The sequence below is a fragment of the Prunus dulcis genome, chromosome 6, assembly GCF_902201215.1.
Source record: "Prunus dulcis chromosome 6, ALMONDv2, whole genome shotgun sequence".
In the NCBI taxonomy this organism is placed as follows: Eukaryota; Viridiplantae; Streptophyta; class Magnoliopsida; order Rosales; family Rosaceae; genus Prunus; species Prunus dulcis.
This window is the reverse complement of record NC_047655.1, coordinates 20,273,476-20,334,423: the sequence shown is the minus strand read 5'-3', so window position 1 is coordinate 20,334,423 and position 60,948 is coordinate 20,273,476. Positions and strand designations below refer to the sequence as shown.

Sequence of the window (60,948 nt, the reverse complement as noted above, 5' to 3'; positions counted from 1 at the left end):
TTTATCCAAAATAATTGTTTAAGTATAATAATAATAATAATAAATACAAGTGAATAGTATTTGTCCTTTGCCATGACAATGAATGGAAACACAACAAGCCTTTTGCAATGGCTGTCACTATTCATATGAATAGTAACAATCCTTACCTTAGAGCACTTCCAGCAATGGAGGCTGGGCTCGAGGTGGGGAGGGGACGGTGGGGTTGGGGATTAGGGCCAAAAAAGTGTTTCCAGCAATAAAGGCTAGGCCAGGCAGAAGGTGGACCCCAGCAGACTAGACTGGCTTGAGGGGGAGGCGAGCCTGACTTGGAGCCTGAGTTTTGGGGATGACGTCAACGTGCTACAGTTCCGCCAGCAGCTAGCAGCCACGTGGCGTTGTCTTCCTCCAATCTAAAGGCAGCGAATTTTTGTGCAATAAAATAATGAAAAGAATTCGAAATTTTTTAAAAAAATACCCAAAAATTAATATATATATATATATATATATATATATATTTCTATAAATACCAACCAATACTCTTCACTTTTAACACCAAATCCCCATACATTATCTTCTCCTTTAACTATTATTCACTTTCTACTCAATTTTTTTTCACTTTCAAGTTTTATTTTTCCGAAATCTTATTCGAATTTTTTTTCCGATTATGAGATATGAATTTTATAATAAATATTGACACGTACGAACCCAAAAATCTAACCCGAAAATATTATCCAAATTAATTGTTTAGGTAAAAAAATATGTGAAAAAAAAAAGAATAGTATTTGCCATTTGCCATGACAACTGGTGGAAACACACATTGCTTTTTGTAAGGGCAGCCACTATTCACGTGAATAGTGGCTGCCCTAGCCCCCCCTTGCCATGGCAAAGGGCAAACTGCTAGAAGTGCTTTTAGAGCACCTCCACCCTAAAAGGCAAGGGCAAGGCAAAGGCAAGACAATGTTTGATACTATTCACGTGAATAATGGCAGCCTTGCCTTTTTTTGTTCCTACCCAAAGGATAAGGGCAAGGGCAAACACTATTCACCTTACTTTATTTATTTATTTTTTTTTTTACTCAAACTATTAATTTTGATAAGCTTTTTGGATAAGATTTTCGGTTGCCACGTGTCAATATTTATTATAAAATTCTCACCTAAAAATTCAGATTACATTTTCGAATAAAATTTTCAAATTAAATTTTAGGATAAGATTTTTGGTTGCCATGTGTCCATGTTTATTATAAAATTCACATCTCACTCACCATACAATTGAAATATCTACTCACTCATCATACAATTGAAATACTCCTGGTCCTCATAGTCCGACACAATAGAGTATAAGGACGACTCAATCATTGGCGGAGGCGGTTTCACCGGATCACGACATGGGGGAGTATTATCCTCCGGATGACATAATAGTGCCATTATTTCCAACACGGAACGCACCACTGAAACCGACTGCGGGCATTGTTCACTTGAGGAGCCATATGTAAGGGTTTTCCGTCTTTTTGTTTTCCCGTGAATAATCTATTAAAAAAATAAAATTGAAAATGCAAGAAATATATATATATATATAAATGACATTGAATTGAATAAAAAAGCAATTAATATTTTTTTTTACCTCGTCGCCAAGATTTTGACCTCTTCGTACGTTTGTCCACGACCCTCTGGCTTTGATGGAAGGTATTTTTACACAAATGGAATTTTGTAGTAGAAAATTTGGTGTGTAAAATGGAAAAATATTAGAAGGAGATGAATTTGTATGAAGATTTGGTGTGGAAAGTGAATAATATTGGTAGGTATTTATAGAAAAATGTTCCATAATTTTTTTATGTAGTTTTCAATTTTTTTTAACAAAAAATTAGATAGTTGTTGGATTGGGCAAGATTTTTTTATCAGATGCTCCAGGAGAAGCCATGTAACTTGTAACCATGGGGCTATGTGGGCTGGTGGGTCAGCGTTGACGTCACATTGATATCGGCAACCTTCGGGCAACAGCCCAGTCCACTTTTGCCCATGGGCTTGCCGAGCTGGTGGGTGCCATGCCTTGCTCGGGCTAGCCTTTCTGCACTGGAGGTGGAAATTGGGCCTGGGGGGTCTGTTGCTAGGGCGAGGGGCTTGCGTTGCACTTGCTCTAACCCTTTCCTTTTGCCATGACAAATCGGTGAAACTGCTATTAAAGAAGTGATGGTGTTGATGGTGTAGTATGATTAAGATCTAAAATATCGTGATCAAGATCTAAAATATTGATGATATCAGAAATATCGGTAGTCCAAAAACACGAAAATTTAGATAGAAATATCGGGATATTATCGATATCGATAAAAATTGAATAAAAACCACAGGAATCGTAAGAAAAACTTGGAAATTTTTATTGGAACTTTGGAGGATGTTTATTTAGTCAATTATCTATTAGTTTATCACAACAATTTGGAAGGAAATGCATTGCATGATGGGTTTAATTGATTTAAGTTTATTACTAACGAGCTGATAAACACTGTGAGTGTAGAAAATATGTAGTAATTAATGAAAGAAAATTAAACACACCATAATCATTTATATATAATGATTTACTACATTTTTTTTACACTTTATACATTGCATGGTAAGATACATGAGTGACTTAGTACCACATAGAGTTCTCCTTTGCGTATTATCAGGGGTGAAGCTAGACTTGTAAAGTTGGGAGAGCCGAAGTAGAAAATACAAATATATAAAACACCTAAGTATTCAATAATTACATGTTTATATCTAAATATTTCTAATTGAGTCATGTCTAATTTGTTTTAGAGGAAATTTTAACTTAAATTATAAGTTGTTTATTACAAATTAAATATGTTATATATAATATAATAGATGAGAGATAAAAATCTTGGGGTGCCAGGGCCACTCTAGGCGTAGGAGTGGCTCTGCCACTACGTATTATTACAAAAACATAAGCAACATGGTAGTTAAGGCGTTGGGGGAGTGAAATGGTAGGGGTTCAAATCCCATTTGCGTGTGTGCTTTGTGTTTTTTTTTTCTTTCCTTTTTTTCATTACATTGATATTTTCGATATTATAGCGATATTTTGACAAAATATTGCTGAAGTGTGAGCGAAATTATTGACATCGATATTTTCCGATATTATCGATATTTATACGATTTGTGTATGGATACATTCTAAAATATCTGTGACCTGAAAACATGATAATATCCTCGATATTTCGTCGATATTTTAGACTATAAATATGATTAAAGGTTGAGGGAGTCACGGGAGGTGCTGGTGTTGTTAGTGTGAGTGAGGTGTGGCTGTCCAAACAAATTCGTAAATTTTTTTAGAGATCATGTAGTTAACAAAAATAAAAAAATAAAAAAAATAATCATTTTACAAAAGGGATATACTTTGTAATTAAAAGAATAAAATATGAGCCTTCAAAGACAATATTTGGGTATCCACAAAATCACACTTCAATTCTCCAATAAATATTTCGACCAAAAAAGAGTCTCCAATAAATAAATAAAATTTTAAGTAATTCAGACCCAAAAGGAGAAAGCCTACAGAATGGGGTGGGCTTGGGCTTGACCCAAGACCAAAATAATGACGGAAAAGAAAAAATGAAAATCGCTAGAAGGAGGGCTCGAACCTCCGACCTTGTGGTTAACAGCCACACGCTCTAGCCAACTGAGCTATTCCAGCTTGTTGCTAGATGACGCCATTTATATATATATATATATATAAATAGCCAAAAATAGCCAAAATTGCTGCTGATATGTGTTTTGGAGTGGGACAATTGCTGCTTCTTATCAAAAATAGCCAAAATTTGATCCTTAATTTCAAAAATGTCAGTTTTTATAAAATATTTGAAATATAACAAAAAACTCACTTAAATAGACACAAATGCCCTCAATTTTAAAACCCGTATAAACCTAAAAAATAAATCTTATTAAATAAAACTTTGGAATATTTTTAACCCACGTTTGTACAGAAGAACAGAAGTTGAAATATATCATCCTATTTATTGATATTTTAACCAATTTAAATTTAGTCTCAATCCAAGCATCACCAAACATTGATTAAGTGTTATTCAAGTTAAGCCAATTCAAGCCAAGACAATTTCTGAGAATAGTTCATGCCAAGACAATCTGCCGTAACAAACGAGGCTGAAGGGACCAACTTGGCAAATGACTGAAAGACTTGTTGCCGGATCAATTGCCCAAGTTTGTTCGAATGACACCATTATTTTGTCTTATCTGATGGATCAATCTGCTGAGTAATCTGCTGAGTGTTCCCCGCACGCATAATTGCTGCACCGGCTTCTCAAAGAAGCTAATAAGTTTCAAAATTGGCAGCCCATCCCACACGTCGCGTTGCCTTTTAAAAGTCACACAACCATATTTTTACAATTTGAGTGACAAAGTGAAAAGAATTTTCCACGGAAAAGAATTGATTTTTAGGCCAAAGAAGAATCAAATCATGATATAAGTCAGTGTTCCCAACATTTTCCACTTAAAAATTATATCCTCGTTGCTAAGCTTGGTTGGATTTTACTTTTTGTTGTATTGTTGTGCCTTTTTGTGGTTTCTAAATAAAATATAGGGTTTGTCCAATATAGGTAAATTAGGGTTTGTCCAATACAGGTAAATATAGGGTTTGTCCAATATAGGTCCCTACCATTTTTATTTCTTAGACATATACCCATCAATTTTACTAGTCATTTAAGTTTAAAATTGGGTTTTACACAAAGATTTATTGAATGATGGGTATATGTCTAGGAAATAAAAATTGTAAGACCTATATAGGGTTTGTCCAATATAGGTCCCTACCATTTTTATTTCTTAGACATATACCCATCAATTTTACTAGTCATTTAAGTTTAAAATTGGGTTTTACACAAAGATTTATTGAATGATGGGTATATGTCTAGGAAATAAAAATTGTAAGACCTATTTACCAGTATTGGACAAACCCTAATTTACCTATATTGGACAAACCCTATATTTTATTTAGAAACAACAAAAAGGCACAACAATACAACAAAGAGTAAAATCCAACCAAGCTTAGCAACGAGGATATAATTTTGGGAGATTCACTATAATACCCAATATTGGAGCCTAAATTATAAAAAAACCCTATATGAAATGGACTTTAGAAACACACCCAAAACCCATTTACAACATAACAATAAGGCTTTTAACTTCTTTTAAATTACAAAACTGCCATTGATTTCTTAAAACAAACCCAACCCAAAACCTCATAAAACAGCCCAAAACACTCAATGGGGTATCAAAGTAATTTAATAATTAAAATTAAATTCAATAGGGCCAGCTATTATTTTTTGGGTTTTTTTGGGGTATGTTTATAGAAATTAAATAGTGTAGGGTTTATTTATAGTTTTAGTGCTAAGAATGGGTATTTGACTAAATATCTCTATAATTTTTAAGTGGAAAATGTTGGGAACACTGACTTATATCATGATTTGATTCTTCTTTGGCCTAAAAATCAATTCTTTTCCGTGGAAAATTCTTTTCACTTTGTCACTCAAATTGTAAAAATATGGTTGTGTGACTTTTAAAAGGCAATGCGACGTGTGGGATGGGCTGCCAATTTTGAAACTTATTAGCTTCTTTGAGAAGCCAGTGCAACATTTATGCTTGCGGGGAACACTCGGTGGATTGATCCATCAGAGAAGACAAAATAATGGTGTCATTCAAACAGACTTGGGCAATTAATCCGGCAACAAGTCTTTCAGTCATTTGCCAAGTTGGTCCCTTCAGCCTCGTTTGTTACGGCAGATTGTCTTGGCATGAACTATTCTCAGAAATTATCTTGGCTTGAATTGGTTTAAGTTGAATAACACTTAACCGATGTTTGCTGATGCTTGGATTCGGACTAAATTTAAATTGATTAAAATATCAATAAATAGGATGATATATTTCAACTTCTGTTCTTCTGTACAAACGTGGGTTAAAAATATTCCAAAGTTTTATTTAATAAGGTTTATTTTTTAAGTTTGTACGGGTTTAAAATTTGAGGGCATTTGTGTATATTTAAGTGAGTTTTTTGCTATATTTGAAATATTTTACAAAAACTAGCATTTTTGAAATTAAGGATCAAATTTTAGCTATTTTTGATAAATTCTCTAATTCAATCCTGTCCATCTGCAATAACAGTACAAGCATAAAATATAAATAGCTACCTGATAAATACGTGGAAGTAAATAACAATCACATTGTTCAAGTTTGAGCGATAAAATATAAAGGAATCCAAGGAGGGGAAAAGAACAAGAGAGATAAAATAAAAAACAGGGACACTAGATCCGAGAGACTGTAGTATTTGCCTACATGACACTACTGCCCTCTGCTTATCTCTTCATCCTGAGTTTATCTCTTCCCTTACAAATTACAGAAACACGACAATTACCAAGTCCCCACATGTTTTGGTGGGGCTGGTTGATGTGTTGTTGTCTTGTTGTCTTGTCCCGCAATCACATGCTTAAATCGAGTGGATAATTATTTCTCTTACAACATTTTCATGGCTGTCAGGAATTCCCATTTTATAATTTTTTTGTCATCATTTTAGTTCATGGCATTTCCTTCAATATGTCTACGAATTAATCATTGGAGAAAATCATTTATGTGCTTTCTTGGCTCTTTCTGTTGTTTATTTTTCTTCCACTCACATTTGATCTCATTACATCCCTTGATACCCTTGATTTATAGAAACTTACTAAATGAGTTTATTTATTTTTATAAATAATAGAGGATTATGCGAGATTAGTTTCTCCGTGAAGAGATGCGAGAATCCACCCTCCATTCTGAAGGAGAAGGGAACTATACTTGTGGGAGAACCCACCCATCCCCTGATCAAATGTACATAAGTTTATTAGCTTGTGTGCCTTGTTCTTTACAGTTTACAGTTAAGCATCTTTCAAATACATAAAATATGTGTCAAGCATTTTGTTATAAGGGCTTTAAAATATTATAACAAGATCAAGTTAACAACCAAGCTGTTTCAGTCAATCAAAATCAGTGGTGGAGATTCTCTCCATCTTTAATGTTATATAATAAACAATCATAGAAGTTCCTATAGACTAATAACAATTATCACACAAATAGGATGCGTGTAAGACTAATCACTACTAGAAAACTTCACTATATGTCACAGATACACTGGTGACATGTATTTATGTTAGCCGCAAACTATCCGTGGCCAACGAGTGTTAGTTATGAATTGAACACAGATCATGTGACTGTGGTCGAAGCAGGTGTTGCCATTAATTTTCTGCCACGATAAAGAGTGTTCGTGGCCTATAAATAATGGATCTCACCATCTCTTCTCGCCTTTGCAAAAGTCTGCCCCCTCCCCTCCCCTCCCCTCCCCAATTAATTAAAAAATATTAGGACTTGTAAAAGCTGAATATTGGTTTAGATACCTGACTTATGAGTTTGGTCTTTTTTAGTTTTATTATCTAATGATTTGGAGCTGTCTTGTAGTTTTCATACGCACTGTTTGCATATCTTTTAATTTGGTTCCATCCAAATTACATTTAGGAGCAAATGATGCATAAAATGGGAGAGAGTTTCAATTTGTTTCCATTAAAATTAAAATTAGGAACAATTGATGCATAAAATGAGCCTAAGCATGTCAACAGATCTAACTGAACAACTCAAAAGGAAAGATATCCGGACTTATCTAATAGCGCCTCGAAGTTTTTGGAAGGTTCTTTAAGATGATCAAACTCCAATTTCGAATGGGCTGAAAATTTTGGTTGATAGTAACAAACAAAACAACCCCACTCTTTACAAACACATATAATATGCTTAAAATAACCAATCAACAAACGATATATTCTGTAGCCAGGAAGGAGAGAGTTGGTGTGTAAATATGCTTTGCGTGCATGTGATTTTTGTCTGTGCCATCATTTTCAATCTGAAACCATGCTTGAGGCCCACAAGACTGGTGCAATTACAATAAGAATACAGTTCTGCATCCACCATGCTTATCATTATTAGTACCTATAAAGAGAGAGAGAGAGAGAGAGAGAGAGAGAGAGAGAGAGAGAGAGAGAGAGAGAGAGAGAGAACATATCCTTGCCTTAATGTTTATAATGGAGAGAGATGAAGTTATTGAACATCACAGGAGATCCCCTAACCTTTCCAGGTGCATGATGTCCCCTTCATGCTTTCCAGTGCAGGGGGAAATGGAGTACACTCGCCTCCACGGCTGCGGCCGCAGCAAGAGAAGCCCGCGATGGCGAAACTTGCTGCGGAGGTTGCTGAGTGATAGGGGCAGAAGCAGAAACATGTATGGCTCTAAAACTACGTCGTTTCAGTATGATGCAGTCAGCTATTCCCAGAATTTTGATGACGGGTGTCACTTGCAGGAACAAGTAAATAGACGACATATTCAAGCCATGTTTCATGATGTGAGATGGGATCGCTTACATGAGTGATGTTGTTGTGTGCAGCTGCACTAGCTAGATGTGTAAGTACAGATTTTTTATTAATCATTGTATTGTAAATATTTCAGATCTATATGTGTAAGCATATATATATATATGCAAATTTGAATCTTCTCTGTTTTCCTTTTTCAATTTCTGATGCTCAATCGTGAGGAGGTTTTCTGTAATGCGGAATGGATGTATGTTGTGAGATTAATTCGGGATGTGAGTGGCGTCCGTACACTGTTCTAACGGTACTCGTATTCCGTATTAATCTCGTAACAAAATTTCAATAAGAAGATAAATTAATGCATAGCTTTAACATGGATCTACTAAAAATTAGTTATGTATAATATGTGTAAATGTAGATTCTAGCTTTTTTTTTTTTTTTTTTTTTCATAACAGGCTTTTAACTTATAAAAAGGGACTTTTCTTTCATTTTTCAAGAAGGGTGGGTTTTGGCCTGTTTTGTTTATCTATAAAACAAATATAATGTTTTTATACATATTTAGCTAATTGTACATCTACTCTTGAAATACCGTTCGGCTCCTGCCGGAGCCTCACTTCCCTTATGTTTTCTATTCATATGAGGATTTGAACACATGGTAGGTAGCTCTATTGAGATACATTACAAATTTCTAAGATCAGAAAGAAGTCTTATTATTTGTGTTAAACTGGATCTACCTTAGTATATATGTTACTTCAACAATGCACGGTTTTTACACAATAAGTAACAATGTTCCACACAATGATCATAAATTGAAGCAAGAGAAACCCCACAAAGAACAAAAAGAAGGATGGTTTGATAAATTCCCAAGTTTTTGAAGTAAAATATTTGCTTATTACAACATTAATTTTGTATGTTCGTTTTGCGGTTAGCCTAAGGGATGAGGGTGAGCAGAGAAATGTGTTAGAATTAACTTAAAGGGTCTAATTCACTTCCATGGATAAACCCTATTTTGGTTAATTAATCACATTTCTAAGTAAGTTTTATATATGAATGTAAAAAAATTAAGATTTCTAAATAGAGGAATTTCATCGAAAAAAAGGTTAATTATATACAACCCCTCAAACTTTGAGGTCAATTTAAATTGGTAAATTGATGAAAATCTACACATAAGCACATAGATAAAAGAATATGTTAATATTTTTGTTAAATGATAATGTGGCAAATATAGGTGTCATCTATATATATAAAGCAAAAGGTAGAGAATGGCAAAACATTCAAAATACCATATAATGTCATTGGTTAATGCAAACATTAAGAATTGAAATTATTAATTAAATGAGAATAATATAGTAAATTCACACTTTTTCATATTAAAAAAAATTAAAATTAAAAGAAAAATAAGTTAATGAATCCTATTTTTATGGAACACAACTACTTATTATTTTTATAATTCTAAAATAAATTAATAAATGAAAAATGAAAAACCTCTCGCACTAACCTCAATTTCTGATAACTTCTTTTTCGGTAAACAATTTTTATTTTTATTTCTTTGTATTTTGTATTGCAAATAAATAGAAATTTTATTAGACAAAGGAAAGCTTTTACCGGGCCATCAAAGCCCATGAAGAGCACAAAAAAGCCCCAGGGAGGAGAAACCCAACAATTACAACTGCCATAACAGCAAGCCCAACAGGCGGAAAAAAAAAGAAGAAAAAAAACAAGACAATCCCACCAGGGCACAAAAGGAACTTAGCTAGACTTTTAACAATCTATGCTCTCCAGCGAAAAGAAAAAAAAAAGTTTTACATTATATACTTGGGTTGTAAGTTATTTTGTTTAGGGCAAGTCTGCTAACATTTGTCCACGATCCTGAGATACTTTGATATATAGACTGCTGCTGCATTTTGATCAGCACATTTTAGATGAAAATGTTACATAGTGGAGGTTTATTTTTCTCAATTAAAGAATGTGAATGAGAATTTTACCCGTTTTGATTGCTCTTTGTGGTGTATGTTAAGTTTGTTGGTTTGGCCGGCGCAGCTGAAACTGGTTCGGGACATGCGAATCATCACTTATGCTCATGCCATAGGGAATGCAGGCATTTCTGCTCTCTGAATTTACAGCAGTTGTGCCATAAACCTGATACATGTGAAGTCAATTAGTGATGTTTTTATGATGTTTTATTACATGTTGTAGTTATAGAATACCTGCTTGAGTAATTCCATTTTTTCTTGACGAATGAGATTTACCTTGTTAAAGAGTTCCATGTTTTGTTGATGAATAAGATTGCTCTGCATGGATCAGAGAAATAAGAAAATGCTATGATGGTTGAAATTGAATTAACTCTTAGGTGGAATGTGTAACAAGGAATGAGCAATTATGTGTTTCTGGAAAGACCTTTTCATTGAGCTCTTCTATTTCATCAGTTAATATTTGTTCCTGCAAGAGTTTCAATGCTTGTTATTTGTCAAACTTCTACCAAAATCAATAGATATCAGCAGGAAATGAGATTATACACAAATTAAAGCATTTGATCTGACCTTTTGCATACGAATACCCTGCAGACTCATTTCTAATTGAATTTCTAGACCCTTCAGTTCTTTGACACTCAAGCCATAAAGCTGTTCTCCCATACACTGCCTGTCATACCAGAATGCAGATTATCATCGGGTGTTTGTTATATTTTCACAATCTAATGTCTATTACTTTTAGTGTCGCGTTCGGTGGGATGTGCGAAGCCATTTCTGATTTGCTACCTTTGCTATATATAGAGTTTGGATTATATATGGTAGATACATATAATTAGATATCATACCTGTTTGGACATTGTAAAGGATTCTATGAAGCATATTATGAGCACTATTATCCATTAAATGGTACCTTACTTGCAGCCATCATTATTTGAGTGTTTGTGTGCTCAAACAAAATTGTTCAATTTAAAACTGCAGGAGAAAGATTGTACCGATGATGTTCTTTCAAGCTCTGCAGTTGTTGCCTTAAGTTGGCTACCTCCCTTTGCCAAAACTAGCAAGTAAAATAACACAAAAATAAAATGCATGCAAATTCAGAGAATTGCATCAGTCCATATGATCAAACAGAGACAAAGATCTTTCAATCAGATGTCAGAAACATGTCATTATAGAAATACATGAGGCGGTTGAATTTTCGATATCTACTAATCTGATTGTATTTGGGGTAGGTAGTAATGTAGTGTACTTCATATCCAACTCCCTCTGGTTGCATAGCATCATAAATTTGTCTAGCCATGTTCATCGAAATCTTTCAATTTGTCAGAGTTTTTAAACCTTTTTCCCTTGAGTGATTTATCACAAGCTGCACGTTTGTCAAGAAAATTAGTTTCTTGCAGCATGTGTACAATTTTGTTTAGTTCAACATATTCTAGTAGCACTTCTTAGTCAAGACAAACGAACCATCTTATAATGGAGTTATTACGTCAACGATTCATACCACCATCAGGACTTTGTTTAGAAGATTACATGTTGTTCACATCCTTGGCAGCTGAAAATATAGTAACTAAATTTATTTGGAATACCAGTACTGGTAAAACTAAGGCTCAATCTCATCCCTCTGAGGTTGGTGTGAACGCCTTTGTGACGTTTTATCTGGTAAAATCTTATGCATCATCATCATCATCATTATATTTCCCAATTCAGGCGACAATGAAGATAGCCACCAGGAGAATTTACTTGATCACAACCTGGTTTAACTAACAACTATACTTGATCAGTGCCAAGGAAGTTGATCAGTAATGTTTAATTAGCTTCGCCTGATGGTGGTGTGAAAGTAAGCTTTTCTTATGTAGAATTGGTAGCCTAAAGGAATTGAATATATATCAAGACAAAACTATAGCCTCTCAATATCCACATATTGGCATAATTCCATTAAAAAATAGTTCGTTTGACTTCAAAAAGCAGGACCACAGAATATTGTAATACTTTTTCTTTGTTAGTTACGTTCTTATTGGTAGCAATACAAGCAACTGTGCATTAAAACAAAGATGTATTAGTTTTTTTTCTTCTTCTTGGAAACATAAGAGGTTTATTGTTTATATTGCAGAGTGATACTTTCTACATGTTGAAACAGATACTATACGTACACGCGTTTCATTTGTATGCAGATACTATAGCCGTAAACCCTGAATTCGAAGCAGAACTGCAATCTTTGCATAATGGTGTGTTATAAACTAGGACTATGTGTGTTCTCTGCTCAAAACTGTCAGGTCTTTTCATCCCTTTCACTAAGAAGAAAGTTCACCATGCCTTTCATCCTTTTTAATCTCCTATCTTGAGGTTGATGTAAAGCCAATGCTTACCCTTATATCTATTTTATACTCAAATAAAGCTGGGAAGAAATAAAAAGAAATCTGACTCTTGCAATGTGGAATTATTAGCATTACTATTGTTTTATTTCAAGGTCAAACATGATGAAACAATAAAATTCAATGTAAACAACAACATGCTTGAGTAAAGCAGAAGAATTAAATTAGAGAGAGGTAGATGGAAAGACCTTCATTTCTGATGCTTGGTTAAGCAGTTGTTGCTGCCCCTCCTTTGATTTGTTGTATTTCTCTATCACTGATTTCATGCTGGGGGAAGGACATGAAGTGGTCAGATTGTCCTGATGAGGACTTTTTGGAAAAGAGGATATAATGGTCGTCAAAGCCATAAAGAATAACACTCTATGAGAAAGACAAATTAATGCCCTTGAAGTTCTGTATAGGCAGCACGATAAAAATGAACTTAAAAGATGCCTCAATTCCCAAATTCTATTTTGCAACATTGAGTCATGATGACAGAAAACAAATGGCTTGGAATTCAGATGTAACTCACTAATACAATATATATGTTTTATACAGGTGAGTTTTACTTGCATGACACCTATCTATACAAATTGGTCACATCTACTTCAGTCTATACTACTGTGATCAATAAATGTGATACAAAACGTTTAAAGCTGCTTATGAGGAGGGGGATTCGAACTTGAGTGCAAGTGGGCGAACTCACTATCTTGACCAATTGGCCCAATCCACGTTTGCTTGAGAATGCTTCTATAATTAGTAATATGAAAATGCATTAATTCAAATGACCAAAAGTACACTTTTCATTGTATTCGGCAGAATTAGCTAGCTAGCTAAAAGTGTTTCTTCAGTTATAGAACCACTTTTTAGTGCTTTATAAAGAAACACTATAGAAGTGTTCTTAGGAAGCACTTCCAAGTGCATTTATAGGATGTATATAGATTTATATAAACATCTTATGTGCTTTCAACAAAAAGCACCAACAGAAAGGGTGCTTTCTATACATGGTTGGCAATTCATGTTTGTATATTGTGTTTATGTCGTGCAGATGGTATACACAATATAATTAGGGTCAACATAAACACGGCAGGATTTATTACGCTCAGGGGCGGAGCTAGGACTTTATATTTGAGGGGGCCAAAATTGTTAAACACGAAAAGTTTAGTTGTATATATTTTTTGGCCTATTGAGTAAACTATTGCGTACAAAAGCACTAAATTGAAATGAGTGGTTTTCTTTCATAAATGTAGTATGATTTTGCTATTATATTCATATTAAAATACAATTTTGACAGTATTGATTTGTGGTGAGGGGGCCATAGGCTTAAGTATAGCAATTTTTCTTTGCATTTGTTACCACATCCAATATATACATTGAAAAGGATTAAATAAATTGGAGGGGCCAGGGCCATCCCAGGCCTTGGTACAGCTAGCATGAGGTGACATTGACACACCTAGCTACGTACCCATTTATGACTAGGTAAAATTAAATCACATTTTGGTTGTCATGGTTAACCTGTTTAAAACCTAACATGATGTTACCTAATTAACCTTTATAGTAAATCGAAAGGTCATAAATAGTAATATTTTTTATAAAGAGAAGAAAAGATCAATTGGGTCTAGCTCAGTGGAAATGGCCTTGATTTTCATATCAATGGCCTTAGATTCAAATCTCTATGGCACTTTGACAGTGTGTGTGGAAATCCCCCTCCTCCCATTATCGCTTGTATAAAAAAAAAAAAAAAAAAAAAAAAAAGGAGAAAGATCATAAGTAATATTAAAATAATTTAATTTTTAAGAGCATCCGCAATGGACTCCTTAAACCACATTTTAAGATAAAATTTAGGGAAGAAGTGAGAATACTCACCTCCAAGCTCCAACCATACTCCCTATCCATTTACTAAAATAGGAAGACCTTTAGGAGCTTCTAAATTTGAGGAGACAGAATGAACTGCTAGTGACCCCCTTTAATTTAATGCTATCTTATTTAATGAAGATTTTAAACTTTGAATTAAAAAAAAAAATTATAACATTTATGACTCAATAAACTAGACATATAATGCTGTAGATATATAAGTTTAGGAGCCGTAGATAAAATTTCAACTTCATTTATGATCCCTAAAGAATTATAGCTTCTTTTATTTGTTGTATAATTTCGTAGATATATAAGTTTTTATTGTATTATAATTTTATTTATTTATTTATGTTATACTTCATCTTATTTGCAATTTTTTTATATTTTATAAACAAGAGAAAGATGAACAAGCAGACATGACACGATAAATTTGTGAATGAAATTGAATATATGTATTTTGATACGATAAGTTAACGGGATCGGTTTGAGTTTATGATAATTTCACATAACACGACACAAACACGATTAAACAAAGCAAGTTGCCAAGCCTAATATAACGATCTATTACCAAATGTCTTCGTGTCATTGTCGGGTTAGGCACGTCAACATGGTTATGACAAGAACATGATACACACTAAATGGATTGACAACACGATTATCATCAACTTGAACATGAATGTTTCATATAATTTTCGAGTAGTAGTGTTATCATGTTGTTACCAACTATAAAGTGAAGAATGAAGGGCGCCAGAACCAAATGGTCAGGTCTGCAGTGGATGGGCTGGGGGAAGAGATAACAAAGTTATATAAATGCTCTCAAAGTTGGTAAGCAATCCATTTTTATATCTAACTTATTATAATTAAGGAACTTCAACAACATTTAACTATATTCTAGTCAATATTGTTCTTTCGATTATCTTTGAGTTACTTTTTGGCCTACTCTTATTATGTTTTTGTTATGCCTTTGACTTAGTTCAAGCACTTCTTCCCTTTTTACATATCTTAACTCTAAGCAGTTTACGATGATATTCAAAGTTCACCTTGTTGGTGTAGGTGGCTCGATACAAGCCATGACAGCCCATGATAAAATTCTGAGCTATATAAATATGTTTGACTGTGGCACAATGGTGGTACTATATAACTGCTTGCATTGTAGTCTAATCTCTAGTTGAGCTCCAATTTTTGTGAATCTCTTCATAACTTCAAAATGGCAAACTAGACATCCTAAGAGATCAGCTACATATATTTTTAAAATAAAAATTAATAACATATATATTTATTCATAATCCCTAATCATCAAGAAGTTATTTAGATGCAGAAACATGCGGCTCTATCACTAGGCCATGCAAACTATGTTGCAGTAACTACATATATAAAACCGTGTATAACATTGAATTAATTAACCTAAATTTTTCCACAAACAGTAAGATATATAAAGAATCTGCAAATATGTATTCAAGTGTGAGTGGTCTTTTTCTGTTGGTTCAAAGGATCCAGAGACGCACACAGAGTAAGCTAGAACCACGGGATCAACATATATATGGAGAAAGAAAGAATACTGGTCAAACCTGTTACTTGAAAATTCAAATAGCTTTCCGGTGCTTGAGAAGATCATAAGTCCTACTTCTGCATCACACAAAATTGCCAACTCCTTTGCCTTCTTAATCAAACCCTTTCTACGCTTTGAGAAAGTCACTTGCCTACTTGTCGAATTATCGATCCGCCGGATCACAATCTTACCCCTCCCCATAACCCTTAAGCTCCTTTTTGTCTTAAGGTTTTCTGCAATAAAAAGTGATGATGAATAATCTCAATATTGTTGGCGTAATGATTAAGAGGATTAAGAAGAAAAGCACGGTATAGGTGGAGCTAGCCCATAAGAACACTTACGGTATTGATCAAATCTGTGGGTTGTAAGAAGCTTGTGTTACATTTTCATCCATGCTAAGAGCTTTATAGCCAAAAAGTGGCTTAGGGATGAAAGTAAGACCCATTTTTCAATGGGAAATGGGTTTTGAGTAGATTAAACTTGTATTAGTGGTCTGTACTTTGTATATTGAAGTACTCAAGAATGAATTATATAATATTATTTGTAAATATGCTATATATAGAAACTATACATTTCCTTTATATTGAGAATTTTGATGGTGTGATCCGTCATATAAGTCAGCGACACATGCATGTGAATTATTACACTCACACATATATATGTTTGTTAGTGCGCGTTTGGAAATTTAATTTTTGCCATACTCTTCTGGTTTTCTTGTTTGTTTATTTACATTAATCTTATCATGTTTGTTTAAGGGGTAATTGCTAAAAGGAATCACAACACATCTCATTACATCACTTGACCATATGATTTGATAATTAATTTGTTAATCAATAGTCGGCTTTTAATATTGTTGTAATAACCACATATATTTACTTCATATAAACAACTAATTATATGGTCAGAATGTGATGCCTTTAGCATTTTCCTCCACTAAATGATGAAATGATCCGTTTATATATTCATCCTCATCTTGAAACATAGTAATACGCTATATATGGATAATTGAGCGCCTCATTACCTTTGCCAAAATACGCCTCATTACCTTGTAGCATATTTTCTTTCCCTCTTCCTCATGGTCTCTCGACACATATGATATGAGTGTGTGATTTTGGTTGTATCTAGAGCTGGTAAATTTGGAGAGAGAGAGAGAGAGAGAGGCATTGGTTTGATTGTTTTTGAATCGCTATCAGCATATATAACGCGTCGCAATTTATGCCCATATAATGTCGCTTAAGCTTTTGGGAATAGAAATATAATTATGAAAGAAATGATCAAGCATTTAAGAAAAGGATTGTTCAACAAGATTATCAAACCCAAAGAAACATATGATCTTACAAAGATAATTCACAATTCACCAAAAACAGTCACATAAAAAATCATCTTCTTCCCTTATCATCCTCCTCAACGTTAAGAAAATAATCATCCAAATATAATGTTGATCTTTACAAAGATCATTCACCAATTTCTACTCAACTAGTGCTACAACACAGCCCAATTTCATTGGTTGCTAGATTATGTGGAGAATTTTGGGGTTAGGGCTAGAGGAATTTTTCAGAGGTGATATGCTCATGATTTAACGCGTGTTTCAGAGTGAGTTATGTGACTTTGGTAGGTTTTTTATTGTATGGGACTGAAACGAAAACTTAAGAAAAAAAATAAATTACAAACTGAGGAGCACGTTTTGTGAATGATCAATGTGACATCGCTAAAAAACTAATATAGCGTTTTACAAATTTGAGCATTTCACTAATATAGCGTAAGCTATTTGTGCACTTCACGAATGGCTCGATAGCGTAGCGCGAACTATACCAACGCTATTCAAAACACTGGTCAAAATATATCCATGCCAATCCAGAAAAGCAACAAAATGCAATCTATTAATACATTGCATCTAAACACTTGTAATATTTGGTAGTTGGGACTGCCAAACACAAAGGCATCTGTATACACCTTTTTGGTAGGCTGTGAACTGAAAAATAATTGAGGTTCATTTTCCTCTCATTGAACTGAAAAAGCTAGGAAAAGTAGTTTGAGTTTTCTTATTTAGTTTTTGTAGACATGTTGCGGACTTCGAGAGTACGAGAAATTCTCTGAAGCGTTGAAATCCTGCAGCAAGTTTCAGATACCAACTCACATGCGAAAGGCTAAAATTAGCATCCGTCAACCTTAGAGTGGTCTTCTTCGCACGCCTTTGTCTCGAGATTAGCCAATTGCAAATTGTAATTACACAACTCTTAAACTCTATCAATTCGCAATTCGCTTAGCCAATTGACACGCCTGAGCAACCAAGCTGCAGCAGTGTCAGTGAGATTTTCTCTCTCACACAACACTCAACTGATCATGATCATCACTGCTTATTATTACGTACACATATGTAATCTATCAGATGACATGTTTGAGTGGTGCATCGAATTTACATAAATTCTGGCACACGTACAATCATTAATATCTTATAACCCTATTTACAATTTTTTTAAAAAATTATACCCTACTATAAACGGATTCGATACAATACGTCGGCATGCCACTATGACATATTTATTGACAACAAATACACTATATATGTATGGCATACATGTCAACTAGAAATACTCCATAGTATGGTATATATAGTCCCGTCCTATTGATGGATTTTTCAAATAATTTTATTTGAGGGACACCCTTTAGGGTCTCTTACAAATTTTTTTTCAACGAGTCAAACCATTTATTTTTTTAAATCTACATTCATAGATCATCCTTGCAAAAAATTAGACAAATCAAAAACCATTTCAACATCCAATTGTGTCCTACAAAATCAATCAACAAGAGACTTTAATAAAGTACTAAAATTTTAATAATTTAATTAAGTGGTCAAATGATATCGAATTCTAGTGATTTTTTCTATAGATGATTTTTGAATGAATATTTACAAAATAAATGGTTTGGATTAGTAACATATAATACAAAGTGGGCTCTATGAGAGTATCCCTCAATGAAAGCTTTCTGATAGTATATATTAATTTTAAACTTTTTCTTTTAGGTGGGTAATTATATATATATATTATAATTAGGATGTGGCTAAGGCCTAGTTAATCATTATGGTTTGGTGACTGTTTCTCTAAACACAAGTTCCCATTGGCTGAACCCCACGTGAATTTGATTTGTTAGACCAATAAGATTCGATCTTGCTGTAAATCCTATTGGGGCCCTGGGATTAAGGAACGCCAAATCGAAGATTGGGTTAATTTAAGCACAGCTTTATAACATCAACTAGCAGGTTAGCCAGGTGTCAATCATCAACAAATGATATAGGTTCAAAGACCAAGAGAAAAAGGCAATTTTGTGGACATTTGCCACTAGTCTATCATCCCAACAAAGGAAAATGTTGCTTTACCGAGTCATCTTCACACCATTCAATAATCAATATATGACTACTTTTCAGTCTGGCGATGTTTACAGCTAAACATAAACTAATAAGAGAAGCACATGAACTTTATCATAACTTTCAATTTTCTCCACCCAATGAAAGTCAGATGTGGCTCCTTTTTTTTTTTTTTTTTTTTTTGAGAAGAGGTATGTCCCTTTTGATTCTCTAAGCCCACTTGCTCGGTGGACTGAAAACACCAATTCTTTTGCACTTCAGGTAATTTCTGACAGGAGACTTTCAAGACTCGAGAAGGGTGGAAGTTTTACACTGGAACTGGAACCGGAAATATATTAGGGTGGAAACTCGAAGGGGGGTGAATTATTTTGTGCTTTTGTTCTTTCCCTGTTGGTCCTTGACACTTTAACCTAGCTCTTTATTAGATCATGTCTTTCTTCGTTTTCTTAGTGGTCATATTTGGTGATGGAAATTTAGATTGGATTGGATTATGGGGTAGAATTGGATCGCACTGGATTATATTGGATTGGAGACAATAACATTAATCCGATGATGTGTTTCGTACTACATATGATCAAAATGGGTGAATTAACAAAAATATGCTATTACATAAGGTAGTAGAATCCAATTCAAGTTGTTTTTAAGCCACTAAACATTTGACTATGATTATGAATCCTGTCCAACTAACCAAACATGCAATATTATCAGTAAGCATCTTATCAAAATGCGTGATGCTAAAATACCAACTACCTTGCCAATGAGTCCATAGCTCATTGGTAAAAACATTTGACTGTAAATCTAACTTTCACAAAATGACACATTTCTCCCCTTGCTTCTAACTTTCACAAAATACCAACTACCTCGTTTTTCTTTTTCAGAGCCCTGTTTAATTTGCAATGAATCTTGGGCCTATTGTAACGAACCAAGTTGGGCTTAAGCCTTAAGGTAAATTTCTCCCCACACTTGCATTGATTTCGTCTTGTTCTTCAGCTGGGCATTGATTTCGTCTTGTTCTTCAGCTGGGTTTGCTTTACTTTCGACGGTTGGAGACATGGTAGATTTTAACTTCCAAATAAGATGGTTGTCTAGTGGTCCTTTTGTTACCAGAGGTTTCAATTTCTTTTGAATTTCTTTTCTGGTCGCCTTTTGTCCTAGTAGGAAAGAAGCCTGGTCCAAAACAGTGGGTAGCATTTGAGAATCGTGGTTGGAGCTTGCAAATACTTCGAAAGCCCATACTACGGATATGGAACTGGTCAAAGTCTCAAGGTCTAGGATGTCTACGTTCTTCTTGTTAATTTGGTTGAATAAAATGACGGGGAATCAATGTGCCAACATCATTTAAAATTTTTAGCTTGTCTCTGTTTGATCATGAAATTATAATTTGCTTAGGTGAACATCTGATTTCATGGTTCCGGAAAAAACAAAAAAAACAAAAAACAAAAAAATCTGATTTCATGGTGGCTAAATCTAGATGAGAAATAGAGGCATGAATATTTTGGGCACTTACTTGCAGTGACGAATTCAGGAATTTTACTTTGTGGAAGCAGAAAAGTATAACTAATTGCCTACCTTAACCTCTTTGAGACATTTCGTCGAGCATTTACTTACACCTTAAGAAACATATCAATGGATAAACCGATTTGTTAGGACAAATTAATAGAGACTATTTTGTTGAGTGGGGTTGATAAACCCCAATTGCCCCTCCCTCCGTCGGCCAATGATTGCCTGGCCTTGAAATCAGAATGAAAATTTTCATACAGCGTGCAATTAGGCTGAGTCAAAAGAAGTGGAATGTTGAGAATTTTCAGGTACCGAAGCAACTTTGAATAGGCCAATTTAATATTATAATCAAATAAATAAAAATAAACTTCGGTAGCAGGATTGATATGGCTTATCAATCCTGAAACGTGCTAGGCATAAAATACAAGAAATACGCAGAGAATTATTTTACGTGGTAAAACCCCACATTTGGGAAAAATCCACGGGACTCCTCAGTCCAATTCAAAAACCACTATAGAACGATGATTACAAGAAGTACTCACACACTTATCCTAGACACATTCTAGATAATATTTACCGATTTCTTCGTAACTCAACTTCTGTCACGGGATGATCTTCGACACTCCTTATGTTGAAAGCAATACTAGTCACGATTGCTTCAAACTCCCAGAGGAAAACCGCCACCACGGTCTTGGTGCCCTCAACCGTATGAAGATGAAAGGATTTGATAAATCACAAAGTAAACATGAAACACTTGATGACTTATCATAAAAATAAGCACATCAGCTTTTCTCGAAAACAAATTCGATATGTTCAAAAATTCATGCGTTGAAAAGCCCCAAATGAAAAGGAACAACAATCCTTTTTATTCAAAGCCAGTTTCTCTACATGGAGAGAAACCCCACGTCACTACACCTCCAATGCAACTATAAGACCCATTCAACTAAGACTTCTAACCTGATGCAATATGAACTCACATTAAACCAATTCAATAAGATTATTAGTTGTGATTTAATATGGGCACAAGATGAAAAACGTCAAAAAACAAGGAGACCACTAATACTATTCAATTCGTCAGCTTATGCAAGGATTGCTATTCAAGATAACAATCTTTATGAAAGAGACCAATTAGATATTAATAAAATGTGCTTTTCAAGTCAAGGAAGAAAAATAATATTTTAACTTAAATCAGAATAAAGTCCAACTAGGAAAGTAATCTCAAAAGATAAAATTTAATCCTATTAAAAATAAGATTAACATAAAAATACCTGAGTGAAAAAACTTAGACTAGGAATCCTATAATGAATACATGATTATGTCATAATTTACCTGAAGTCAAGTTTCTCATATCGATCAAGTCATGCCTCAGATGTATGGGGTTGAATGAGTTAAGCCAAAACGTCCAGTAACAATTCTTCACAAACTAATTTTCAACCTATGCTAGAGTTTAGGAAATGACAACACTATTTTCATACTAACAAACTTTCTAGCAGTCGAGTTCTTTGCTAATCACAATTAAGTCTCTAGGGATTAATTCAAAACAAGTACAGTACGTAGAAGAGAAGAGATTGTGCATTTTCTAATTTATATTGGTTCCACAGGATTTGTCTATAAGCTCTAGCAGATTGACAGAAAAAAAGGCGGCCTCGCCACTATTACGATAGAATTAATGCAAAACATATATCTCTGAAACTACTCAAGGATGTAAAACTATTCAAGGTCAACTTTAAGCAGATTCTAAGGTAATCTTTGAAAACATCTTTTTTCTTATTGGCTGGTTGTTGTCAATCCTTCTCATTTAGACACTTTCCAAGAACCCTGTTGGTGGAAATGGCTATCATTGGCAATCTTGTGATGATTATAGTAATGAACCATGAGCCAAGTTGATATAGAAATATATGTCACATAAATCGAGTTACAAAACGCAGAAATCGATCCTATTCAACCTAATCATCATCTAGAACACATTGAGAGGATGAAAAAGAATACTTAGATCGAAGAAATTGGTGGCCGGAATCGCCGAAACGAGCTTCGGGAAGTTTTGAGAAAAACCGGCTGTTTTTGGCCTTTTTATGGCTAAATACGGTGGCGGTTGTGGCGGCAGAAGGGTGGGGTAGGAAGAGGAAGTCGAGCTTGACGTTTTGGTACCGGTCATGCCTAATTTTGTGGCCAGACATGGCGGCGGTGAAGTAAATCCGATCGCGAGAAAGGGGGGGGGGGGGGGGGGTTGTCGCACGCACGGGAGAGGGAGAGAGAGGAATTTTAGATTTAAAAACCCAACTTTGAAATATTTACGATTATGCCATTATGCTTCCTTTGATTGTAACTTTTTCGTTACAACTTCGATTTGAGCCCACTATGTGTCTACGGACTCATCTCGACGCGATGTATGTCATGATGCCATTCAATTCTCTAAAATCCTTACAGATTAAAAAGTGACCAAAATAACCCTACCTCTGAGGGCAAAATTGTAATTTCATAATTTATTAAATTAACTAGATTAAACGAATATTTAAATTTGGGTCGGGATGTTACAGTTGTTGTACATTTCATTTGAATGCCAGGTGATGAATATGCTTATATGGCTGTGTGATAATATTCTTTTCACATAATAACTCAATTCTATGGCAATGGCTTATAGCTCAAGTGGTTAAGAGCATTTATCTATGCACCCTTCTATTCCCCCCTCCCCCAATATCGCTTGGGCTAAATAATTTGATGGGGCCCCTCTGATGTCACCTAGCCATTAGGTGCTGTCATATAGTTTATATATATATATATATATATTTAAAAATCCGAAAAAATGAATTTTTTTTTAATAACAAATTCTAAAAAAATCCTAATTTTTTTTTGTATAAATACCTCCCTCTTCTTACATAATTTCTCACAACATCTTCATAATTTTACATATTATCCTTCCTCAATTTCATCCTTTTACATAATTTCTCACAATCTCTTCATTCTTTTACAAACTATCCTACATCTTTTTCCATTGAAATTAAATAGAACGAGAAAAAATATAATCATAAATCTATAAGGCTAATCACGTGCCAACACGTGGATGTCAAAAATCCTATCCCGATATATTTTTCTCTTCTAAAATGTATTTTAAATTGGATATAAATAGTAGTTTAATTAAATGAACTAATAAATTTACATAATATACTAAAAACTATTAAAATATTAAATTTAGCCCTTTGTTGTGTAAAACAGTTAAAATATAGCCTAACACTATTTATTATAAAATTATTTATTAAAGGGCTAAATATAGCCCTCGAGATGGCCTTAGGGTTGTTAGTCCTATTAATAGTCAATAAACTATGAGGTTTCTCTCATATTTCCTGTACAGGGGCTGTGCAATGGCAGAGACAATGTGAACACAACCATGTTTCAAGTGAAGTACGTATATTGATGTTCCATTTCTTTGCTTAGTAGCCCACAGTTGCCTCTCTTTTTTAGGTGCCTTCCTGTTCCTGTCGAAGGTCAACTTGAGGCTGATTATTATTAAGAGAGAATATGTTTTAAACATACTTTCTTGCAGAGACCCCATTATTTAACCTTCACTCACATCACGACTAACAACCCATCTTCACTAACACACCGTTGAATTTCACTAACCCATCTTCAACAAGGACATATATATATATATAGCGCACAGAATGATGGTTGTCGTAATGCAGTTGTAATATACGTATGAACCTAGTACGAAAAAGATGAGATATTAAATATTAATCAATCATTCAAGAGATGGGTACCATAATTATGAATTGTATATGCATTTTAAGAGTTGACAATTTACACTAAAGCTGCAGCATATTTTTCTCTAGAAATTGTTGCCCCACAACATGTAAGCTTCCAAGCAATTGGTCTCCCACTTCTATTCCTCTGTCTCTTTTACTCTGTTTCCTTCTTTGTCTGAGTCTATTGTCCAGGCCATGGCCATGGCCATCTCTTTCAACAACCTATCATCTCTACCTATCAATAGATTCATTTTCCTTTTGCTTCTTCCTTATGCTTGTTCGATTAATTTCCAAATAAACCGCTTCGAATCGAGTGCAGACAACATAGTCTATCAGGGAGATGCAGTGGCTTCAGTTGGCGCAGTTGAACTGATCAACAGGCGTACTTACGTATGCCGTGTTGGCTGGGCCACTTATGCTAAGAGAGTGCCTATCTGGGACCCTGATACTGGGAAGCTCACAGACTTCAGCACACACTTCTCATTCATCATTGACACAACAGGTGAAAACCCTTATGGCCATGGTATTGCTTTCTTTCTAGCTCCCGTTGGATTTCAAATCCCACCTAACTCAGCTGGTGGCTTTCTAGGCCTATTCAACACCACAACCAGTGATTTCTCTGGAAATCAAATTTTTCTTGTTGAGTTTGATTCGTTCGTGAACCCTGAATGGGATCCCGACTATGAGCATGTCGGGATTAACAACAACTCAATTTATTCTGCTGTCACCACCCCTTGGAATGCTAGCATGCACAGCGGAGATATTACCGATGTATGGATTGCCTACAATGCAACAACTAAAAATTTAAGCGTCCATTGGAGCTACCAAGCTACCTCGAATCCTAACGAAAGCACCAGTCTCTTTCACCAGATTGATCTAAAGGAAATTCTGCCTGAGTGGGTCACAATTGGATTTTCCGCTGGCACTGGTAAATATGGAGAGCGGGATACAATTCTTTCGTGGGAATTCAATTCAACTTTGGAAAGAAAAGAAAGTAGTGGAAACAATGCAAAGAAGAAAACATTAGTAGTGGGTTTAACAGTTTCTGGGGGTGTTCTTCTGATAGCTGGGGTATTTATAGCATTAACTGTGAGGAGGTGGAAGTGGAAGCAAAAGCAGAGGGAAACACTAGAGACAGTCAACTTAACATCAATCAACGAAGACCTTGAAAGAGGAGCAGGACCAAGAAGGTTCTCTTATAGCGATCTCGTTACAGCCACCAACAATTTCTCTAATGAGAGGAAGTTGGGCGAAGGAGGATTCGGTGCTGTTTACAAAGGCTACCTAACCGATTTAGACATAGCAGTCGCGGTGAAGAAAATTTCAAGCGGGTCTAGGCAGGGAAGAAAGGAGTACATAACAGAGGTGAAGGTTATTAGCAGCTTGAGACACCGAAATCTAGTGCAACTCATAGGATGGTGCCACGACGGAGGTCAGTTCCTTCTTGTCTATGAGTTCATGCCAAATGGCAGCCTTGATATTCACCTCTTTGGGAAGAGGTCTGCTGTACTATCTTGGGCTGCGAGATACAAAATATCTCTGGGGTTGGCCTCTGCATTGCTTTATCTTCATGAAGGGTGGGAGCAATGTGTGGTGCACAGGGATGTAAAATCAAGCAATGTCATGCTAGATTCTAGCTTCAACGTCAAGCTTGGTGACTTCGGGTTAGCGCGGCTAATGGACCATGAGCTTGGCCCTCAAACAACTCGATTGGTTGGAACAATTGGTTACTTGGCTCCAGAGTATATAAGCACAGGTAGAGCTAGTAAAGAGTCTGATGTTTATAGCTTTGGCGTGGTCGCCTTGGAAATAGCTACCGGAAAAAGGTCAATGGATCGTATGGGAAAGGATTTCGAAATGGGGCTGATAGAATGGGTTTGGGACCTTTATGGAAAAGGAAAGCTTTTCTTAACAGTGGATGAGAGGCTGCATTTGGAGTATGAAGAGAAACAAGTAGAGTGTTTAATGATTGTGGGACTGTGGTGTGCTCACCCCGATAAAAGTTCAAGGCCGTCGATAAGGCAAGCAAATCAAGTTCTGAACTTTGAGGCAGCATTGCCAAATCTTCCCTTAAAGATGCCTGTTCCAGTGTATGATGTACCTACACCATCATTCGGCTCCGGTGATCCATTAATAACTACAAGCACTCAAGAAGGTCGTTGAGCTCTGCGCACAATCTCAGTTTGTAACTTCGTATATAAAGTCATTCTTAGTGTTTTCCATGAGACATGATTGGTTGCATCTATAAATAGCTTGGAAATTACTCAAAAAGTAGTTCATTTTTCTTTCATTGTATGATGATCTATTCTATTGTAAAGAAATAAGGGAAACTACGTGGCATGAAAGTTTATCTGCATATAATGCAAACAAACTCATATTATGCAGCAATAAAATTTCATTTCACCCCCACTATTCTACCAGAAAATGCAGACATCCCTGTTTTCTGTATGTCTTTTTCACTATTAATTTTCATTGAAAATCAACTGTTGCCTTCTAAGTCTGTTACCATTGATGTCCAATAGCTTTGATAATAATGGCTGGATCTACTACTACCTAATCTAAAACGTAAACTTAACTTAAGACGAAGAAACCTAGTGCCGATGCCTTATCATCCCACGCCCCACCACCTTCCGTCCCTGTGACTCTCTCCTCCATGAAAACCCATCACCCCTAGACACATTTTCTAACAAGAACACATCGATCTCGCTCTCAACACTGATAACAAAGTTGCTTTGTAGAGCCCCTCATGGGAAACGTGTTCGAGAAGACTATCTTGTGGTTCTTTTGTATTTCCAAAAGCTATGTATCAATTAGTAGTATCGACAGATTTTTTCTTTCCTTAGTGGATTTGGGCATTATTATACCGCTCTTGTACCTCTCTTTTCTGTGATTTGATTATACCGCTCTTGTACCTCTCTTGATTAAAAACGGCAGGTGCTGAATCTGCTGATATGGCTGTGTGATAATATTTTTCACATAACAACTCAACCATCTTGGTTAAGAGCAGTTACATCTGCACCCGAGGTCCTAGGTTCGATTCCTCCCTCAACCAATATCCCTTATATAAAATAATAATAATAATAATAAACAGCTCAACTATATGAAACCATAACATAAACAGCAAGTTGACCGCATCCCGTTTTCTCATTGCTAAATGAATAAAATATCAACACCAGCAAAATAGCAGAAAAACAACCCTCAATAATGGTATCATCTGTTAGCCAAGAATGGCACGGCTTCACCTTAGTTGAAGCTAAAGGTCAGCTTCATAAAAAGAGATAATTTATCTGTTTATACACTTTGAAGCAGGCCAATGATATGAAGTCTTCATATATATTGCTTTGGCACGTCTCCCTCCACTGACAATATATGTATCTTACCTAAACCATTGAATTAAGTTTCGACCTGGCGGACATGCTCATTGTAATGCAGCACGTTGGACCATAAATGTATATGAAGGGTCATTTGGAACTTGAAACAAGCAAATATTTAATCATATTCAGGCATTGACAAGCTCTATCAAGTCTCTGTCTATATTTTCAGGCATAAAACTCCTTTTCAGTGGAACTATTACTCAATGTATAAATTAATGCCGGTGGTTGAAAACCTGGATCATCACCAAATTATAAGCAATTGTTGGCCTGACAAATTCATAACGTAACTTACCAAGAATTTGGCCTCCAATTAACTGCTCTGCTCTCTGTCTCTATCTCCTTCAGATGGCCATACCATCTCTACCTATCAGCATCCTCTTTCTCCCTCTTTGTTCTTCCTTTATCTCATTCAATTTATTTCCAAATTCCCCGTTTCCATCCAAATGACACCACCATCCATACTCTACCAGGGAGATGCAGTACCTTCTGCTGGAAAAATTGAATTGATCAACAAAACCGATGATTCATGCAGAGTTGGGTGGGCCACCTATGCTGAGAGAGTGCCACTCTGGGACTATAATACTAGGAAGCTCACTGACTTCACAACCCATTTCAAGTTCATTGTTGACACACACGGAGTTCCCTATGCCTCTTATGACACCGAAATTTAGTGCAACTCATAGGATGGTGCCATGATGAAGGTCAGTTCCTACTTGTCTATGAGTTCATGCCAAATGGTAGCCTTGATTCTCATCTTTTTGGGAAAAGGCCTGCTGTACTATCCTGGGCCGTGAGATACAAGATATCTCTAGGGATGGCTTATGCTTTGCTTTATCTTCATGAAGAGTGGGAGCAATGTGTGGTGCACAGGGATGTTAAATCAAGCAATGTCATGCTAGATTCTAGCTTCAATGTCAAGCTTGGTGACTTCGGGTTAGCGCGACTAATGAACCATGTGCTACGTCCTCAAACAATTGGATTGGTTGGAACACTTGGTTACTTGGCTCCAAAGTATTGAATCACAGGCAGAGCCCGAAAAGCGTCAGATGTTTATAGCTTTAGGTAGGGGTGGGCATTCAAACTAGCGAACCGGAAATCCGAGCCGAACCACACTAAACCAAAATCGAAAAAAAACTGAGTTGATCAAAAAGTCAGAAACCGAACCGGACCGGTTTTGGATCCGGTTCCATGTCTTCAAAAACCGGACCAGACCGAACCAAACCTGTCAAATTAAAAATATATATAATTTTAATAATATTTATATTTAATGCTATATTTTTAATTTCACAAACAAAAAAACACTAATATTTATCCAAGTTCAATTTCAAAATATCTCTCTTTTTTAACTTTAATATTTATTTTTATATGAAATTGAATAATTTGTTAATTTTCAAGTAAAATAATAATATTTCAGTTGAGAATTGTATTAAAAAATAAATTTTAAAAAAATAAATTTTATAATTCGGTTCAAACCGAACCAGAACTAAAATCGGTTCAACCTGAACAGGATAGTTTTTGAAAATTTTTTATTAAAACCGAACCGAATTAAACCAGATAAATAATACCGAATCGATTTTAATTTGAGGCAAAAACCGGTTAAATCCGAACCGTACCCACCCCTAGCTTTGGGGTTGTTGCCTTGGAAATTGCTACTGGAAAAAAGGCAACGGACTTTATTGGAAAAGACTCTGAATTGGGATTAGTAGAGTGGGTTTGGGATCTTTATGGACAAGGAATGCTTGTATTGGCTATGGATGAGAAGCTGGATTTGGAGCATGATGAGAAACAAGTAGAGTGTTTGATGATTGTTGGACTGTGGTGTGCTCACCCGGATCAAAATCTAAGGCCTTCCATAAGGCAAGCAATTCAAATTCTTAACTTTGAGGCATTATTCCCAAGTCTTTCACCAAAGATGCCTGTTCCAGATTATCATGTTCCTACACCACTTATCAGTCAGCTCCGGCGAAGAGACAAGTACTACAAGCCTTCAAAAGGGTCGTTGATTCGTTGAACTCTGTATCAAAGATCATGTTCAATCAGTAAAATTTGTATACAGTTATCTTTGTGTTTTTTTTTAGGCTTAATTGCTATAGTGCACCTTGAAATAATGGGCAATTCTCATTTTACCACCTGGAAGTTAAAGTGACACACTTTGCCCTCTTGACCAAAGTTTGATGTTCCATAGTGCCCTCTACTGTCAATTCAATCCAAAAATCTGTTAAGTTTGATGACGTGGCAGGGGTGTTTTAGTAATTTTGTGCACCTAAATTTTTTATTCACAAATTTGAGTGGGTAATGTGGCAAAGTGAAGCCCACCTCCATCATGGATAAAAAAAATTAATAAAAAAGTAATTACTTTAAAAAATTAAAATACAAATATAAAATTTAAAAGAATAATGCTACTCTTACCACATCCATATACCATCTTATATGACAGTCAAGATGGACAACAGCATAAATTAAAATTATTGAATATTTTATTTTTTTAATGATTTATTCCAGTGTTTATTTTTCTAATTATCTTAATTAAAATATACTTCATTGATTTAATTGATATGACATATAAAAATGTGGTAATTGTAGCATTACTCAATTTAAAACTTTAAAAAATTGATCTCTCTCTCCCTCATGAGGATAGGATACACGGTGATCTGACCGATATCAAATATCCAAGGGTCAGGCAAAGGGAGGATTGTAGAATAAAATAGAGAATCCTTTAAGAAATAAACATTCAGAATGAAACTAGCCAACGGAGGACTAGGTACGCTCGATGGCATCCATCCCAAAAATCGAAACAACAACCCTTCCTCTGTTTTTGCTACCCCACTCCCACAGAACCCCAACCCCCATACCCCTTAATCAGCTTTCAAGTTTCTTGCCTCCCATCCCAAAACAACGAAGAGAGAGAGAGAGAGAGAGAGAGAGAGAGAGAGAGAGTTGGGCTGCCAATTATCTCCATCTAGAAGAATAGAGTTATTTTGGAAACAAAATTTTTGTTATTCCCTGAAAAATAGCAAGGAGCCCCTCTTTGGTACATTCATGTATATATTGAAATGCGTTTGCTACAGTTGTTCTTAGTACATGCATTTGTATTTCTTAATGCTGTGACTTTTGACAGGATAATCTCTCCGCTGTTGATACTCAACTTGCAATCTTGTAAACTATTTTGGGAAGGGGTGGGTTGCAGGTTGGGGGGGGGGGGGTGGGTGTGGTGGTGGAAGAGATGTGGAGGAATAGTTCTGTTCTGCGCAGGAGTGGTGATGGCTTTCCAAGTTCTCTGCACAGGAGAAGGTTGGGTTGGGGGAAGCCTTAGGTTTCTGGTGCGTGGGGGGTTACAAGGACAGAGAAGGAAGGGGAGGATTTGGTGCGATTGGGGGAGAAGGGATGGGTTGGGTTATTTTTCCTTTCTAAAATCTATTTTATTTTCAATTTTATATTTTAATTTTTTTAAGTAATTAAAAAACCTAAGTGTACAAAATTACTAAAATACCCCTGTCACGTCATCAAACTTAACAGTAGGGGTAATGTGGAACATCAAATCTTGGTCAAGAGGACAAAGTGGGTCACTTGAACTTTTAGAGGATAAAGTGAGAATTGAACAATGTTTCAAAGGGTACTCTAGCAATTATGTTTTTTTTTTATTTTTTATATATGAGATACATGATTGTTTATATGTATCAAAACATACTGTATAAGATTTACTGTGAAACTAGTTATGTCAAAATCTAAGGCCTTCCATAAGGCAAGCAATTCAAACTCTTAACTTTGAGGCAGCATTTCCAAGTCTTTCACCAAAGATGCCTGTTCCAGATTAGCATGTTCCTACACCACTTATCAGTCAGCTCCGGCGAAGAGACAAGTACTACAAGCCTTCAAGAGGGCCGTTGATTCGTTGAACTCTGTATCAAAGATCATGTTCAATCAGTAAAAGTTGTATACAGTTATCTTTGTGTTTTTTTTAAAGGTTTAATTGTTATAGTGCACCTTGAAACAATGGGCAATTCTCACTTTATCACCTCGAAGTTAAAGTGACACACTTTGCCCTCTTGACCAAGGTTTGATGTTCCATAGTGCCCTCTACTGTCAATTCCATCCAAAAATCTGTTAAGTTTGATGACGTGACAGGAGTGTTTTAGTAATTTTGTGCACCTAAATTTTTTATTCACAAATTTGAGAGGGGTAATGTGGCAAAGTGAAGCCCACCTCCATCATGGATAAAAAAAATAATAAAAAAATAATTACTTTAAAAAATTAAAATACAAATATAAAAATTAAAAGAATAATGCTACTCTTATCACATTTATATACCACATCCATATACCATCTTATGTGACAGCCGAGGTGGACAACTGCATAAATTAAAATTATTTAATATATATATATTAATGATTTATTCCAGTATTTATTTTTTTAATTATCTTAATTAAAATACACTTCATTAATTTAATTGATGTGACATATAAAAATTCGGTAAGTGTAGCATCACTCAATTTAAAACTTTAAAAAATTGATCTCTCTCTCCCTCATGAGGATAGGATACACGGTGATCTGACCGACACCAGAACCCCCAAGAACCATTTGCCCAAAATAGTTTACAAGATTGCAAGTTGAGTATCAACAGCGGAGAGATTATCCTGTCAAAAGTCACAGCATTAAGAAATACAAATGCATGTACTAAGAACAACTGTAGCAAACGCATTTCAATATATACATGAATGTACCAAAGAGGGGCTCCTTGCTATTTTTCTGGGAATAACAAAAATTTTGTTTCCAAAATAACTCTATTCTTCTAGATGGAGATAATTGGCAGCCCAACTCTCTCTCTCTCTCTTCGTTGTTTTGGGATGGGAGGCATGAAACTTGAAAGCTGATTAATGGGTATGGGGGTTGGGGTTCTGTGGGAGTGGGGTAGCAAAAACAGAGGAAGGGTTGTTGTTTCGATTTTTGGGATGGATGGGTTGTTTTGATTTTTGCCGAGGGGTGGGTTTTTGGGTTCTGCGCAGGGAAGGGGTGGGTTGCAGGTTGGGGGGGTGGTGGGTGGGGAAGGAGATGTGGAGGAATAGGTTCTGGGTTCTGCGCAGGGAGTGGTGGTGGTGGTGATGGCTTTCCAAGTTCTGCACAGGGAGGAGGTTGGGTTGGGGGAAGCCTTAGGTTTCTGGTGCGTGGGGGGTTACAAGGACAGAGAAGGAAGGGGAGGATTTGGTGCGATAGGGGGAGAAGTGATGGGTTGGGTTATTTTTCCTTTCTAAAATATATTTTATTTTCAATTTTATATTTTAATTTTTTTAAGTAATTAAAAAACCTAAGTGTACAAAATTACTAAAATATCCCTATCACGTCATCAAACTTAACGGTAGGGGTAATGTGGAATATCAAATCTTGGTCAAGAGGACAAAATGGGTCACTTTAACTTTTAGAGGATAAAGTGAGAATTGAACAATGTTTCAAAGGGCACTCTAACAATTATGTTTTTTTTTATTTTTTATATATGAGATACATGATTGTTTATATGTATCAAAACATACTGTATAAGATTTACTGTGAAACTAGTTATGTCATCTCCATGTATCTGTCTATGTTGTGGGATGTTTGCTGTAAATAACAAAACTCAAATAAGATTCAAAGAATAAATCTTGAAGGACATGGTTTTTTTTTGGGAGAACAAAGCACATGTTTGGAGAGAAGGGAAAGTTTCGAAAAAATGGACATGTGGTGATCTTTAAGTGGAACGATACACCCCAAGTACATGTTGATGTGGTGAACCAGTGACAAATCCATAAATCAAGTCTTGGAAATAAAAGACTCTAAAGAATATCCTTGACTTGAGCATGCCCTTAGCCATTACTAAAGTAAAACCCTTCTGAGAACACAAGGGATAGGTCTCCCAGCGAATTTGCCAAATCTACCCATGCAACCCAAGCCAAAGCATATAGCTCACCACTTTATTAGGGTTTTGCTAACAGGCCCATTGTCTAATTGATGTAATTTGCACCCCTAGCCCATACGCTCTGTGTAGATGGCCCAACAAGAATTTAACAAGGCCTCTTCCAAGAGCAGTTCCAGCTGATACCCCCAGCTTAGGCCCAAGAAGTAGTTTTCAGCGGGCAAATGCAGCCAGGGCAGCTGGTGGGCTCTATAAGCCTGAGCAGGCCCAAAGGCAAGAATAGCCTGGGTTTGCTGATGTCAACAACGACGAAAAAATAAACTAAAAATTTCAGAATTTTTTTAAATAAATACTTAGTCATATTCTTCACTTCCTACACCAAAACTCTATATAAATTCATCTCCTTACATCTCATGTGAATAATTATTGCCATTAGGTTGCCATGGTAATGAGTGGAAACACCACAAATCTTTTGCTAGGGCTGCCACTATTTACATGAATAGTAATAGCCTTTGTCTTGCCCTTACCCTTTGCCATGACAAATGGGTGGAAGTGCTCTAAGGTATACTTTTTATTCCGGATGTTTTCCTCTACTCAAATAATATTCAAAACCCCTCAAGTGTTAAAAAAAATCAAATGTTGCTATTTCTTTGAATTTCATCAATATAATACATCTATATTATTCGCTCCAGTGGTTCTACTGTCTAATTTTCTATTAGATTTAACCTAATTTTAGGGTAAATAATGACCAATTTGCCCTCATATTTAACGAAAATATTAATAGAATGTAACGGTAGGACCAATGGAGCGAATAATATAGAGTTGATGGACCATTTGAACGAATAATTTAATTGAGGGACCAAAATGTAAATCGAGTATAAGTTTGAGGACTATTTGAGTAATTTACCCTAATTTTCTTTTTCTTTATAGATATGACAAATAGTAAGGGGTTAATCGTTTTATTAGTCCCTTGTTGAGACCCAAAAAATTCATGATTGGGCCCAAATAAATTACCAGCCCGAAACGCCATTTTATTAAGAAAAGGCATAAAAAAAAAAGAGGTACTCGAAAACTTGCCACATGCGAATTGGAATTCATGCGCCATGCTGATTCACCATGCTAGCTCTACGAGCCCATGCCAAAATTAAACATCAAGGATGATAAAAAAAAATTAAAGCACGCCAAGCGACATGCCATGCCAAGCATGAAATCGTTGTTTCACACCCAAACACACTACAAGCCTAAGTGGGCCCAAGCCACTCAAAATGCCCGGGGCTTGCTTGAGTGGGTTGTGGTATGGATGGTAATAGGTCGTCATGAGGCCCATTGATGGGACGAGAAATGGAGGTTCCGGGTTGCTTGGGAGCCTCGGGACCCAAGCCCATTTCTTAGGCCCAAATATATGGGTGAGCAAAAAGGGGAAAATAACTCAACCAAAATTAGCCTAGTCAAAGGATAGCCCAACCAAAAGCCCAATGTTTAAATAGCCCACTTATTTAATGAAGTACCTTAGCCCATACAAAATTTCACAATAAGCCACAAAAGCCTCAGCCCTTTGCTAGAAAAATAGAAACCACGTAGAAGAGGTTTGCAGGATCACTAAACAGGGCTGCTGGAAAATGCCAGCACATGGGAATGGATCAAGTTCCAAAACAAAACACCAGAGAGACCAAGGGATATTAGCATATAAGTTGTCAGGAAGGGGAGTACCCTTTCAAACCAGCATATACTCCCAGTTGTTTTCCTTTATTAGTGCTGCCCCAGGAAAGAGAAGGAAAAAGGTAGCCAAGAGTGGAGCTTCCTACTGAAGCAGCCGCGGGAAAGGGGGTCTTGAGCTCCAAAACTCCTGATTTTGTGCAAATAGATAAGGGGAAATCTCACCCAGATAGGAAAGTCAAGAGAGGAGAGGAAAAAGGGATGGGAAGGTTTGCCAAGATTGGGAAGAAACCATCAGGGTTTCTTGGGAAAGGATAGTTTCCCGCAACTATAAAAGGAGGTCCCCTCCACCTAGCAAAAACCAACCCAGGCTGAGAGAGCAAGCTTCCTCTCTTACTAGCAAAATCCAGTAACCTTATTCACCCTTCTTCTTCGTTCTGCTTTGCTTGACAGATTATTTTCAGAATCTGTCAAGCTGCCGGAAGAAGCGATGTTCATCTTTTACCTCCTTTCAGCCAAGATCACCCTGCAAATCTGGTTTCCCTCATTTTAAACACTCACATTTCTCCTTAAGAAGCCTTATTTTCCTCTTTGGTGCTCAACTCATGCTGACCCTGCTCCCATGCCACAAGCTCTTCATGCTAAGCCAAAATCTTATCTGAAAGCAAGCACAAAACACCTGTAAGCAGCCCTCGTTTTCATTGGTGAAGGTAACCAGAACACTTCCTAAGGTTTTGCTGCCTTTCCGAAGTGCTTTTGGGGCTTAATTTTTGAACTCCAGCACAGGGGGTAATTTCAGTGATTTCCCTTTTTCTGGCAGCCCAGCCCATTTACAGCTGCCGGGAGAAAAAAGACCCCAACATCTCTTAATTTAGACCCGATTTGCATTTGAGTCCTTCAATTTTTAAAATCGTTCCCGTGGTCCTTCAATTTCAGTTACGTTAGGACAAATAGTCATGTCGTCAATTTTATTAACTTTTCTATTAAATGCAGGGGCAAAATGATATTTTTGTATTAAATTGATTAAAATATGACTAAAAAATTTAAAAACTAAAAACTAAAAAATTAAAATTAAGCTCTCTTTCTCTCCCCCTCCATCCCGATTTCTACTCCCCACAAATTTTTTTTGTTGGTTTTTTGTTTGATTTGATTTTATTGTTATTTTAAAGATATAATTTTTTATTCATTTTTTTGTTCTTAATATAAAAATACCATTTTACCCCTACATTTAACAGAAAAAGTTAACAAAATTGACGGCAGGACCATTTGTCCTAACAAAAGTGAAGTTAATGGACCATGGGAACGATTTTGGAAATTGAGGGACTCAAATGGAAATCAGGTCTAAGTTCAGGGACTAATAAAACGGTTAACCCAATAATAAGAGCTTTTGGGCATATTCACAATATTATTGACATGTTTACTAATCTATAATTTGGTGAGGAGGAGTCACAATCCGAATTCTATTGAAGTTGTTTATTAAACTATCTGGAATCGGGGGAGGTGATGATACAATGGGTAGAAAAATATGAATTCCTGTTGAGTTGGTTTCTAGGAATCATAATATCACCTCTCACCGAAGAATACAATTCCTTAAAAATCAGGAGTTGAATTCTTGATTTTGTGTGGGCAACCACTTACATCTTAATTCCTTAATGTGAAGTAAACGCACAAGTAATTTGTAATCGGAGTCCAACTCCTTATTTTGATTTCAATTACGATTAGTAAAGACACTATATGAGTATGGGTAAATTACTCAAATGGTCCTCAAACTTGTACTCGATTTACATTTTGGTCAATATAAATTAAATTATTAGTCCAAATGGTACATAAACTCTATTTTAATTGCCCATTTGATCCAACCGTTACATTCTGTCAATGTTGCTGTTAAATGTGAGGGTAAATTGGTCATTTCGTACGTTAAAAATAAATAAATACTAAAAAATAAATAAAAACTCTCCCTGTCTCTCTGTCTCTGTCTCTCTCTCCCCATTCCCCCATGGCCACCACCCTCAAGCTCCAACCCCCAAACCCATCCCACAACCACTCTCCACCCAAACCCATCCAACAACCACCCTTCATCCCAGGCCCCCATTTATGTGGAAATGCTGCATAAAGACAAAACAGACCCATAAAAGGCAAAAGGCTCCAGAAGACAAATTAAAGACTGGTCCAAAAATGTATGAAGATACAGTAGGCTACAACTTTGACCAAAACTCCATGCCATAATCAGCAAAAAGTGTCCTCAACCTCAACCCTCTTCCCCCGCCACCTCCACCACAAGTTCTCATGCCTTCTCCCTCAGAAACCCACAACAACAACAACAACAGCTTTGCTGTTGCAGAAAACTTGAGACTCTCCATAGAAGAGCTCTCCTACCCTCATCAACAAGATCATCATGCTGCCATGGAAATTGAGCTCCAAAATGAACTTGGGTTCAATGCATACAGCACCAATACTGACCAGAACAACAACAGCAGCCATTTGGTTTCCTTTGAGCAACAAACCAATTGGGACAATATCATGGTGTCCATGATCAGATGCAGCAACAATTGCAAGATGGTGCTAATGGTGCATACCCACCTACACCTGACCCTTTCAACCTTTTCAGCTTACCTAGATGCTCACCCTTCTCTGTTCTCCAAAACTTGTCCATTACCTTCACAAACCCCAACCCTAAAAGCTCGAATTTTCCAAACTCTTTGGGGTTCCTCGGAGATGTCCATGGTGGGATTGACACCCCGACAGGGACAGCGAGTTCGGTTCTCTATGACCCACTTTTCCATTTGAACCTGCCTCCACAGCTACCATTGTTCAAGGAATTGCTTCAGTCCTTGCCACATGGATACAGCTTGCCAGGCTCAAGAAATGGGTCTTTGTTTACTAGTGGTGGGGATGAGGGAGAGAGGATTGGAGGAGGGGTTCACTCATATGGGATTAATAATGGGAGGCAATTTGAGAATGGGGGTGTTGGAGTTCTCCAGAGAAATGGGTTCTATTGGAAGAGGAAGAGACGTCAAAGGGACCAAACACTTTTTTTTCTTTCTCTTTTTCTTCAATTATTTTCTAATTTTGTATTTATTTTAACCCTATTTTATTTGTTAATTATGAAAATTCGTATTTGCGCTTAAAATTTGGTTACATTTAATAGAAAATGTAACGGTTGGATCAAATGGGCGATTAAAATAGAGTTTATGTACAATTTGGACTAATAATTTAATTTAGGGACCAAAATATAAATCGAGTATAAATTTGAGGACCATTTGAGTAATTTACCAATATGAGTATTTTCTATAGGTGCAGAAGTTGAAAAAAAAGTCTATATAATCATTAAGAAAGAATTTGGAACAGCCGTAAAAATTCTCAAGTGTTTTGATATTACGGCCAAAAGAAATGTGGGAAATATGGCCACCTTGACCCTTGCTTCTCAAATCATTTCTAATTCGGCAGGCTGGGAAGAAGATGGTTTGGTTTTCTTTGAGAATTTAACCATACAATACAGTCTCTTCTAAAATACACATCGACAAAATACCAAAGCACAATTTTGTCATACACTTGCATTACTTTACAAACACTAATGCCAAAACCAAACGATGAAAAGCAAGGAATGCATTTTCTTCCAATTTTTCGATTGAAACTGAGTAAAAACGGATTTATCAAAGAGGACAGCCTCCTCATAACTTTGGAATTCACTCCTTAATGTGCCATACACCAGCTGTAGGAGCCCTTTATGTTCAAGTTCTTGCCTCTTTTAATTCCCCATCTGTACTTCACCCTGAACTTGGGAGACCCCTAACAGAATAAAAAAGAAAACAAAAAAGGAAAAACTTTTAAGTGCCCCAACCTTTCCCTCTGTATGCGCACATCAACTTTGGGGACAAACATCCCATATCACTAGTTACTTTGATATTTTGGTATGGCTCGTAGCAATGATCGTCGGCGTGACATGGTGATTGACATAGGGAAGCCGGCGATTTTCACAAGGGGGCTTGAATTTTCCGCCCTTACGTACACCGTGACAAAGAAAAGCAAGAATGAGGAGGGGAAATGGTTCAAGCATGAGGTGGACTTATTGCACAAGATCACAGGGTTTGCACCAAAAGGGTGCATCACAGCTGTGATGGGTCCTAGTGGAGCTGGGAAGTCTACCTTCTTGGATGGATTGGCAGGGAGAATAGCAAGTGGGAGTCTTCGGGGCAAAGTGTCCGTGGATGGCAAGGAAATGAACCCAAGCTTGATTAAAAGGACTTCAGCTTATATTATGCAGGATGATAGGCTGTTTCCAGCTCTTACAGTTTATGAGACTTTCATGTTTGCTGCTGATTTGAGGTTGGGTCCAGTTTCAGTTACTGATAAAAAGCAGCGAGTCGAAAAGCTGATTCAACAGCTTGGATTATCTGTAAGTGATTTATATTCTATCCATGTATATATATTGGTTCTATATATGTGGATATATTTGTATGAACTATGTATATTAGTAATGTTTTGTTGCCGGCTTGTTATATATCAATCTAGATGGCATATTTTAACAAGAATCCGCTTGAATATTAATAGTTCGAATTGGCAATCTAACGGTGTAACATTATGTGAGACTGTTATATATATGTTACATAAAGTGTTTTTGCCATACATACCGTTCAGTCAAGAATCAACATGATTAAGAGTTCTTCCTTAATTCTACATATTATTTTTGCGCATATGTAATTTGAATGTATTTCTTTACCTTCAAATGGCCACTTTCATCTACTAAAGTAATACGTATGATATATATATTTTTCATTCTTTTTTTTGCAGTCTGCTCGAAACACCATCATAGGCGATGAGGGAACCCGAGGAGTTTCAGGTGGAGAGCGTCGCAGAGTTTCGATTGGTGTGGACATCATCCATGGACCATCACTCCTCTTCCTTGACGAACCAACTTCCGGCCTAGACTCCACCAGTGCTCATAGTGTCATTGAAAAGGTGCACCACATTGCACGTTCTGGAAGCACTGTGATCCTCACCATTCACCAACCCTCATCCAGAATTCAATTGCTTCTGGACCATCTGATCATCCTAGCTCGAGGGCAGCTCATGTACCAAGGATCACCAAAAGATGTGGCCATCCACCTTGGTCGTATGGGGCGCAAAGTACACAAGGAAGAGAGTCCTATTGAGTACCTCATTGACGTGATTCAGCAATATGATCAGTCTGAACTTGGGGTCGAGGCACTAGCCGAATTTGCACGTACTGGTATAAAACCCCCTCTCTTAGTTGACGGGGACATCTCATTTGCGACTATTCTCCCAACCCCCACACCACCGCGCCATTGTGGGCATGGGCATCATGGTGAAGGCCATGAGGACAAAGGAAGGTCTGGAAAGCGCTTGCCGTTACAAGCCAGCACACATATAACCAATGATTTTGATCACAGTGTGAGAAGTCCTTATAATACTAATTCAAGGTCATGGACTCCTACCCGTAGTGGAGTTATGCAAAAACTGCACAGCTTTACCCCTTCAAGGCAACGCGCAGACCAAAAGATGCAAAGCCCCATGAGGTAAATAATAATCATAATCCATATATATATATATATACATATTTTGATTTATTCCTTAACTGATCAATTGAGTTTCGGGGTCTGATAGTTATCTAACATGGTATCAGAGCTCTTATGATTAAACAAAATGACATGGTACTCTTTTGCAGTGCATCCCCTGGCTACAACTATTCAAGTGAGATTCTTCCAAGCACACCAACACCCCACAGCAGTGACTACACGGTGAATGAAAATGATTATCTGACCCCAGATATTGGTCCAAACACCAAATCATACCACCACCTTGGCCCCAAATTCGCCAACTCCTTCTTCCCCGAGACTTGGATCCTAATGAGGCGAAACTTCATCAACATCAGGCGCACGCCTGAGCTCTTCCTCTCAAGACTAGTGGTCCTCACATTCATGGGATTCTTGATGGCCACCATGTTCAAAAACCCACCACAAAACAGTCAAGGCATCACTAATCGCCTCAGTTTCTTCATCTTCACTGTCTGCCTTTTCTTCTTCTCATCCAATGATGCTGTACCCGCCTTCATCCAAGAGCGCTTCATCTTTGTCCGCGAGACTGCCCACAATGCCTACAGAGCCTCCTCATACACAATTGCAGGCCTAATCACATACCTCCCCTTTCTTGCATTGCAAGCAAGTGTCTATGCAGGCATTGTTTGGTTTGCTTTGGGGCTTAGAGGACCCTTCCTATACTTCTTGGTGGTTCTCTATGTCTCTCTTCTCTCCACCAATTCATTTGTGGTGTTTGTCAGCTCAGTTGTGCCTAATTACATCTTGGGCTATGCCGCAGTCATTGCCTTCACTGCCCTCTTCTTCTTGTTCTGTGGCTACTTCTTGAACAGCCATGACATCCCCGAAGGTTGGAAATGGATGAACCATGTCTCCACCATGACATATCCATACGAAGGGCTTATTATCAACCAATATCAAACCAACGACACGTTCGGAAACAACACCGATGGCACCAACATAACTGGTTTCAACATCTTGGAAGGTCTACGCATCAGTTATGGCAAACCCCACACTCTTTCTGGATCAAAGAAGTGGGAGAAGGTGTTCATAATGTTGGGCATGACTGTTCTATATAGGATTTTGTTTTACTTAGTCATTCGTTTCGCGTCCAAGAACCAAAGGACGTAGAGTAAAACTCGCAGAGGGAATTCAAGAGAGTGGTCATCATGTTGATCAATTTCCTTTTCAAATTTATAGTTTGTCAAATTGAACTTTTAATTTCTGTTGCTAGCTTCTTTTGTTTTAAATCTATCAAATCATGTTTATAGCTGCAGGAAATTGATATTGCGTGTAGCATATTTGTTAACAATTAAAGAAACCATGTGGATCAGTAACAACTGAAAACAGTTGATTTTTGGTTTTTCCTACGAAATTTTTTCAACGATCCAAACCATCAATTTTTTAATTTTTCATTCATGGATCATCCTTGCAAAACATTATGTAAATTGAAAATCATTAAGGCATCTAATTGAGATCAACAAAATCAATGAATACGGTGATTCAAAAAAGTACGTAAATTTCGATAATTTAATTGAGTGGTCAAATGATATCGGATTCAAGTGATTTTTTGTGGAGATGATCTTTGAGTGAATATTTGCAAAATAGACATGCAAAAGTTGGTCACAGGGAAGAACCCCTTCAAATTTTTTAATTTCTAGACCTCCCAAGAAGAGTTTGCCCCTTTGGTTGAGCAAGTTTTGAGTTTGGATTAGATGCAAAATGGGCCCTATATCCTTCAAATAAGATTATTTGAGAAATCTCTCAACGGAAGCTGTATATATATACAGAAATTCTCCTATGTAGACGTCCGGATATTATTATCGTGCGGACGTCATATATTTTCTACTATCCCTCCCTGCTTTCCTTCTTGTTTACAATGGCATCCGCACGATAATAACATGCGGACATCAGGATCATAGAATAATTATATATATATAGTCCCCTTCTATTGAGGGATCCCTCAAATAATTTTATTTGAGGGACGCCCTTTAGGGTACCATACAATTTTTTTCCCAATGATCCAAACAATCTATTTTTTAGGTCTTCATTCATAGATAATCCTTACAAAAAATTAGACAAATCGGAACCCGTTTCGACATCCAATTGTGTCTTACAAAATCAATGAACACGGTGCTTCAAGAAAATACTAAAATTTCAATAACTCAATTGAGTGGTCAAATGATATCTGATTCAAGTGATTTTTTGTAGAGATGATCTTTGAATGAGTATCTACAAAATAGACGGTTTGGATTAGTGAAATACAATCCGGAGTGGGACCTACAAGGGGTATCCCTCAAATAAGCTTATTTGAGAGATCCCTCAATAGAAGCTCTCTGTATATAAGTCACAGTAATATATTATAATATTACCCTCTTTTGGGGTTTGATATTATAATTACCTAGTCACACTCCTTATCCGTACTCTCTCATGAGTCATTTACTGATTAATAATTTAATTTAATTTTTTCATTTTCTAAATCAATAGTTTATTTTATTTTATTAAACACTCAACACTGGTCACTGAAACCTAAGATCTTTCAAAAAAATTATATACTACTGAAAAAATGTTAAAAAATAACTGCCTTACTATTTGTCTAATAAACCAAGAGAAAGAGGTTATCCTGTCAAGGTTTTGGCCTAATGTGTATATAGAACAACTGACAAGGTTTAATACTTAGAATATGCCAGTAATCTGTTGGATACATCGACCCACACGTTGCTGGGAACGGACTAGATTTAGAACTTAATAGTTTATGTTTAAGTGGTTTGACCAATTTATATTACATGCCCTTGAGTCATAGTTCATAGGGCAGGGTCGGCAACAAAGGGGCCTATAGGTTGATTTAATTTAATATTGATTGCCGCTAACCCTAGAAATTTTTTCATTGTGTGTTATGTAAAGCAAAATATTATATGCATATATGTTATTAGTCAAGTTCACTAGATCAAATGCTCCATTTACTCTGCACTTGAGTTCGAATTCTCTTTCTCGTAATTTAGATTAGATTTAATTACAATATCACTTGTATAAAAATATAAAAACAAAAAATTCTTATTTCCATTACTTGTAACTTATAAGTAAACATGCCATTATAATTTAGCATCTTCCCATTGCATTTGAAATAATTATGCTTGTCCAATTCATTTCAGATCAGTGATCGTCATGCTTCTAATTTCCCCTGCAAGCAAGGTTGGCAACTGGTTGCGCTGGGGTCTGATTAAAAGGTTTTGATCGATCCTCTCAGAAAGGGCAGCAGTCCTGATGATGCCAGTGTGTGGAAGGGATTTTTTATGACATTCGAATCTGAATTCAGCAGTTCTTTTCTATTTTATTTTTCTTTCGTTCCTCGCACTTGTAAAAGCTACTCATTTGAAGGCCAATTATGCTTCTAAGTTTTCTAGTGCATGTAATTTGGACTCTTTGCCTCTGCTTTGGATGCTTCTATCACGTCAGAAGGATGTAAACATTAATTTTGATGATTAATATCAAGTTATCGTTTCTGGCTAAAAACAAAAAAAACAAAATTCTCTTTGCAAGCCGAGGTCATGTTTACTTTCTAGGAATTAGTGAAGTAAGAAATGAGAGACTTTAATACGATGGTGATATTTCTATTCAAAATATGTCATATGTCATTTTAGAAAGAACCAAGCATGACCCACAAGAATTGAGAGACTCTAGTAAGAAATGAGAGACTGTAATATTGATTCAATTTGATTCCCACAAGAATTGATGATATAGTGATTCAATTTAATTCTCTGCACAAAACAGATCTGAACTAACTCAAGCAAATCAGTTAACAAGTTCAATTCAAATTCATGGATTGATTCTAGTTAAAGTGTGATTAAGCAATAGTGTCTAGTCCTAACCTTGTATTCCTAATTCCCTAATTAGATCCTTATTTTCGAACCTAAATTAAGCATTAGAAATCCATTAAGCATAGAAGAATGTTTTAAACAACCAAGCATATATCTAATCCATGTTGTCGAATGTCCATACATGCTCTTCCTATTCAAAGTTCAATTCGAATTAAGGCATATGGTGTCTACTCTTAATTCCAACCAAGATAGCTAACATACAAGTTTTAATAGTGATCAATCATTCAAACAAGCACATTAACTTATAAGTATAATGAATAAGAACAAAAACTGTAATTGAAACTTGGAAACTAATCAAACTTAAAAATTTAAAATAAGAAATTACATGATAACGAAAAATAAAGTACAACTAAGAAAAACATAAAGGAAAATTTAGCAAAAGGGTTTTGTTACAACAATTGAGAACTTAAAAGAAAAACTAAGAGAATTTGAGGGAGAGAAGGGAGAGGAGCTCTATAGAGATGTTTGAGAGCTCCCTCCTTGGAGTGTGTTTGTAAGTTTGGAGAATCTCAGTATTTATAGGCCTAAGGGAAGTAAAAATATGATTTGAGTATTTCATCTCCTACAACACCCATTTCACCAACTTTACCTAACTTCCCCACCAAAAATAATTAGCTCATGCGGAAAAAGTCCTTGATCCACGGAATCATTCCTACTTTTACCGCTAAGTGACCCATCTTAGTAAGCAGAAGCACTTTCGGCAACAGCTTCTATTGCAGTCAACTGGGCATGTATGACAATGCACTATAATTTGCTTGTAGCCCGATTTTGGGCTCGTTCCTCTTCTCAATAAATTATGGAAAAATATGGACCTTCAAGCTCTTTGTCGTATCTTTCCAACCATATGTAGCCCATTGCGAGGCAAAATCAGAAAGGCCTTCAAACATCTTTTTTGGCACAGTAATGCAGATGCTTTCAAAATTCACCCTAAGCTGCAAAGCTTTCATAACTTCTTCTAGAAGACTTGGAATCATGAATACTAAAATGCTCCATAAACTAAACTCCCATATCTTTCTAATGGTGTAAGGCTCATTAGCTGGTTCTTCCTGAGCACATACAGTCCAATCCGTGAATTTGACTGATCTGTAGACACAATTTTGGGCTCACTTGACTCCAAAATGCATTACATAAGTCCTAAAGCTTAATACACTGAAACAAAGATAAAAGAGGATTAAAAGCACAAGTTTAACTAAAAAACATAACCAAATCATAAGCTAGAAGGGTACAAAATGAAATACAATTATGCACTGATCAGTGGCCATACTATTCTATAATTTCTCATAATAAAGGGGGAAGTAAGGAATTGGTATGGGAAGAAGTCATTTCCATCAAGTTGTTTATTAACCATATGAAATCATCACATAAATGAGAATTGTAAAGTTGTAAGGGTATCTTTGGAAGGCAGTAAGGGAGAATAAGAATGGGATTGTTTTGATTCCTTATTTTGAGGGTGTGTGATTACAGATTTTAAGGTAGGACCCACATTATTTTTTCATTCCTAATGTGTTAGTAAACGTGGGGTAGTCAGAAATTAGAATTATTCCCTTTCTTTCTCATACTTCATTGTGTGTAAGTATACATGTCATGATTCCTTATACTAATAAGATAATGAATAGTCTCATCCCCCCTTCGTTTGCTCTATGAGAAAACCCTAAGGAAAAATCCCTAGCTGGGGGCAGCGGTTACCCTTCCTACTTCAACCCTTTTCTTCTCCCTGCATCTCCATTCCTCTCATTCGCTTCATTTTCCCTTTGGATTCTTTTTTTGTTTTATGACGTAGAAGCAGTCGTCGCCATGAAATAGTTGTCAAAATTAGCTCTAGTTGTCAGCCTTCGATATAAATTTGGAGCTATAAAGCAGAGACTATTTAACATCAATGATAATTAACTAAAATATCTTTCTAAGTTATATCATTTTTTTTTAAAACCAAAGGAAAGGGCCTAACTGGTTTGAACCGGCGACCTCTTGATCTACAGTTAAAATGCTCTACCGCTGAGCTATTGACCAAATTGATTTTTGTTATAACTACATTTATGCTACTCCATCTCATTACTAATCAGTGATTATCATGCCTATGACAAGCTGATATCATTGTAACTCATCTACATTTAATTTGTATATTGTAGATGGTTCTCTGTGCTGTACAAAAGCGATAAGATCGCATTATCTTTACGGACTACGATGAACACACACAAACAAATCGGCAAAAGTGATAAACAAGCACCCCGCACAAACAAACAAACAAAATTAACAAGAATACAAGAATTTGACGAGATTCGGCAGTTTGTGCCAATGCCATTTGTAATCAACCTTACAAATTTCACTAGTCAAAAGAGAACAATTTTGGTTACAAGATGAACCCCTTAGCTCTTTTCTAAATCCTAGGTCTTATTTACTCTCTCGCCCTTGCTCAATCCTTTTGGTGACTCCCTTGTACTATCGTTTTGATTCCAAAATCCTCCTAAAGTCCTAATAGTACTTAGGACTAGGTTATACAAAGCAGAAGATCCAACACTTGTAGCTCACCCATCTCCTTGTAGATGGAATCTTGGGTAGTGATACAATCGATCAGAAATGAAAGACATGCAAATATAATGGTGTAACGAGGTTCTTAAGAGAGAAGTGCCAAATATTTTGAAATTTAAAAGAATTAATATGTGATTAGTCAAATTTGTAATAAATCATATTTTAAATTTAATTAGGTAACTCGCTTAATTAAATCATAGTAATCGGGTTTTACTTATAAAAGTCGGATTTTATTTGCAGAAAAATAAGACAATAAGTTGCAGGTAAGAAAAAATTAGTTTGAAGGGTGGAAAAGCCAAATTTAGTATAAAATCTATATATTACCATTTGAAAGAATTTTTGAAACAGCCAAAAGAAAAGTATTTGATTTGTGGGATATATGACCACTCTGACCTTTGTTTCTAAAATCTTTTCTTATTCGGCAGGCTAAGGTGTGGAGATGGTTTTGTTTTCTTCTAGAATTCAACCATCCTATCCAGCCTCTTCGAAAATACACAATTAGGACGGCGGCCGGCGTTGTTCTTGAGGTGTGGAAGAAAATATCAAAACACAATTTTGTCACATTCTTACATTACTTTAATTCTCAGCTATTCTCCAAGCCTGATGTAATGCATAGTTTAAATTAACGTAAGAAAACAGATTATTGTGTATAATGTTTTGTTGAGTTGGGGTAGATAGAGCAATTGAAAAAGTCAGAATGAAAGATACAGAGTCATATTCCTGGAAATCATAAATAATTTAATCCTGACCAATAAGTGGAAAAAAGAAAAAAAGCAGCTATCATCTTAGATACCTCAGCAGACCAGCAAGCCGACCAAACATCACAATGGTTAAATTAATTAGTAACATCCGCTTCCACATTCCCCGCCAAATGTACAGACAAAACACTAAAATCCTGCAACTCAACCGTCACGATACGCGTATTTTGTGATCATATTAGCTAATTACATGATGCGTGTGATTAATAAGTACAATTCAAGAATGATATCTTATGGTAAAACAAATATGATCAGAATGCAGTGTGTGTATATGTAGAGTATTTGAGTGAGAACAGCTGAGAAGAATATCCTTTGATGAAATTGACTTGGTTGATAAAACCAAGTCTTGAAACAGGACAACCATATAGTTGAACTGCCTAGGCCTCTCCATCCAAATAAGCATACATCTTCCTTCCTGCTTTCCTTTCTGTGCAGGCCTTGCAACCATGGCTTTCTTCAAACCATTTTTGCACCTCCAAACACAAACTTTACCCTCACTTCTGATTCACATCTTTCTGTTGCTGTTATTACTAAAAAATGGTAAGTCATTCTCCTTCAACATCTCCAGTTTTAATACCAATACGAAGGATTTAAACTTCCAAGGCGATGCATTTCCATCACGAGGAGTCATCCAACTCACAAAGAATCAAGTTGATGGTCCCTTGACTGAGAGCGCTGGTCGAGCCACATACTTTCAACCAGTGCGCCTTTGGGACTCCAGCACAGGGAGGCTCACTGACTTCACAACTCATTTCTCCTTTGTCATGAAAGCTCTCAACGACACATACTATGGCGACGGCATATCTTTCTTCCTTGCACCATTTGGATCAGAGATTCCCAACCATTCAACTGGTGGATACCTTGCACTATTTAGCTCTGAGACTGCTTTAAACGCCTCCAAAAATAACATTGTTGCTGTTGAGTTTGACAGTTATAAGAATGAATGGGATCCAAGCCCTGATCATGTAGGAATCAATATCAATTCCATTGCCTCAGTAGCCAATGTTTCATGGAAAACTACCATAAAAAATGGATCAGTAGCAAATGCATGGGTGACTTACAACTCCACCACCAGGAATTTGACTGTTTTCCTAACTTATTCTAAAAATCCAACGTACAATGTTGGAGATTGTAGCGTCTCTTATATAGTTAATTTGAAGGATGTGTTGCCGGAGCTAGTTAGCGTTGGTTTCTCTGCTGCCACAGGTTATTGGGTTGAAATACATAACATCCTGTCTTGGTCATTTAGTTCAACCCTGGAGATCAACAGTAATAAGGAAGCGCAAAAAAGGTTAAGGTTGGGAATTGGTTTAGGAGCGGGTTTTGGGCTTTTGAGTTGTGGATTAGGCCTGTTCTGGTTCATGTCTTGGAGGAAAAGGGTTAACAAGATAGATGAGGCATATGACATGTCTATGGATGATGAGTTTGACAAAGGAACAGGGCCCCGGAGGTTCACTTACCGCGAACTAAGTCGTGCAACAAATAACTTTTCAGAGGGAGGGAAGCTTGGAGAGGGAGGATTTGGAGGTGTCTACAAGGGCTTGTTAAGTGAATCCAACACAGAAGTGGCTGTGAAGAGGGTGTCTAGAGGATCAAAGCAGGGGAAAAAGGAGTATGTAGCGGAAGTGAGGATCATCAGTCGATTGAGGCACAGAAATTTGGTTCAACTCATTGGTTGGTGTCATGAACAAAATGAGTTCCTTCTCATCTACGAACTTATGCCAAACGGAAGCCTTGATTCCCATCTGTTTGGAATGAAACTCCACCTAACTTGGACACTAAGGTACAAAATAGCCCTTGGTTTGGCCTCTGCCATTTTGTATCTTCATGAGGAATGGGAACAATGTGTGGTGCATAGAGATATCAAGTCAAGCAATGTGATGTTGGATTCAAACTTCAATGCCAAGCTAGGTGATTTTGGGCTTGCAAGGCTTGTAGACCATGAATTGGGGTCGCAAACAACTGTTTTGGCAGGAACCATGGGGTACCTAGCCCCAGAGTGTGTGACAACTGGCAGGGCTAGCAAAGAGTCTGATGTGTATAGTTTTGGGGTGGTTGCCCTAGAAATCAGTTGTGGAAGGAGGCCAGTTGAAGCAAAGGCAGAACCAAGCAGGGTAAGGCTGGTGGAGTGGGTTTGGGATCTCTACGGAAAAGACCAAATACTTGAAGCTGCTGATAAAAGATTGTGTAGGGATTTTGATGAGCAGCAAATAGAGTGCTTGATGGCAGTTGGGTTATGGTGCTGCCATCCTGATCCTACTGTTAGGCCCTCTATTAGGCAAGTCATAAACGTTCTCAATTTTGAAGCTCCAATGCCAAGCCTGCCATCAAAGTTGCCAGTGCCAATGTACTTTGCACCTCCATTGAGTATGTGTAGGTTCTCCTACACATCATTTAACCTCACCGGATCATCGGTTAAAGATGGAACGCAGTGTTCTTGTAGCAGCTGTGCTACTAATAATTCATCACAGTCAGCAGGTTCCTCAAAAGCTCTGTTGAATTCACGCAAAGTCGATGTGTAGCTATATCCCTCAATTAACTTTTTCTGTTTCACTTATATTTTTTGGTTTTGTTTCTTTCTTGTCCGTGGTTCAGAGAAAGAATTCTTGTGCTTTCTATTGTTTTCCTTCATAGAAAGAGTTGGCTTACTTAGTTTGCAAGTGTATTTTTTTATGTGCTTGTTAATTAATAAACCTACAACGAATGGGTCATGATATTGTGTAGGTCAATTTGAACTTGTGTTAATGTTTCAGGTACAAGCTCATAGTAATATTACTAATTTAAAACGTTTTTACAGAGTTACTGAAAGGACGTTTTTTTATTTTTCTTGAGAGGTATATCTGAAGAACCAGTTTTTACAACTGGAGGTAGAAATTGGTTCTCATATAATTTATTGCAAGTACTTTGTTCTCACCATCAAGTTGATTGCAGGTTTAATTTTTTGCTTATTTTGTGTATGCTATTCCTCTCTACTTCTTTCATCACGTAATGGGAGAGATAGAGAGAGAGTATAAAAACCCGTGACACTTAAGTTTTTCTCGTTTGAATGATCCCGTGTTTCTCACACAAAAGGAATACAGAATAGTGCTTTGTACAGCTACCAATACTTTCATGTTTGAACTGGATTTCTAAGTGTGGTCCAACCATTTTTAAAACCATCAAAAGTGTGTTTTGGCTTGAGTTCTGTTCCGCTTTCACTAGCTCTATTGTCAACTCGTGCACTCGGAAGAGACATATATTATATTTTAAGTTGGCATATTTGCAATAGGGGCCAACCTTGGCCAGGTCAAAAAATTCATATCTTTTTGGGTTTGTGCCGCCACAATGAGCATCTGTATACTTCAAGCAATGTGGTGTTTGTACCTCCTATGGCATAATTGGTGTTGACATGTTTGACAACTTCGGCCGGCAGATGCTTTTATTTTCCACATTTTGGTGACCTGGATTTCATAGAAATTAGCTCGTGATGCCCTTTTGGTTCATATCTTGGCTTACATGAAACGGAGATAGTAAAATAGTGTTATTTTTGAACAATTATGATATGTCACGCGTGATAATTTTCTTACATAGTATTCTATAATTAACCAGAATAGCAAACTAAATTATTCCCATTTCATACAAGTTTTTCTGATCCTTTTGGCTCATATCTTGGTCCGTTCCTAGGAAGCCATGGAATTAGCTTAGAGACAAATCTGTCCAAGCCATGGATACATAATGCAGCTTTATGCTTAAAAAAAGGACCATCGAGGCCAAATATCTAGCTGTATGTTCACAAGATTTGAACAAAGACTTTTTCTAACAAAGTGAAGATTCGATTCTAAAATAGTCATCACGAGCAATGGTGCCCGCGCGATGCTGCGGGTTTTGAAATCGTGTGAAATACGTATAAAGTAGTAAAAATATGCAGCGAAAATGGTAATATTTATATAAACATGGTGATGTAAATAGTGGTATCATGCTTAGTTTAGCAAGGTTAAGTTACAAAAAATAAACTAATAACATGTTTTATGTGCTACTTGTTATGTGAAAATATTGGGCATATTTTAATAGATCAAGCAGTTATAAAAACATCAAAATATGGGCAACCTTTAGTTGCTCATTGTTCAAAAGAGTTTGGGCAGGTGTTTATATATATGGTACTGGGTGGTGGAAGGGGATCTAGGTCTTGCTAGCTCTGCTGTACAGGTGGCTTACATTCTTTCTACTCCTCTGTAGAGGTTTTGACTCTGTTGGCATAAATTTGGAAAATGGCAGGTGTTAGTGTATATAAGTGTATATAAATGGAAAATTTTGGGTGGGAGCAATAACTATTATGACATAATTAAGTTAAAAAATACAATATGACAAACAACAGTCTAGATACATCAAGCATTGTATTAATCTGATGGACAAAAGTATAAACTCAATCTATTGAATAAATTCAGAACAATTGTGACAATTATTAAATAGTTATAAGAGAATTAAGCCAACACTTGAGCTTGAACAGAATCAAATCAAGGGGTGTTGATTTTGTAGCCATAAATATGGTAAATGGTATGCGGTAATGGAGACAAATGAGAAAATTTTGGCGAAGACAATGGCTATTGTTATAGAATTAAGGCCAAATAAACTGCACAAACCAAATTTAAATAACCTATGAACACCTAATGACCTATAAATAGAATAAGATAACCTAACGACCTAATGAGCAAGTTTGTTATAGAATCAAGATAATCTAATGGAGAAGCTATAGAAGCAGTAATAATCTATAAACAGCTATAGGTCATAGAAGTATAATAAAGACAGAAATAACAGGCTACATGTTATAGTTTTTGTTCATTACATTTAAAACATCTAATAAGAATTGTGAATCTTACAATGCACACAATTATCAACTTCACTCAAGCAACACTGAGTGGCAATTCAAATCCACCATGAACGAATTTATAAGTTCAAACATAGAACTCAATCATATGATAAACCATCACACAAAAGGTTTAATTTCGGTCCAAAAGAGCAATTCGAGGATATGGTTCTTACCTAAAATGCTTTAGTGAAGTTGCAAAATCACCCTTGTCCTCATGAGCAAACCTTTCAACAGCTGAAAAAAGAATGAAAGGAAATTTTCATTGTAATTCTAATCATTGGTGGTGCATTAGTAGACATGGGTGTGGACTCGGACTTGGAGTGGTGAGAGAGGTGTGTTAATAGTATGACTTTGTGAACGAACTTCTATAATCACCAATGTGAAGCCTATGTGTTCACTGGAATTCAGGAACAGATTCAATGGATATAATTGGAGCAATATAATTGAAATTCAATCCTACGTGTGACTAACATAAAAAAACAGATTATAAATGAATACGTATCTATGTATTACTCTAAACTAAAAAACAGATTTAAAGGATATAATTATGATATGAATATGCTTGTTTCACAATGAAAAACAGCAATGGGCCATGATCCAATGTAAAACAGAATGTTCAATTCTTGTTTATTTGAGTGTCTGCACAATCATTACAGCTAATATATTTCAGAACTTATTGTAGAAAATTATTGACCATGGAACTAAAATACTCTAAAACTACATAGAATCCGGTAAATATTTCTGAATACAGAAGCACTATAAGTAAGTACAAAATTAGGCCAACAGAAGAAATGAAACCTCTAATATGAGCCTGAAGCAATGGATGGGGCATAAAGCAAGAATCTGCCACTCAGACAATAAATGAAACCTCTAACATCAAAAACAGATTCAAGAGATGCCAAAAATACGAAAACAGTTCTACAGATGCCACACCAGATTCAACAGATCCAAGAGATGCATAAATACCAAAACAGAATAAAGGCAGAAATAATAGGCTATAGGTTATAGTTTTGTTCATTACATCTAAACAATCTGATAAGGCCATCAAATTAGTATTAGTCCACCACATTAGTATTAGGCCATCAAATTTTTTCCATCTCTTTCATTTGTAAACTCTATCGGGTTTGAACAAAATGTACTCATAACCTACCCCTTAATTGGTGGGAACAGTTTTTTCACTAACGCCCTTAACTATGTAAATAACTACATTTAAAAAGTATGCAAACAGATAATAAACAAACAGGAATTCTCATGTTTCACCTCTGAGAACAATAAATTGCAGAAAATGTAAATTGAAATAAAGTTATGTTCCTGTATTCAATGAAAGAGAGCAAACTTACATTTGAATCTGCAGTGAAGTTGAAAAACTGGAATAAGATTCCCAAGACCAAGAAAATAATTCCAACAATAATACCCAATGACTCAAGCCTGCAAACACAGACTAATATAACATTAACTATAAAAGATAAATTGGGGGTATGAAACATCAGACTAATATAATAGACTATTTGAATAATGCAACAGGTCTTGTTCTTTGTTGATCCGAGCCCTCAACTTCTATTTTCCATTGAATAATGCAACCCTTCTTAATTGGTCACCTTTCTAGTGCCTAAAACTCTCTCTCGCGCACATACACACAATAAGTTACAATACTTTCTCTGGCTGTGTTTTGCAGGTACCAAGAGGAATGAGGGGGTGATGGGGATGGTGAGCCAGAGCAGATCTTGGGATAGTTCAAGTGATATTGAGGGTCATTTATGTAACCTGCATCCTCACCATCAACCATACATGATGGCAATGCAAGAGGCAAACTACCACAACCTTCTTCACAGTTACTCAGATTCATCAGTATCAGCATCACCACGTCAAGTTTCAGCCAGCAAACCCTCACCATCAGCTGCTACTGCTGCAGATGAGGACAGAGTTGGTGGCAGCCACCATGAGACCCTTCCACCACCATTCATTGATTTTCTTGGGGTAGGAGCCACATGAAGTTAGAAGCCAAGAAAAGCTGAAAAGGGTTTTTCACTTTGAAGAAATCTGGGGGGAAGGAACTGAAGTTGTTGTTGTGGGCGAGAAGGACCTGAAGCGAAGGCAGCCCAGAAAGGCTTGGGAAGGGCCCGGTGAGTTGGTTGGACTGAACTTCCAATTGTTGCAAATATGCGAGCTTTTGGAGTTCCGTTGGAAGTGAGCCGGTGAGTTTTTGGTTCCCTATTTGGATCTTGAAGACCTTGTTGTCGCTTGTGCAACTCACTTTGCTCCATTTACAGTAATCGGAGCCGGACCATCCCAGACTGTTTGGGCCGATGCTTTTGCGCAGAGCTTCCATGGCTACTCCGTCGGGACCCGACTGGGACTGCACTGGCGCGTACAGGGGGAACAAAAGGAGCAGAAGAAGGAAAGAACCCCATAAACCCAGACGGGGTTTGTAAAATTGGTATAGAAGATATTGTGCCAGAATGGTTATTCTATTGATTGTACAATATTCTTATACAGGGAGAATGCAAGCCTAACTAGGAAAATATACACAGCCAAACTAGGAAAAGAATTGCACAGCGATTCTAGGAAAAGTCAAACAATTACACAGAAGGTTTTCCTATTCTAGTTCCCATAGAATCAGGTATTGATTACTTTCCAACACTCCCCCTCAAGTTGGAGAGTGAATATCAAGAACTCCCAACTTGCCTAGCATGGATAAGAAGGGATCTTTTCCCAAGGGTTTGGTGAACATGTCTGCTAGTTGATGTGAAGAAGGTATGAACTTGGTAGAGATTGCACCATCCTGTATCTTGTCTCTGATGAAGTGACAATCCATCTCTATATGACGAGTTCTGTCATGAAAAACTGGATTGGCAGCAATGTGTAGTGCAGCCTTGTTGTCACAATGAAGAATTGAGGCTTCTGGATGTGGAAGATGTAGGTCACGTAACAGGCTTCGTAGCCAAGTGAGCTCGCAACATGCTCCTGTCATAGCTCGATATTCTGCCTCTGCAGAAGATAATGAGACCGTTTTTTGTCTCTTAGTCCTCCAAGAAATTAATGAATTCCCAAGAAATACACAATAACCAGTCGTGGATCTCCTCGTCATAGGACAACCCGCCCAATCAGAATCACAATAAGCACGTAGCTTCAAGTTATTTTCAGCTGAAAAAAATAGACCTTGCCCTGGTGCATTTTTAAGATACTTGAGTATTCTAAGAGCTGCTTCCATATGGGGCATTCGGGGTGCATGCATAAATCGACTAAGCACATGTACTGCATACGTGATGTCAGGCCGTGTGATGGTGAGATATATCAGGCGCCCTACCAATCTTCTAAATTGAGATGGATCTTTGAGTAGATCACCTGCATCAGAAAGTTTGGTGCCCTGTTCCATGGGAAAGGCTACCGGTTTTGCTCCCAAAATGCCACTGTCTTTGAGTATGTCAAGGGTGTATTTTCTTTGTGAAATACATATGCCCTGTTTTGAACGGGAAACTTCAATCCCCAAAAAATACTTGAGATCTCCAAGGTCCTTTATTTTGAACCGTGACTGTAGAAATTGCTTAAGCGATGAGATTGCCTTTTGATTATTCCCAGTTATTAGTATGTCATCAACATAAATCAACAAGGCTGTAAATGATGTACCTTTCTTGCATGTAAAAAGAGAATAATCTGCCTTTGATTGGATAAACCCAGCAGCTAGAACAGCTTCAGTGAATTTGGCAAACCATTGCCTAGATGCCTGCTTGAGCCCATAGAGTGATTTGTTGAGGCGACACACAAGATTCTCCCCCTGTCGCCGGAGACCAGGAGGAGGTGACATGTAAATTTCTTCATGGAGGTCCCCATGCAGAAAAGCATTGTTAACATCTAACTGGCTAAGGGACCAATTTTGAGCAGCTGCGATGGCAAGCAAACAACGTACAGTAATCATCTTGGCTGTGGGTGAGAAAGTATCATGATAATCAATCCCCTCGGTTTGAGTATATCCTTTGGCCACGAGGCGAGCCTTATAGCGTTCGATGGAACCGTCAGAACGGTGCTTGATTTTGTAAACCCATTTACAACCAATGGGTTGTTTGCCGGGGGGCAAAGGAGTGAGCGTCCATGTGTTGTTGGACGTTAAGGCCGCAAGTTCAGAGCGCATAGCTTGTTGCCAATTGGGATCTGCAGCAGCATCTGTAAAGCAAGAAGGTTCCACACTACTACTGACAGTTGCAAGAAAAGAAAGATGTGAAGGTGAGTAACGATGATATGAAATAAAATTACAGAGAGGATAACGAGTACCTTTGGGCAGGATCGGCGACGAGGAAGACGATGATGCAGGTCTGGGCATGAGTATGTGATTAAGAACATAATCTTTCTGCCAGACAGGAGCCTGTTTGGAACGCTGAGAGACTCTGACAGGTGGATTGGTAGAAGGAGGAGTATAAAGTGGAAGAGAAGCGGGCTGTTCTGGATTTGTAAGTGCAGCAGGTGATGATGTGGTGGGGTCAGCTGTAGAAATAGGTGGGTCAGTGGGAGAAAAAGAAGGATGGTTGGCTGGAGGGTTAGGCGTGGCTGGAGATATGGGATCATCTTGGCTTGAAAGTGTGAAGTTGTGCTCAGGGGAAAAGGTTGGGTTGGTTGGAGGAAAGGTATGCGGGCCCAAGGTTGGATGGCATGGATCAATGTCTGCTATGTGTGGTGTGGGAAGGACATGCAATTGGTCTGATGGTGTGGTTGGGCTGAGAGTGTGGAAGGGGAAATGGTGCTCAAGAAAGGTAACATCCCTATTGATGAAAATTTTGTGGGTGGTGAGATCATATAACTTGTAAGCTTTTTGTCCACTAGGATACCCCAAAAAAATGCTTTTCTTGGCACGAGTATCAAATTTGGATGTGGGATGATTATTGGTGGCAAAAGCAAGACACCCAAAGACTCTCATATGTTTATAGGAAGGTGGTTTGCTATATAATTTTTCAAAAGGAGTTTGGTGGGCTAATAGTTTGGTGGGAATTCGGTTAATGATATGAGCAGCGGTAAGCACTCCTTCTCCCCAAAATCGAAGAGGAAGGTGAGCTTGAAAAAGTAAAGCCCGTGCCATTTCAAGGAGATGACGATGTTTGCGTTCTACGACCCCATTTTGTTGGGGGGTGTAAACGCAAGATCGTTGGTAAATGACCCCATGATCTGTGAAAAAATTGCGAAGGGAATAAAACTCTCCCCCATTGTCCACGCGTATCTGTTTGATTTTGGTGTTGAACTGTGTTTGGGTATAGGCAAAAAAAGATCGAAGGTGCTCTTGTGTTTCACTTTTATGGTGCATGAGAAAAATCCATGTAAACCTTGTAAAATCATCCACCACAGTCAAAAAATAGCGTGCCCCGGATAAAGAGGCTATTTTATGTGGACCCCAAATATCACAGTGAATGAGTGCGAAAGGGTGTGAGGAGGTGATGGAACTATTAGTAAATGGGAGTCGTGTCTGTTTGGCCAATGGACAAATATCACAAATATTATTTGAAGAACAAGGGAAATTTAACAATGTTTTGGACATAAAATTTAAGCGAGCCGAAGATAGGTGACCCAAACGGCGATGCCATAGATCTGCGGAAGCTGAAGCCAAATGACAAGATGGATCAGATGTAGTTGGAGAGGAGTTTGGAGAAGCCAATGCTGCTAAATAGTACAAGCCTCCACGTCTCTTACCCAGACCAATCGTCCTCCTCGTAGCCAAATCCTGCAAAACACACCATTGTGGAAAGAAAGTTACTGAACAATTTAAATCCTCTGTAATCTTACTCACAGACATCAAGTCAACTTTGAATGTGGGAACCCCCAACACATCTTTCAAAAATAAATATGAATTTATTGGCAAAGTGCCAGTAGCAGTAATTGGAGCCTGGTCTCCGCTTGGCAACTTTACGGGTGGCATGGTGGAATGCTTCACATTTGTGAGCAAATGAGGGGAAGACGTGATATGATCTGTCGCTCCGCTGTCAATAATCCAATTAAGTGTGGAGCAATTTTTAAACAAACCTGAACTGGCAAGATTTGCTTGGGAATCAGGCTGTGAATCATTTTCCTTCTCGTTCAGGACTGAACATATTTGCTTGTCTCCGGCCACCAGACTCTCCCCATGAGAAAAAACTCCGTACCCTTTTTAGCTATTGCCACATCTTATCTCAAAGATCCAATCGAACTAACTTAGGCATCAAAGGGCCTCCAACACTCCTATGGTCTTTTACTCCTATTTATTTTGCAAGAACCAAAAAAGAGAGAGAAAGAAACTCAAAAGTGAAGGATCTACACATGAATACTCTCCTGTGAGAAATTTGCACAAACACACCCCACCAATCTCTCAAATAAAAAATGAAAACATTATGCACCCCAACAAAACTTTTTGACTCATCCACTTTTCTAATCTATCTGTCGCCTTCTTTATTCCGAAGCCTTTAATTGGACAAGGTATATAGACCATAGACTGTGCATGATCTACAGTCTCAAACTATCGACTAAAAACCAGCTTTTAGCATGGAGAGGAACACAGGTACGCTTGAGTGAAATTTGATGTTTCCATGAATTTGCTCATTTTATATTCATATTCATTATGGTATGTGTTAATATAATTTGTGTAAGGTCTTTTACCCTATAGCTTAGTGACTTTTTTTTTTTTTTTGACGTGATAATTGTAGTATGTCTTGAGTTCAAATCTCACAAATCAGAGTTTAAAATTATTTGTACATACATTACTTGTGTTAATAGAAGGTGCTAAGGTAATTAGTGCTTTGTATTTCAATACCATATTTTAAATTAGAAGGATGTCGAAGGCCTAATAGAACGATTGATGGGGGGAAAAAAAACCAGGCTAATGGAACAAATGTCATTTTCTTTTTGCTAGGAAATATTGTCATTTACTTGCATGTTTTCTTTGTCCTACGTAATATTATTGGATTTTCAGACAGGGATAGTATAGAACATGTTAGGTATATCATATTAGACATTGATCTGTATATGTTAAATTATTTAACAGGTTAGACTTTTTTTTGAAAAAAACTTTTTGACAAAGTGATATTCTTTATCAGTCTAATGTACGAGGAAGAGATCAAAATCAGGTTAGACGGGTACTTCTTACTCGAACTTTTTTTTTTTTTTTTTTTTTTTGCCCCTAAATAAAAAACCTCTCATAACCTTCCAACGAGGGAGGCCCAATAGAGGAAAGGGGGACATACTAAAAACTTTAAGCCCAAAACTTTTATTCCATTCGAGATTTGTTGTTCAATAAAAAATTGACCCCAAAAAAAAAAACAACAACAACAATACGATGTTGTCGTTTTGCTGTCAATCTGTAGAAAAACTGTCATGCAAGACAAATCGTAAAGTGTGCATGATGCATCATGATTTCGACACGTGGCACTACTTTAGTATCACGGGACTCGATCAAAACTCGTAAATAGTAATTAAAAAAAGGTCCTGTCACCTCCCCAATGGATTCTTGAGCACACCACCCATTGTTCCTTGTGGAGTAGGTTAGTTCCAGAAACAGCTTTGGTAAGGAAAGTTCTTCAAAACCAAGAGGATGCGTATTTTAATATTGTTTTCGAATGTCAAATCTTTAATATTTGGTTTGGTTGAAGAAGATTTTGGAAGTATTTGGTAACATCAGTTACAACAAGAGCACATGGGATGCGATTAGGGAATGTCTTATTGGTTAAGTACGAGAGATTAAACAAACAAAATGTCCCGTAAAGTAGGTTTAGGATTTGGAATTTGGAATGAGACATTTGGGTTTTGTAATCTTAATAGTATTAAGAAAAGTTAATTAGGTACA

At 36.8% G+C, this 60,948-nt stretch overlaps 4 protein-coding genes, 2 long non-coding RNA genes, 1 other non-coding gene and 2 pseudogenes across 8 annotated transcripts; 6 read left to right on the top strand and 3 right to left on the bottom strand.

Moving 5' to 3' along the window:
- Positions 1 to 3,583: 3,583 nt before the first annotated feature.
- On the bottom strand, positions 3,584 to 3,657 carry TRNAN-GUU. Its single transcript has one exon. It is a non-coding gene; the product is annotated as a tRNA-Asn (tRNA).
- A 4,226-nt stretch (positions 3,658 to 7,883) lies between these two features.
- On the top strand, positions 7,884 to 8,723 carry LOC117631957. The gene is made up of 2 exons (XR_004586409.1): positions 7,884 to 8,265; positions 8,345 to 8,723. It is a non-coding gene; the product is annotated as an uncharacterized LOC117631957 (long non-coding RNA).
- Positions 8,724 to 9,945: 1,222 nt separating this feature from the next.
- On the bottom strand, positions 9,946 to 16,494 carry LOC117631686 (MADS-box transcription factor 23-like). Of its 2 annotated transcripts, none has more exons than XM_034364964.1 (9): positions 16,414 to 16,494; positions 16,092 to 16,305; positions 12,879 to 12,957; positions 11,314 to 11,375; positions 10,892 to 10,991; positions 10,749 to 10,790; positions 10,601 to 10,642; positions 10,337 to 10,490; positions 9,946 to 10,248 (listed from the first exon to the last, which is right to left on the bottom strand). In XM_034364964.1, exons 2-8 carry the CDS (start codon positions 16,271 to 16,273, stop codon positions 10,365 to 10,367), a joined length of 633 nt encoding a protein of 210 aa, XP_034220855.1. In that variant the 5' UTR covers positions 16,274 to 16,305; positions 16,414 to 16,494; the 3' UTR covers positions 9,946 to 10,248; positions 10,337 to 10,364. The 2 variants fall into 2 exon arrangements, with proteins under 2 accessions (XP_034220855.1, XP_034220856.1); XM_034364965.1 differs by having other exon boundaries at positions 9,946 to 10,245.
- An 8,303-nt stretch (positions 16,495 to 24,797) lies between these two features.
- LOC117632242 (L-type lectin-domain containing receptor kinase IX.1-like) lies at positions 24,798 to 26,953 on the top strand. Its single transcript, XM_034365679.1, has one exon. It carries the CDS (start codon positions 24,872 to 24,874, stop codon positions 26,837 to 26,839), a length of 1,968 nt encoding a protein of 655 aa, XP_034221570.1. The 5' UTR covers positions 24,798 to 24,871; the 3' UTR covers positions 26,840 to 26,953.
- Positions 26,954 to 28,714: 1,761 nt separating this feature from the next.
- LOC117630440 lies at positions 28,715 to 30,061 on the top strand (annotated as a pseudogene).
- A 7,704-nt stretch (positions 30,062 to 37,765) lies between these two features.
- On the top strand, positions 37,766 to 38,617 carry LOC117633186 (annotated as a pseudogene).
- Positions 38,618 to 39,503: 886 nt separating this feature from the next.
- Positions 39,504 to 42,746, top strand: LOC117633267 (ABC transporter G family member 17-like). Its single transcript, XM_034366994.1, has 3 exons — positions 39,504 to 39,986; positions 40,382 to 41,127; positions 41,277 to 42,746. The coding sequence occupies exons 1-3, from the start codon at positions 39,504 to 39,506 to the stop codon at positions 42,274 to 42,276; spliced, it is 2,229 nt and encodes a 742-aa protein (XP_034222885.1). The 3' UTR covers positions 42,277 to 42,746.
- A 6,007-nt stretch (positions 42,747 to 48,753) lies between these two features.
- LOC117632545 (L-type lectin-domain containing receptor kinase IX.1-like) lies at positions 48,754 to 50,829 on the top strand. Its single transcript, XM_034366053.1, has one exon. The coding sequence runs from the start codon at positions 48,754 to 48,756 to the stop codon at positions 50,827 to 50,829; it is 2,076 nt and encodes a 691-aa protein (XP_034221944.1).
- A 1,456-nt stretch (positions 50,830 to 52,285) lies between these two features.
- On the bottom strand, positions 52,286 to 55,574 carry LOC117632875. The gene is made up of 3 exons (XR_004586534.1): positions 54,494 to 55,574; positions 53,327 to 53,387; positions 52,286 to 52,533 (listed from the first exon to the last, which is right to left on the bottom strand). It is a non-coding gene; the product is annotated as an uncharacterized LOC117632875 (long non-coding RNA).
- Between the last annotated feature and the right edge of the window lie 5,374 nt (positions 55,575 to 60,948).

What these genes read in the sequence shown, in the direction of transcription:
- LOC117631686 (XM_034364964.1), bottom strand. Translation starts at nt 16,273, where the DNA reads ATGGGGAGGGGTAAGATTGTGATCCGGCGGATCGATAATTCGACAAGT. An exon ending in AGCTTGAAAGAACATCATCG is followed by an intron (nt 10,992 to 11,313) that starts GTACAATCTTTC and finishes CTGGTATGACAG; the next exon opens with GCAGTGTATGGGAGAACAGC. An exon ending in AGGGTATTCGTATGCAAAAG is followed by an intron (nt 10,791 to 10,891) that starts GTCAGATCAAAT and finishes AAACTCTTGCAG; the next exon opens with GAACAAATATTAACTGATGA.
- LOC117632242 (XM_034365679.1), top strand. Translation starts at nt 24,872, where the DNA reads ATGGCCATGGCCATCTCTTTCAACAACCTATCATCTCTACCTATCAAT.
- LOC117633267 (XM_034366994.1), top strand. Translation starts at nt 39,504, where the DNA reads ATGGCTCGTAGCAATGATCGTCGGCGTGACATGGTGATTGACATAGGG. An exon ending in TTCAACAGCTTGGATTATCT is followed by an intron (nt 39,987 to 40,381) that starts GTAAGTGATTTA and finishes TTTTTTTTGCAG; the next exon opens with TCTGCTCGAAACACCATCAT. An exon ending in AAGATGCAAAGCCCCATGAG is followed by an intron (nt 41,128 to 41,276) that starts GTAAATAATAAT and finishes ACTCTTTTGCAG; the next exon opens with TGCATCCCCTGGCTACAACT.
- LOC117632545 (XM_034366053.1), top strand. Translation starts at nt 48,754, where the DNA reads ATGGCTTTCTTCAAACCATTTTTGCACCTCCAAACACAAACTTTACCC.